General features: G+C 45.4%; 3 long non-coding RNA genes across 3 annotated transcripts; 1 reads left to right on the top strand and 2 right to left on the bottom strand.

Moving 5' to 3' along the window:
• Nucleotides 1–31,646: 31,646 nt before the first annotated feature.
• Nucleotides 31,647–32,262, bottom strand: LOC144827460 (uncharacterized). Its single transcript, XR_013610196.1, has 2 exons — nt 32,209–32,262; nt 31,647–31,721 (listed from the first exon to the last, which is right to left on the bottom strand). It is a non-coding gene; the product is annotated as an uncharacterized LOC144827460 (long non-coding RNA).
• A 725-nt stretch (nt 32,263–32,987) lies between these two features.
• LOC144827459 (uncharacterized) lies at nt 32,988–34,108 on the bottom strand. The gene is made up of 2 exons (XR_013610195.1): nt 33,550–34,108; nt 32,988–33,062 (listed from the first exon to the last, which is right to left on the bottom strand). It is a non-coding gene; the product is annotated as an uncharacterized LOC144827459 (long non-coding RNA).
• A 313-nt stretch (nt 34,109–34,421) lies between these two features.
• On the top strand, nt 34,422–35,037 carry LOC144827458 (uncharacterized). The gene is made up of 2 exons (XR_013610194.1): nt 34,422–34,475; nt 34,963–35,037. It is a non-coding gene; the product is annotated as an uncharacterized LOC144827458 (long non-coding RNA).
• The last annotated feature ends 37,052 nt before the right edge of the window (nt 35,038–72,089 follow it).

Below are 72,089 nucleotides of genomic sequence, written 5' to 3'. Positions count from 1 at the left end.
TGCTAAGATGTTAATGCTACTCAGACTTACTTACTTGTTCTCTAAATTACCTGTTTATCTCCTGCAGTGTCTTTTCTGCACATAAGGTAGCATAATTGGGAACATTATATGGACTAATGGTAGACATCGGATCTCCTTAGCAAAATTAGAACTCCCTACTGAACATGTTGTCTACTGTCCCTGGATTTCGACCATTATCTGGCAGCACAACATCAATGGCCTGCCTGTTGGTTAGTTGGTCTGTACCAGACACACATGAGATTAAAAATAAAATACGTGAACTAATCATCCCAGGCATTAGTTTACCTAACCCAGCTAATAGACTTGTAGGCATAGCTCACACCAGCTGCCGCAGTGCGCTGAATTCCCATCCTCAAAGAGTCCCATATGCTCATATGATACTGTTGTTGAGTATCCGATCCTTCTGTAAGGACATGTCTGTTGCAGCAGCTGAGGCATAGGACCAGTCAGGGGTCACCTGCTTGGTTTTTCAAGATGGGACTCCCAGCCCATTTGTGACCTTTTCAGAGAAATGTGACCCTCCACCAGGACAAGTCCTACTTCACAAGTGCCTTAATTTGACACTCGCCTCCACCTGGGCCATTACACCCACAGAGCCTTCCTGTCACTCATTGATTCAAACATTATTTACCATAAGCTCAGGACGCAAACCAATATCCTCATTAGGTCCATTCCAGTTTGGACTGAAGAAGACCCATTGGCATCCATGCAGCTCAAATGGTATGCAGATATATGCTGTGCATTTACAAAACAAAGGTGGGACAAAATACTGGGTCACCCCCCACAAAATTTTGAGAAATGCCAAATTTCCAACAATACAACATAACATTTTACATCGCGCCTGACTCGAGACCAATTGAACAATATATATATATAAATACTAGTTCGAATTGCCTCGCTGAGCTTCCACTAGACTAGAGCAGACCTGAAACACATGCTCTGGGGATGCTCGCATGTTACCCCCTAGTGGAATGACATCTGCAATGTATTAACCTTTACTGGTCGTCAAGGCCGCTACAACCTGGAAAGTTGCATAGATGGACTTTAAATGCTCCAAATTGCCAAAGCAGCAAACACATTTCTCGACCTTGCCTTCCTGTTAGCTCGGCGTTCTATCACTATGAACTGGAAATCCCCGTCCATATCACCTGTACCCCATTGGCAATGCAAATGTATATGCTGGACTACAGCAGAATCTACTCCTCTGAGGCATGAGGCTTCTAGAGGTTTATGGAAACGCCCTCTTCCATATTCAATGGGAAGACTTACTTTACTCCTTCACAGACAGTTTCAAGGATGACACCAGACCTCCTTGAAAGTACAATTAGTTCTCTCACTCCTCATGTTTATACCACTCCCATCCATTATAATCCACACATTATATATAAATGCACCGCTAGCTGACCGCTGTCACTTGCTACCCCTTCTGTGCACTTTGGTCTCCTCCCCCACACTAGGACATTCTCTCTCTCATTATTATTTCAGGCTTTTTGTTTCACTGTTACAATGTTCAGTTCTCTTTTACTGCATAATTTATGGAAAGTAAACCCTGCTACGTTTAACCCATGCGACCACTAAAGTGATTTAATTTTGTAGTTGTATGACTACTACCAGTAGCGAGCGGGCTACCTGACCCTTTCCATCCCAGAAGCAAGTGATTGTAAAAGTACTCACGATGAGATGGGCACCGCCGAGGCCAGACCAGCGACCGCCACGAGGCACAGGAGGGCGAGCATCTTCATGGCGAGGGTGAGAGAGTGGAGTCCACGGAGGCCGCGGAGCCGGGCAATATCTGCTGAGACCGGGGGCGGGGCTAAAGGGCACAAAAGCAGAGGGTGGGTCACAAGCCACTTACCCTCCCATGCCAGCTCCAGCCAGCCTGACAGAACCTGTTTGGACAGGGGGGGGGGGTAGACAGGGGGAGAAGGACGAGGAGAGAAAATAGGATGTGAAGGAGATGAAAGGATGTGAAGGCGGAAGGAAAGAAATGGCAAGAATAACGGAAGCAAAGAGGGGAGAGGAAAAGAATAAAGAGGAGAAACGAGAGGGGGGAGTGTAGAGGAGGGGGATGTGAAAAAGAGGACTGTGACGACCCCATACAAAGGGCGGACATAGGCGGTGGGCTGCGAGCACTTCTCCGGTCTCCCTCTTCAGCATGGGAGACCGGCAACGTCCTCCGCTTCTCCCGGGGCTCCCTCCAGGCAGGCCACGGGAGCCCCGCGTGGGCCGCCATACTTCTTCTGCTGCCGTCTTCCTTCTTCCGGCACTTCCGGCCGGCCGCGCTAGGATTGGCCGGCCGGCTAGTCACTTCCGGGTCGCCGCGGGCAGCGCGGCGGCCCGTCTCTAGCTCAGGCAGGGGGGGCGGCGAAGTTTCCCGCAGCTCACGGGAGCCTGGCAGAGCGCCCGCCATGGTAGTGCTGGTGGCCGAGGCTGCTGCAGGGCCCCGCTGCGGCGGGACGGTCGGAGGCGGGCGGAGGCGGAGTTCTATTTATGAAGGGAAAACATCCGTTGTGTGTAGGCTGACGAAACGAAGCTGCGGCCAATCGCAGCACGGCTCCAGCGATGACGCGGCGGCTCGAGAACCACTCCTAGCGCGGCGGCACTGAGGGGGCTCGACCGCCTCAGCCAATGGGAGGGCAGCTCCTTCGTTCTTGCTCTCCGCGGCCCCGGCGAGGTCCTCCTGTTATTCTCGGCCCCGGGCAGCGGCGGCAATCAGGGAGGCAGCGTTTGCACCGTAGTAGGAGGCGGCAGAGCGCTCGGGGTGCCACTAGTGCCTTACCAGATTCGGGGGCGTTCCCGAGAATCGGCTTTCGGCTGACGTAGCATGACGTCGGCAAAAGCCAAAGAATCTCGGGAACGCCCCCGAATCTGGTCCGGCATTGACGGACAGGCCCCTCGTCCAATGGCTAGGCTCCATTTATGGAGCCAGCCAATGAATGACGAGGGCCGACCCAAAGCCACACTACAGATCTCATCAGGATTTCGCCTGCGCGAAAAAGATGCGCAGAGCGCATCTTTTCGCCAGGCAAAACCTAATAAAAAATGACAGTGATGTTTGAAGGGGTTTTGTGCCTTGCAGGAGGTGGGTGAATGACATGCTTTTCTAATCTTAACCAAGAAGATTTCCAATTTCTAAGGGAGCAGCCTTACAATAATTGGTTGAGAGTCACCCCCTTCTTTATTTTGGGTGAAATTGGATCCATGACATAGGGGATGATTACGATGGCGGACGGACTTAAGTCTGTCCGCTATCGTCCCGGGGTTTGGGACTGCCCACCTATATGGCGGCAGTCCCACAGAACATATTACAATGCAGCCGCCAAAACGGTGTCCGCAAAAGGCATTATTAACATTGCGGCGGGTGGTGCTGGCTGCAGCACCCACCGCAATGTTAATAATGCATGTTGTGCATTTCCCTGCACTACGTGGCAGGCACAACATGGTGCCTGCCACCTTGTGCAGGGAACTGTAGGGGGGCACCATTGGTGTCCCCAAGTGAAAAATGCGCATGCCCCTGCACAAGGGGGGGCCCGCAACTCGCCTCCAAAGTACATCCCCACCAGCCTTTCAATGGTGGTTGAACCATCCTTGACAAGCTGGTGGGGATGCAGCTTCCAAATCTGGCGGACGGTGCCTGCTAGGCACCACCACCATTTTGTGGATGCACGGTGGTTCCAACAGGCAATCGTAACGTTTGTCTCGGTTGGACCCGTAGTGGGCAGGCTTTCCGTCGCCAGGCACACCGCCAACCCTCCTGATATGGCTGGGAGAAAAAGGCCTTACGATGGCGGTGAACCCGTCACCGGCAGCCTGCAGGTGGCCGGTTCACCGCCATCGTAATCACCCCCATAGTGTGGAAATATGAGTAACAATAAGATGTATGTTCAAAGTTGGGTGCCTTGTTGGAAAGCATCCTATCCTGATAGTAGCCATTGTTTCAGAGGGTAGCAGAGAAAGTTACACAGGTTTTAGGAGGTTTTGGTCAAACTGCTGACCATAAACATCCTGTTTAGTGGAGGATACCTTTTATCGGGGTTGTGTATCATTATTTCGGATCCGTTAATTATTTTGACATCAATCAGAAGAGCTATTGTGGAAGTGATTTATTACAGGATTCTATTTTCTCTTATTTTTTACGATAATTTATTATTAAAAATTTCGTGTTAATCTGAAATTAATACTTGTAGGTAGTGGTGACCCCATCCCCAGGGCCATATATATTTTAAAGAGGAGATGGGCTGCATTGCTCCCCTCCCCAAGCCGCCTCATTTGGCCCTGGGATCCCCATAGCCTGGGGCCTAATTTATTTTAAAGGAGAGGGAGAGCCGTGTGGGCCCCCTCCCCTAGCCTTGTTAGACGATTGGGGACTCCATTCCCCAGGGCCATCACTAAAAATATAGGGGAGGGGGACCATATTGCCCTTCTCCATGAGCCTTTTTAGGCCTTGGAGACCTCATCCCCCAGGGCCACTCATTTCAATAAATGGGTGGGGGGACAAGTGGCCTTCCTCCATGAGCCTTGATAGGCCCCGAGGAACCCATCTCCCAGGGCCACCCATTTCTGGAGACAGTAGGGGAACTTCACAGCCCCCCTCCACGTACCTTATTAGGCCCTGGGGACCCTAGCCCCTGGGCCCCTCATTTCAAAAACTATGAAGTGGGGCTGAGCAGCCCCACCTCTCCGTGCCTTGTTAGTTCTTGGGACCACATCCCAGGACAGCTGATTTCAATAAAGGGTTGTGCAGCTACCCTTCCCTTGCTATTATCAGCCCCAGGGACCCCATCCCTCAGGACCCTCACCACTTAAAGGTGGGTGCCCTAGTGCTCAGTCAGATTAAGTAGGTGTGCAGTTCCTATGGGAAGGAGAGGGGAGTGCACAGGTTTCCCAAAGGATGTCATGCTTAATCATTGGGTTGTGCTCCTCGTCGGGCAAGCGCTGCAATGCCCGACGGGCACCCGCAAAGGGGCTCTTTGACGGATATCTTTTAAAGAGACAGCCGTTGGGTGCGTGGAAGTGAGAAGTTAGACTGCGGTGGGCAGCGGCCATCTTAGGTGTATCAACTAAACTTTATTGAGAGTGAACACTCGGTGGAGCAGGATGTTGTTAAGCTAATGGTGTTGTGAGGAAAATAACTGTCTATGAATAAAGGGCATGAATTTAGCCCACATGTCTGGTAGTCCTATGCATAAGAATTAAACACTAGCTACAAAACCGCAGACTAGCTTCCCACGCAAACACGCGTCGAGCACTTGTGATATCATCGAGGGCCGGCCAGTCACTTGTATGGGAGTCAAAGCAGGGGTAGGATGCAGGCAAGTTGCACGCCACCCGATTTTAAGTATTCTCTTTACCGCCAAAAAAATAACTCCACACTACTATCTGAGGCTTTTAAGAATGGATTAATGGTGATACCACATATGTCACCCGCTTTTGCTTATTTTATCCCAATAGAATCGAGCAACACTGTGCTCGTTTGGCACAAACCGTAAGCTACGATCCTCAATTTCAGGGGTAAGTCGGTCATAAAAAAGTGAAAAGTATAACCTGTTGTGCATTATGTCACTATGTTGGGTTATGAGCACAGCATTTATCTACCCTTTAAGTTTGGTTATGAGCACAGCATTTATCTACCACAATGTACCTTTTACAGAGTCAAATATACTTAACATATTTTGGGGGGCGAGAACTTTTTGGGGGCAATATTGACACCAGTGCTCACCGGAGGTGTCTTGGTCACCGCGGCTCCCTGCTTCACTCTCCCCCGCCGCCGCTTTTCAATCCCGCGGCTGCTGAGAGGGGAGAGTGCTCTGTTCAACACCAAGCCTGCCGCCTACAATCCCCAGCGTGCCCTGCTGCATCACGTGGACGCCGGTTGCAGCGTCCGCGTCAGCTTCCCGCGCCCGGAGGCTCAGAACAGCAAGCCGCTCCTGCTGGGGAGCGGGGGCGAGAACTTTTTGGGGGCAATATTGACACCAGTGCTCACCGGAGGTGTTTTGGTCACCGCGGCTCCCTGCTTCACTCTCCCCGCCGCCGCTTTTCAATCCCGCGGCCGCTGAGAGGGGAGAGTGCTCTGTTCAACACCAAGCCTGCCGCCTACAATCCCCAGAGTGCCCTGCTGCATCACGTGGATGCCGGTTGCAGCGTCCGCGTCAGCTTCCCGCGCCCGGAGGCGAATAACAGCAAGCCGCTCCTCCCGCGTCGCGGGACGCGCGCGGGCAATGCCGGGCTGAGCCCGGGCAGAGGGCGGGCCGTCTGTGGCCGTCCGGGGTCGGCCAGGGATGGGACGGGCCACATCCCTAACATCTACCCCCTAAAAGGATCATCGATACCAGCAAAAGCCGTAAGAGGAACTCATTATTTAACTGTGCCTGTTCTGCCTTAGGGGTAATTCATTGTACTGTCTGAAACGACGTAATCCCCGTATACTCTAGCTACATGGGAAAACGAAAAGCAATGGAGGGGGGAACGGAGCAGGCAATGCGTCAAAGCATCGCAAGGCGAAGAGAGTATCTAAAAAGGCATGCCAAGTAGTAGATAGTGGTGTTATGGATCGTATTGACTCCCTTGTGAACGAGTGCAGAGATATTCTTGCTGTTGACCAAACAGAGTCCGTTGTGACTGATAATGGTGGGCTCATCTTGAACTTATCTAATGCTTCAAATGATCATCCTAAAATACCAACTATGTTTAAGGCAAAACGGATATGTAAATCCAAGGGAATTATGGCTAATCCTACTGATGATTGCTTAATTGCACCGAGTGAGTCTGTAAGCCCAGTAGGCAAGACTACTCTCCCTGACTCGGAGAGTGAGATTGAGCCATTGGCCTCAGCCCCGCAGGTACTTTTGGGAAACAGGTTTGCAGTCTTGGCTGAGGTCAATGAAGAGCTTCCTTCTGACTCTAGCACTAAAAGTAGCAGGGATAAGATACTGCCTATGGATGTTGGTACTTTGTCTAATCTAGTTATTTTACTGAGGGATGAAATAGGGGCCTTGAGGTCATTGATCGTAAATTTAACCTCTATGATCACCGAAAAAGGTGAAGGTGTAGTAAAACTTACAAGTAAAGTGGCCCCGCCAGTACGTAACTTATCTCAAACACGTACTGTCTTCGCTAGCAATGTACCCCTAGCTAAAACCTCGAACCAATCCAGTACCCAGAGACAGGGGAATATAGCAGGACCGAACACCGGGTGCCTATCCCCGAAACTAAGGAATACAGGCCAGCCTCCCCACGGCTCTAGAGGAGAGGGGTGTGGCCAAACAATTAGACAGATTATTAATGGGCCAGCCGGTTCCCATTTATACTCGGCTAAAGTCTCTGAGGGTCCACCAACCCTAGAGCCAAATAACCTGGGTCCCAAACGAAGTAGCCTCCATAATAAAGTGCACTCCTCCAAGAATAAAATATATATGACCAATGTGCCGAAACTAATGAAGGAAAAGAATGGCAATTTCGAGCCCCCGGATTCTCTAACTAACAAAGCCATTCATTGGCTGCGCTATGTTAGGGGATGCCGTTCAGTGATCAGAGAGGATATTATAGAGGCAAAGAGATTGAGTTCCCCAAATCTTGCAGGTGACTCTATAGAGCTAACTCTGAAATCCCCATCCCTTGCAGAAAACCTTTTCGCACTGGAGTTTAGATGTAGTGCTCCACCTCCTTCTCAGATCCAGCTAAGGAAAACATGCCCCCACACCCTGGTGTCTACCCCTGCACTTTATACAAGACCAGGTAGTAGGTTTAACTCTGGGCTAGATAATATTGACTGACAATCACTGGTCTTCCAGACAGAAAGTAGCGAGAATTGGATGGCAACTAATGATAGGGAGGGTATGCACAGACTAGTAAGAAATGGATCATCTAGTCCTGAAGTGCGTGATGTTATCTCTTTAGTAAGCCCTAACTCTGAATCAGATCCTGGGAGAGGGGTCGACACCGCTTCTAATCAACATCACGGTCTGCTAAAGGAAACGGAACAAGATTAGTTTCTGGTGAACTATGTAAACCCTCTACTGAAGTCTTCGGTTGGCATTGTGGACAATAAGGGAAAACTGCTCTCATGGAACATTGCTGGGTTGGGTTCGAAACTGGACTCCGGCGACTGGCTTTTCTTTGTTAATTCTTATGATTTATGTATATTCCAGGAGACATGGTTATGCGAACCATCCTTTGCGCAGGGATACCTGAATTACTCTGTGCCAGCATTAAAGGGTCCAAAGGGGAGACCTACGGGTGGTCTAACCATTTGGGTCCGTCAGACTTTAAATCTAGCTGTCAAGGTAATAGACATCTCCCACAGAGACATACAACTAATCAGAATGAGCTCTGACACTTTGGGGTCGCTTGACATCTACAATGTTTATGTGAGGAGCAAAAAGGATGGGAGGTCAGAGGTTTTAGTGGCCTTGGGTTCCCTCCTTGATACCCACTCACAAGATAATAACATTGTAATTGCAGGTGATTTTAACCTAAGATTTGAACCCTTAGCTATAGATGACGATTTTCTTGGGGACGAAGAGGATATGCAATGGGGAGTCCCCAAATTAGAGCTGAAATCTGTTGTACGCTGGACTGAAGATATCATTAGTATGAATGCCTTATGTTATGAAAAAGGATTAAGAGCGTTAAATGGGAGGACTTTAAGAGACAAAAATGGGTCTAGTACATTTGACAACGGGCGCCACAAAAGCAGAATTGACTATGTCATATGTAGCCTGAAATTATGGCCGCTGGTCTGTGACATGGAGGTTGTGTGGAGGAGTGAGAGCGACCACAACCCTCTGTGTACAGAGCATAAATGGTGGACTCCCACCAATGGGCCCATAGGCGCTAATGTCCTCATCCCTCCCTTAATTGTCCCTACAAATGACATGCGCAGGCTTAGGTGGGCAAATGTAGCGACCAACCAGCAGGCTATTGCCAGCATTAACTGTGAGACAGATAATGCAATACAAGCTCTAGAACTTATTAACTCCCCTAGGTCTGGGTCGAGTACTGCGGTTGAAATCCACGCTACTCTCTTTTGTGTAATCAAAAATCACTTTTTGAAGCCTGCAAAAGCTACTAGAGCGAGAGCCCCCAAACATGCAAAATGGTTCAATGCCCATTGCAGGGATGCACGACTGGCCCTAGGTGCTGCCATAAAAGGGAGACAGCCTATTGTTATTCGATTAGCTAGACAGGAGTATAAGGCTAGTATAGTGAAGGCAAAGAAAGCCTGGGACGAGCATCACTGGTCTGAGTTGAAAGTAGCCTGCGATAGGAGCGATTCTAGGCTATTCTGGAGCATTGTTAAGTGGGGTAGTGAAGGGCAACCCGAGCCCCTAGGTAACAATGTTCCAGAAGAGGAGTGGGTAAAATACTTTAAGACACAGTACGCTGATTCTAAGCAGGTCCCCACAATGGCGGGTATAAGTTTATCCCACTTCAAAGATAATTCCTTTAGCCTAAAAGAGATCATGGCGGCCTTGAGCATTGTGTCCAGTGGGCGTGCTCCTGGACTAGATGGAGTACCAGCGGACGTTTTTATTAACGATAAGGAACGTTGGTGTAAATACATCTACCTTCTTATTAACATTATTGCTCAGGGTGCAGAGATACCGACATCTTGGCAGGGTGCGGTAATAATACCAGTGTTTAAGAAGGGTGACCGTTCACAGCCTGGCAATTACAGGCCAATAAGCCTTATTGATACCATCCAAAAGGTAGTGGGGCGTGTGATTGTGAACAGGCTGCTTGACTGGGCAGAGGAGAACAACGCTCTGTCACCTTTTCAAGCTGGATTCCGTAGGTCCACAAGCACGGTGGACCAGGTTTTCCGCTTTACCCTGTTGCAATGGAGGACCGTGGTACTGGGCGGGGGCAGTCTATACGCAGCCTTCGTTGACTTGCGGGCTGCCTTCGACCTAGTGCCACGGCCCAAGCTGTGGTCAGTCCTCAAGACTATGGGTGTTCCTATAGAATTATTGTCATTGATAATAAGACTCCATGGAAAAAATGTTGCCAGGATACAGTGGGGGGGACATGGCAAGGTGACTGCGGACTTCCCGGTCGAGCGGGGCGTCCGGCAACGTTGCTCAATGGCACCCACCCTCTTCACACTATTCATTAATGGTGTAGTAGCCCGTATGTTGTCTGCGAAGGTGGATGCTCCCTCACTATCTGGCATAAAAATGCCTATTTTAATGTTCGCAGACGACACGCTCATTTTATCGAAGACCCCGAGCGGTCTCCAGAGAGCTTTGTCCATCTTTGATCTATTTTGTGGGGAACATGGCCTAGAGGTCAATGTGGCCAAAACAAAACTTATGGTCTTCTACCCCCATCGTAGTTTTAAATCCAAAATCATTATGAACGGCCGCCCTCTGGAGATGGTGAATGCTTTCACATATTTGGGGATTCATATATCGAGTAGGAACAGGTGGAGCCAGCATATAGATCTTGCGACACTGAGACATAGACAACTGTCAGGTGCTATTAGTTCAGAACATAGAAAATCCTTGACTAAACCTGTAAAGCCAGCTCTGCAGGTATATGAAGCAAAAGCTCTTGGCTCCGCACTTTATGGTGCAGAGCTATGGGGGTTTGAGAAGGTGGCTGCACTTCAATCCTGGAAAAACAAGTTTTTCCGGGCAATAACTGGTGTACCAAAAAGCACTCCCTTGCTGCCCCTGAGGTATGATCTGGGCAGAAAAGCGGTTACAGACTTGGTCAGGCTCCGACCGATCCTGTATTGGCGAAGGCTCTGGACGACTCCTGAGCTTTCCCATTACGCTGAGGGGTTCCTAGACATCATTAAGGCAGATGTGTTTCACAAAATCAAGTGGCTCAAATCACTCAGTGCAATTTTGAATGAGCTTGGTATGAGTTCACTTTGGGTAGATCCAGCGGGATCGCCTTTTCTGACTAAAAGAGTCCTAAAAGAAATATACTGGGAGAAGGTAGGCTCCCGGGGCTGGGGTAGCTCATGTACAGGATCTATGGCTGGACCATTTCTAGAAGCTAAACTCTATCCCTGCCTGGAACCCTATTGGGACACCATAACAAGGCCTGGCGATAGAAAACTCCTTTTTCAATTAAGAGCAGGTGCACTTCCCCTCAGAGCTTTGACAGTAAAATGGGATGGTGGAGCATGCGACAGTTGCCCTGCTTGTGGTACTGCTAAAGAAACGATTGGAAATTTTTTATTTTCTTGCCCAGCCTACTCTGATCCACGGCTCACTTGGTTAACACCGATGTGCAAGAATTTGGGAACCACCAGCAGCACTGTTGCTTTGCGTATTATACGGACTAACAATCTGACATGTTTATTAATAGCTACTGCCAAGTACCTTGGATGGGCATGGTCGATCAGACAGAGACTGCTAGCCATTTGACTATTCTCTGTCTAATTAATTTGTCTGCGTTCTATGCTAATGTTTTTATCCATAAAATCGTTTTAACCATGCAAGTTTTAATTTTTGTATATTTTTAACAAATCGCCTAGTTTGTACTGTTTCCAATTCCTAAATTGGAAATGTAATTCAAGTCTATAACTGTTTTAGTTCTTAATATAACTAACTGTAAATTTAATTGTATTTTATAAATTGTTGAATGTACTTGCTTTTATGAGTGAAACCTCGAATAAAGCACAATTTGACTTGACTTTATTTATGAAAGTAACCCATTACCTCTCCGCTTTAAATCAATTATTTAACCGACGCTATTTACCAAGTACCTCCACTCCATAATCAAGTACAGGCATCACACACTGCTTTTAAGCCTTTCTCAAACCGCGATGACCACACAACTATACGGGGCTCCACTAAGCTTTGACTTTTTACGCTGTGATGTTCTTAATATTAAACAACTGTGTTTTTAAACATTCTTATTAGCCCTGACGGTCGCACTACCACACGGGTCACCTCACCGACCTTGATATATCGCTGCAAGACGTTCCTTTTTAAATTCACTCCATTTTTATTGTTCCCCCACTGTTCACCATTGCTAGGATCCAGTTCAGCATGGGCACACATTACCTCATGAGTTTACTGCAATCTAGAACTAAAACTACAAGATTTGTTTTAATTATTGCATTTACTACCTTTTCAGTTCTCACCATTCCAGGTCCTAACCCTGGAAACTCAAGAGCAACTCTGGTGACAAAAAGACATTCAGCACTGGCCTTGCAGTAGTAATTAGAGTTATGAACACCTCCCTCCTTCCCCTTCTTTAAACAAAATATATACACCGGTCCTGAAGAATCACCGATTGACCCGTTAGGGGCTGCAGGCGGGAAACATGTCGACCACTTGCACTATCGTGACCCTGTAGGACCATAGCCTCCAGTCAGGGTCCACTGATTTTAGTTAGGTTAGTACATGCCCAGAATAAAAATGAATTCTACACAGGGCAGTACTAGACCTATTTTAACTCATCTCTCTCCCTCAATTCACTACCTTGACCACATACCCTCATGCACCCAACGGCTGCGTTTTAAAAGAGCTCCATCAATGAGCCCCTTCACGGGTTCCCGTCGGGCATTGCAGCGCCGGCCCGACGAGGAGCACAGCCCAATGATGTAGCATGACCACCTTCGGGGTGTGTGAGGGCATTCAGCACACCCCTCTCCTTCCGTTAGGAACTGCACCCCTACTTAATCTGACTGACTTTTAGGAGCATGGTGCAGGATCTATTTAAAAAGCTCCCAGTTCCTCCTTTCCATTCAGCCCCCTCCCCATTATACATTGTGCCCCAGGGTTGGGGTCCCCGGGGCATACCGTTAGTGAACGAGGCCAGGCTACAATTTATTTTTTGATACCTCAGGAGTCTTCCAGGATTGTGGCATTTTTTTGTCATTTTCTTTCTGTTTTTGGCACAGCTGGGGGGGGGGTTCTCTGTTTCCCCACCATGGGGCCTAGAGGGTCAGGGTATCTCTGTTATACACATTTTCATTTTTTATTTCATGACTAGGGACTAAGTCCCCGAGACCTGTAATGGCTGGCAGCAACATTTTTGTTATGTTGCTGGCAGCCAAACAGATCGCTCAGGAAAAGCAGATCTATGCTCTTGGCTAAGAAGCCATCTCAAGTACAACAAACAGAGCGGTGTCTAAATCATTTTCTAATTTAATAATTAATTTGCTGTTCTGTACTAGCGTTATTTACCAATGATAAAAAAGAGTTGATAATAAACTCCACAGCTGCTAAAATTTGCTTTCAAGAAAGTAGGTCCACAAGCAACTCTGGGCAAAAGAATTCCTTTGCGGGCTATTCACAAAGATAACTTTAGACATGAGTAAATCAACATGCCTAAAATTACTCTTACACCTTTGAGTAACTTTACCACTATTAGCCATTCACCATGAAACATTATTTTAAATTGTTGATTTAGATGATTCTGACCCCTGAAAACGGTTAAAAATATCGTATACGAACCTCCACTTACTACCAGTAGTGACTTAGACAACCGTATTTTACGTTACACAGACCTAGATAATATCTCTGGAATTTTTACAGAGATCTCCCTTGGTAAACTTTAGGGTAAGTAATACAATTTTATTAACATTTTAAAGAAATTATTAAAAATGTTTCTTTGTTAAATGTTAATTGTGAATAATTGTATATATACTTTTGAAATGTAGAATTTATTTAGAATGTAATTGACCTACTAACTAAATTATAAATGAAATGTTTATTACATTTAAATACATTAAATTAAATCAGAATAATTTTTTAAAAGATATTTTAGAATAAAAATGAGTTACTTTATTTTAACAAGGATGTACAAAACTTGCGTAATGTGCTTTTAAACAGTGATGTGAAATTTCGGCAAAGTGGCACTTATTTGTGTGAAATGCAAATCTGATACTTTGCGCTATATTTTAGTATGAAATGAGTCCTTGAGTCATAGTCATAGTCACACAGCTTTATTCGATCTTTTTAAAACGGATCATAAAAGCATGTTATCTAAAAATTCCAACACAATATATACACATATATACACATTTAAAATAAGAATTAAACACTTGCTGTGATCCAGGTAAATTCATATAAATACATTTAGGAAAAAAGCAGTTCAGAATTTAAAATTAATTAATTAGTTGTTGCTACTAAGTCCTTGAGTACATTTTTAAAGAGAGGACACTTTTAACCCCTTCCAGGCTGATGACGAGCTCAGCTCGTCATGAGCGTAACCTGCCGTGCGCTCATGACGAGCTGAGCTCGTCATGTAACGCGGTATTTTTTAAATTACTGCGCACAGCGGGGAAAGCCACCGCAGCGATGCGGTTAAACAAAGGATCGCAGACAACAGCTGCTTGCATTCTATTGTTATCCTGCATTTATTGTACATTTTTACTGAGAAAGCCACCATTCACAGTAAATAATGGTGCATAAATGCACAAAGTGATGTAATGGCATCATTTCAGTAAATTCACATAAAATGTGTAACACAAAGTTCAAGAAGTTAGACAGATTACTCGGGAGTAGTTTACATTTCACCCAGGTCTAATTTTAATATTGTGTCTCCTGGGTTTTCATTTTAAGCCCCTACCTCAATTATTTCCCTCAAGAGGATGTAGCAGTAGTTGTGAGAGGCCATGGGTGGTGCTAGATTACTTCAGGTCTGAGCTGGATTACATTTACAACTGTTTTGGATCCTTTTTTTGTAATTTACTTCAGAAGTGCAGGTTTGAAAATAGAAATGGGCTTACTCTTTTGTGGGTGGATGCATATGCCTCCCATAACCCATTCTTACTCTTCCCAATACCCCTCGCTTTTTAGTCATAAGTATTCCCCATGTTCTAGTCATTCCCTCCATCCCTTCCACATTTACTACTAAAGCATATACCTACATTGCAGAGATCTCCACAGTTGAGGCAGAGATCTCTGAGTAGAAAACATAGGCGAGGCAGAGGCAGGGACCTCAGCAAGTAGGTTTGTGAATAGTATTTTGTATTATAGAAGTAGTACTACTGTAATACTACTAAATGTACTACAAAGTGCAGTTAGTGAATAGGTCCACATGTTTTAGTAGCCCTGCTTCAGTCTTCAAAAAAGATCATGCTAGAGGAGGAATTGGTATTCTTCTATCTGTTGATTACCCCAGGAACTATATAGCCTTCTATCATTTTAGCAATCTGACACAAGGCGTAATTAATGCATCTACATAAGATCAATTATATATATGCTTGCTATATAATGTGTATCTTCCCCTAGCTCACCGGAATAATGCAAAACTTTCATTATTCTTGGACTATATCACCTCACCTCCTTACAGGAAAGAGGCAGATTGACTCCTAATTATGGGAGATTTTAATGCAAAAATGTCCAGCTACTTACTGGATGTGTAAAGGGACAGTGACAGGGAGGAAGCAAGGTCCATTTGCGGGGATTTCTACCATATTATTGCAAGGCCGATAGGAATGGTGTCATTTTGCTTTCAGTTTGGGAAAATGGAAAGCATTATAATTAATGGCTGTTATGAAGATGACACACTAGCTATTTCAACTAGGTGTAGACCTTCGGTCCCTTCATTAATCGATTATATGGCATCAAAATAGGCACTGTTTGGTATGTTGTGTGAGGTTCAAGTAATGAAAAAACACATAAAGGGACCATTATATTCTATATATAGAGATGTTTTCACTCAACAAGGAATTTGTAACTGGAACCTGAAGGAGGATCCACTATAGTCTTAGAGCCCACCGTAGGGGGATCTATTGGCCGGTTGAGGCTTGCTCCAGAGTTAAAGACCAGAGCCAAAGGCAAGGGCTTTTAACAAGGGAGCAGGCCTTTAATGGCTGGTAGAACCCACTACAGAGGTCTATAAGGCTATTAGAATATTATGCTCCTAGAGGGCAGAATGTTCTAATTTGTAAAACATAGGCCTCACAGAGCACATGGGGTTTGAAATCCCCTCGGGGTCCGTGAGGCCTTTTTTGGATGCTCTGGACTTCTACCAGCTATTAGAAGCCCAGAAAACTCCTTTGTTTTCAATGGAGCTCCCAACATTCCAATGTTCCAGTGAGCACAAGAAGTCCATGGGTTGTGTCCTGTGGAGCTCAAACACCTTAATTACTGCAAACGATATGCATGTACAGAGCAGCTGCACCAAGCAGACTTAAATGCTATTCAGAAATATGAACAGGGTATATTAAATTCTAATCAAATCAATTAACCTTCATTTAGATGCGATTTAGCGATAAAAGCGAGGGTATCACCAATACAGTATGACATTTTCATAAGAGCAACTATTATATTATACATTTAACGATCTCGAGGATTCTATAACTGAATAGTCATAGTTTGTTTCTAAAACGTTTCCTGGTCTTTAAGGATGATCGAATATTGTTTAAAACCACTGAACATATATACTCAGAATGGAAGTTGTTGAAGGAAAAGAAATGCCTCCTTGCGAGAACGAATATTAAAACTGGTAAAAACTGGCAATAAAAAGCGTTTTTGCAGAAATATTTATAAAGTACAAAACAACAGAACATGTAAAGTACTTTGTGCTGATACATTATCACAAGGAGAAGAGACAAAGTTTTCATCCATAGACCGGTAACTGGGTACACAACAAGGAAATGCTAAATGTTCAGCCTATTTCTGGTCAACAGAATCTAAAATGGGAGTTTCTAAAAATGAAAAGATAGGGTTTCTAGAACTAGGGGCGAGTAATCTGGGGTGCCTAACACCTTGACCATTTGCTCTCTCTCATGGAACTGCTAAAGCTTATCCAATGTTTTGCACTTCAGAGCCAGCATAATCTCATCTGGATATTCAAATAAATCAGGTGCGCTCCATAAAAGTTTGTTTTACGTATTTAAGACAAAGGATACCTAAAGAGTTATGTAAACCTAGGCTATCTTTTAACACAGCTTTTAACACAGCTTTTGAGAAGAGAGTTTCCTTTTTAGCCCAGACTGAAAGCCATAATATGATGGGGCGACTTCTAATACTATCCAAAACATAAGACATCCGTCTCCTCATGATGAATAAAATTAGAGATCGATTTTGGGACTGCCAAAAACAACTGTGAAAACTGATTTCTACATTTTATATGGGTTTGGTATTGGTATAGCCCCAAACCCCCGCCCCCATAAGTGCCCACTGTCAAATATTTTGTCCTAGATCTAACCAATATGGGTCTAGATGGCTTATCTCCAATCCTTGCTGCAAATCTCTTAACAGCTTCAGTAGATCTCAGCATCTGCTGGGTTCTGATGGTGGTATTTCCATTTTAAAGTAGCTGCAAATGGCACGCCCAAGTAGGTGAAATTGGGAACACTGTCAAAGTTTAAGATATAGATCAAATGCATTTTGATTTTAGCACTCCTAGGCCCATGATTAATGACATAAGATTTTGTTTTTTTAATATTTAGATCCGAATTCTTCAGAAATAAGTTAAAAGAATCAATGAGAAGTGTAAGGTCGTTTGCAGTTCTTGATAACAATGCGGCATCATCCACATATAAAAATACCAGAACCATGGAAAGTATTTCCACATCTACCAAAAATGGATCAAAACCATTAATATAAAATGAAAATAAAAAGCCCCAAGATACACCCCTGCCTTACCCCTTTCCCCAAAGCTATTTTTTCCTTGCAAGCACTGATCTGCATGTCTAGATGTACTCCGTAAGATGTTACTCAACAGTTTTTCCGTTCTGGTGGCATCCAGCAACAGCCATATTTTGGCCCGATTCACAGAGTCGAAAGCTGCAGCTAAATCCATTAAACCCATATGGATGGAGCCCTTCTTGGCCTTGGTATATTTACCTATGATCAGGAGGAGTTTGAGACTCTGGTCTACTGTTCCCAAACCAGGGCGAAAGCCGTATTCGACTTCCAAGAGAATTCCTTTTACCTCTGCCCAACTTCCTAGCCTGTTAAGAAGGATTCTCCCATAGACCTGTAGATTCGAGCAGAGAAATTAGGTGATAACAAAAGCTATCCCCTTTTCACAAAATCAGAACTATAATTGCTTCTCACCAGGATGAGGGGAAAGAACCAACAATAGCTGCCCGTATCATTTTGTTTAGCAGTGGGGCCCGAAGTAAAGTATTACTTTTAAAAACATCAACTGGGACTTCATGCAGTCCTGGGCTTTTCCTGATAAAGCCATCAGTAAAGTCACCTCACCCTCTTGTACTTGTAGTAATCAATCAGACTTTATAAAGGGCGGGCAATTACCCTATGAGGTATCCAGGCACTTGCATGTCCTGGAGGATCTATCGAATAGCCTGGTCTTGAGGGCACTTCAGAATTCCAGAAGTGAGGTGATGGTCCAGAGTTGCATGGGAAGGCTGTTCCAGGTCTTAGCTTTGATGTGGTAGAAGGAGTGTCCTCGGCTTTTGCTTCTGTAGATGTGGGGAGTATGGGTAAGTGATAAGGAGGTGTAGTTTAGTCTACTTGCCAATTGGAAGTTCAGGCAGTGGTTAATGTAGGCCGGTCCTTGGTTCTGTAGAGCTGTGTGTGCGTGGGTCCGCAGCTTTAATTGGCATGTCTTCTATACGGGGAGCCAGTAGAGTTGCCTGAGGTGGGGTGTGATGTGGATTCATTGGGGAAGGTCAAAGATGAGTCTGGCTGCGGCGTTCTGTATGGTCTGAAGTCTTTGTAGGAGGTGTGTGGTGATTCCTATGTAGAGAGCATTGCAGTAGTCCAGTCGGCTGGTGATGAGAACCTGTGTAACATTGTGTCTCGTGTGCTGCAGTAGCCACGTGAAGATTTTATACAGCATGATAGTGAGGAAGCAGGAGGAGACAGCGTTCATCTGAGATTTCATGGTGAGCTTATTGTCAATGGCGATTCTGGGGTTTCTGGCATGAACTGAGGGAGTGTGCGTAGGTCCTAGGTCTGAGGGTCACCAGGAGTTTTTCCATGTGTTGCTGCAGTTGCTGAAGATCAGTTCCTCCATCTTTTCTGTGCTCAGCTGCAGGCAGATGCTCTTCATCCAGTCATTTACGCTTGTCATGCAGGATGAGATCGGTTTCGTCTGCTTAGGAAACTAGGTTGAGACTATGGGATCTAACAATGTTGTCTAGCTGGGTCATATATGCACTGAAGTGCATGGGTCTGAGGTATGAGCCCTGGGGGACACTGCAGGCAATATCTTTGGGTTCAGAGGTGAAAGGTGCGAGGTGGATCCTCTGGGTTCATTCCAGTGAGGAAAGAGGTGATCTATCTAAGTGCTTCTCCTTTGATGCCAATGTGGTGCTGCCTTTTGATCAGCCTGTGATGGGATGCGGTGTTGAATGCTGCCAAGAGGTCAGGGAGGATCAGAGCTGCTATTTCTCCTCAGTTGAGGAGGGTTCTGATGTCGTTGGTGGCTGCGATCCGGGCGGTCTTGGTGTAGTGGTTGCTGCTGAAGCCGGATTGGAAGGCATCAGTAGCTGGTTCTGCTCCAGGTGTGTCAAGAGATGATTGTTGATGATCTTTTCCAGTACCTTTGTTGGAAATGGGAGCAGGGAGATTGCCCAGTAGTTTTTGAATTTGCTGGGGTCGGCGGAGAGAGTAGTAGTCTGACTTCACGTGTTTCCTGGCATTGGGAAATGTTGCGGTGGTGATGAAAGTATTGAGCATGGTGGTGACTTCCTAGACGATCTTTTGGTTCCTGAGATTGAATATATGGTGCAGGCATGGGTCTGTGGGAGCTCCAGAGCGGATGGATTTCATGCTGGGGGTGGTTTCTTGGGTGGAGAGGAGGTTCAAGGTGATCAGTCTGTGGTTCATTTCGATTGCGGTGGTGGTGCATCTGTCGAGGAAGTCCATGGGTGTGGGTTGGGGCTTGAAGGTTCTGTATATGGGTGCGATCTTGTCATGGAAGATGTTGGTGACGTTGTCACACATCTCCTGTGAGGGTGTGGTGCTGTTTTCGCTGGCAGATGGGTTGGAGAAATCCTTAACAATGTTGAAAAGTTACTTGGTAAAGTTGGTACTGGTCTTCTTTGTTGCCCTCAGCAGGCGTTATTAGAGGTTAAGAGAGGTTTGAAGGCTCCCTCATCAGAGGAGACCTTTCTGGCACGTCATCTCCTCTCAAGCTTTTTGCTGTCTCATTATCCTGTTCTAAGTTCTTTGGTGTACCAGCTGGTCTTTTTGGATGATTTTCTCTGGATATTGCTCTTGATGGGGACAATGCTGTTGCCGCAATTTGTGATCCAGGCATTGAATTTCTTAACTCCCTGTTTGAGGATGGTGGCAGTAGTGGGTTGGAGGTGTTGATGGTGGCCATCTAAGAAATTTTGTTCCTTCTCCAATGGGGGGCGCTGGTCGTCTTGGATGTGGCGGTGTGGGGGCTGGAGATGCTGAAGTGGATGATAGAGTGATCAATCCATGTGAGCTCTGTGAGATGGTTGTATTTTTATTTATCATATGCATTACATACAGATACACAAAAAGAACCAAAGGAAAACACAAAGGACAACCCACGACGTTGAGAGCAAAGGAAATTATTTAACAGTTATACCATTTGATAAGAGAAGGACTGTACAGACCTTAATGCCATCATTGTCTAAAAGAGTTACTTGTTACAAGACAATCTTATCCATGTAGAAACAACAAATGGACAATAAAAAAGGCAGAATTACAACTTTTGGAGTGTTCACACGCATTATATGATGAGAAGCTGCTAGAGGGTTCAGTGGTACAGGTGGCTTATGGATTTATTGCCGATCAGTTGGACTCTGGTTTGTCTCGATGGTTGAAAATATATATGGATTGGTTGCCAAATATCTTTTGGGAAGGCTGAGTCCAGTTGCAGTGAAGCGTAGAGTTCACTAGCGGATAAGGCACCAGGGTAATCCACACCCTCAAGGAGAGCCAGGAAAAAAACAGCTACCCAAAAATCCCCAATGTGGGCGCACGTCCTTTGGACAGGCAGAGGATCTAGTTGGGTCTATCCGGGTCAGGGAATGTGGAGTGGTATATGTGAGCCTAAGGAATTTAAAGTGTATCAGCTTATGTCTGTGGTTTGGGGAAACAAGTCTGGTTTGTTGACAGCAATAGTACCACATGTTATCCAGCAATGGGAACTGCAATTCACTCTCTCATAAGTCCCTAATACGAATCTCTCTGGCTGGCAATAATGCAGTGAGGTGGCTGCATTTAACGAGTCTCCTGAATGTGAAGATGGGGTCCAGCATGTGCCCACTATGTGTGTGGGGTCATGGATGATCAGGGTCAATCCGAGACTGCTCATACTGTTAGAGGAGGTGTGTGGTGTTGTTGTCATTGGGGTTGTCAATGTTGAAATGTACATCTCTTAGGAAGATGTGGTCCATGGAGTCTAAGGCTAGGGGCGCAATTAAATCTGCAATGGTATTACAGTAACTAGAGCATGGGCCTTTCGGCATGCGAGAGTGCCTCTAATGGTAAGAGCTTGAAGTTGATATGTTCTATGGGCCTTGTGGTGTTGTCGGCAGTGGTGGTGCACTGCATGGTCTCTTTGTGGATGATGGCTGTTCCTGCTTCTGGCTTGTTGGTGCGGTCCTGGTGAGTGATTTTATATCCGTTGTGGAACCATGTGGCAATGTCTGGGCCAAATATGGGGTTGAGCCAGATCTTGGTGAGGGGGACTATGCCATTTGCAAGGGTGGAGATTAGGTCTTAATTTGTTAGAATGATCAATCAGTAACACTTTTGTATATTCAGTAAATAATTTCTTGAGCATGCTGGAGAACACTGTGTCTGCTCATAATACTTATAAATTATTCAAACAAAGATATGCAACAAACCAAATTCTACTGCACCATGCATTTTATTTTCATGTCAAATGGTGAGGCAATTAAATTGATATACACTGTACGTTAATATTCACGTGTATGGGTTGCTCCAAATGGAACGTGCATAAAAGAAGGGTGCTCAAGTGTGAAGTGGTGAGGAGAAATAATCAAGGTAGGTGACAAAAGGAAAACCAATAGTATGATTGAGAAAGGGCAGGCTGATTGTAAATCACCGTCCTTTTTGGCCTGGCCACATTACTAGTAAGCAATTTTCCAATTACAATTTACACAGAAATATATTCACATGTGGCACGTTAGATGTGGAGTTGGGGTCCAGGCCTTTTATAAAAGGGGCGTCGACGTTTCAACCCGTCTTATGGCCATATGGATTGCTTAGACCTTGGCCATGCGGGTCTTCTTCAGGACAGGGTGGGGAAACCCAAGATAGGGTGACGGGCCTAAGCAGTACCCTAAGGAGTAAATGAGTAAAATAAGGATGTTGCACTGCGATTACCTGCAACAGGATTCCCTTGTTTGTGCTGACCTGTGAGGCTATGAAAAGGACTGCCACTTTGCCTCCAAGGGCCCTGCTGTACTGGCATCTATCCTTGCTGGATACCCCCAGTGATCTCCCAGGGCTTGGGGGCCTGCCATTGGTTGTGAGACATTAGCGCAGGATGAGTGCTTTATGGTTTTATTTACTCAGCGCATGGGGGCGATGTAAGGTCCACTGGCTCATTGCCCTGCTACTAAGGCGCGCGTCTGTAGCACCTCCTAGTTGGGGAAAAATGGAAGAGGCTCCACTGCAGTAGCGCATGTGAGTGCTTCATTTGTGGGCAGACCTAAGCCGAGGGAAAACCCGGAGTAGAAAGTAGCAGCCTCTAGGGAAATTACTGGGAGTACCGTAATCCCAGTTATAGACGCATGATGCTGCTGGTTCTGGTCTCTCAGTGAGGAGTACTGTTTAACATTTAAGACAAGCGCTGGAGCGCCGTCATAGGTTTCTGCTGCATTTCATATCCTAACGTCGGTATATGTATTGTTTCATTCACTAACCTGCATCTTATGCCCTGATGTGGAGATACTAACAGGAAAGCAAATACAGGTACAGGACATGCATGTTATGTACAGTGATGGTGGTTGGGTAACATGTGCAACTTATAAGTGTTTACTGGATTGCATTACCTTGTAATGTCAAGACAATTGCCCTATGGCAAAGTGGTTTTATGGTTTATGTGACATTATGAAAAGGGCCTAGTGGCACAGTAATTTATATGATTATGGTAAAAAGTATTTTATGTGCAATACAAAGGATATTTTTGTATAACCTTGCGTGGAGTCTCTTTTCGTGGTATGCCTAGTGTGTCGCTGTTGTGTGTATGTATTGCGCAAATGCTTTACACAATGCCGTTGGGATAAGCCTGACTTCTCTGCCAAGCTACCAAGGGGGTAAGCAGGGATTAACTTGTGTGTGTAACTCTCTTCCCCTGACTAGAGTGGTGGGTTCTTCCTGGCTTAAGTTTATACCCTAGCCAACCAGAAACACTATTTCTAACAGGGAGAAACAAGGGGAGATGCTCTAAGGGAAACCAGGGTAAAATGAGCATCACCAAAGACAAAATAGGGCAACAAAGAGAGGAACCAATAAAAAAATTGGAGAAACAAGGAGAATATCACTCAGAAAAAAACAGGAAACCAAGTGGAAAAATTGAGTGATCCTTCCTAACCATAACAGCAAGTGGGAGTATTCCAGCCAATCCACCCCACCGAGACAGGCCAAGACCACCTCAGAAGGATTTAAAACTGAGGCAGTCTCTAACTAAGGTTGGACTTTTAAAAAGACTCAAGATCTTCTGAATCAGAGGGATGGGAGAGCAGGTCCCCACATGTCCCTGTATGGTTGGAATTAAAAAGCTTTGCAAAATGTTCAAACGACTTATCTGCAGGATTTACCACATCAATGGGGTTCAAATAGGAGGTACTAAAGTATGGTGCATTCACCACACATTTAATAGCTCCAGTATCATCCATTTCTAAATCAGCTCAAGCTTTTTCTTTTCGTTTTTTCCCCCTTATTTTCAAGATCGGATTATAAGTGTATCTGGCTTGTGTAATTTTGATACACGATCTAGGCGTCCTTTTAAGAGCCTTTCAACTCTGTTCATGAGCTTTAAAACAATTTTGATTAAACCATAGTTATCCCTAACTAGGGTCTTACTGATTAACATGAAATTTATAGAGTAAGTAACTGAAAAGCACGTATAATCATTCGGATCTCCTAAAGGGTGTAGAAATACCTTCAGCAATCCTTGATTGACTTTACATAGAATTTGTTTAAAAATTACAATATAACATTTATCCCATTTTATTTTAGTGTCAAGGCATTCTTCTGACTAAAATCCCCTCTAGCAAAGATCTCAATGGTGAGTGGAATATGATCACTATGGCATTTCTGTATTACCTTGAAATTAGATATCACTGGTGCTAAGGTGACCAAAATGTATTATATTCAATAGCACTCCCTAAGCCTCTCCCAATAAATATCGGCGGGAATGAGACTCAGAGTCCCTCTATTGAAGAGCTGGAATGGAAAAGTTGTATTTTATAATTAGTCCATTCAGGTACTCTCCATATGTATTGTCTTTTAAGTGTGAATGTGCCTCCCCTGATGTATCTAAATAACCACAAACTTTATCACTAGTGTATGGACAGAGTGTGATATTCAACTCAACTATCAAAATTATTGGAACTGTGGTGTGGAATTTCTTCAGGAGGGTATCTAAATCATGTTCGAAACTTTTTACCACTGAGAAATCCACATGGTTGAAAACATTCTAATAATAATTTACCAGTAGAACATTAAGGCCTTTCTCTACTTTATGTTTAACAGAACCACTTGATAATGGGGTGTAATCATGGTTCTTCAGCTGTGTTAGCTTACAGGCTCCATTCCATGATACTACCATGGTCATACTATTGGCCTCAGGAAAACTTGCTGAGTGATCGACCATAGTTCAACAGTTGTCATTATCATATAGTTGATTAGATGCATTGGTACCAATGAGCCACAAAGCTGGATTCTCCCCATGTGCATTAGGTGATAACTGGAGTCAATCAATAGCATTCAGATCCTGAAGTGGAACATACACATTTCTAGCTAGAAAACTAAATTGATCTATTGGGGGTCTCGATTCTAGTGCCAACCATCCTCTATTGTGAGCAAAAGTTGACAGTCTTCATGATGGCTTGTAAAACTAACCCAGTGGCATAGCTCTGATCTTCCCTTGCATTATAACACTTTAGTCTGCACAATAGCGTTCTCCCCACCATTGGGTTCCAGTGTCCTGGAGTACATTTCAGACTATAACTCACTGATGATGTCCTTCTTACCATGATCATTTCTTTGCAAAGATTTTTAAGCCACCCAATGTTCTGTTTGAGCCACTGCGCTGCCCTATCCTCTCACCCGTTGTGACTATCTCCTGATATAACCAGAACAATCTCCAAAAGTATCATATAAGGTGTGCATTCGGGGTAAAGTTGTAATGAGACGGTGTTAGCCTCTTTTCGCAGTTGAGAACTTAAGATAAGACATGTTTGTCTTGTTGAGTAATATGCCATAGTGCCTGGCTAGAGGCATGGACAGGTAAAGTCTGGCAAACGCCTGCTTGCTCTACCGTAGTTGGAGCTTGAGTACCACTATCAGCTAGGAGTGGCATCACACTTTGAAATGCTCATACTGCTAGAAATAATGACCGGGATGGTTGGATCATTAGTGAATGCAACTACTATTGTTCCACGGTTTGACGCTCTCATTGGGTTTGTATGATCCGAGTACTGGGATTATTGTTTGTCTCCTCAATGAGACAGAACATTCTTTAATATGGATTCAACTTTCTGTAGTGATTGCGTGAGGAAACGTATTATGTTTTGTTCCAGTCGGATGTATGACATCACAATGCATGCTTTTACTCCGCATGCCATTACAACGCAGTTTTTGCAACGCAAGTCGTTACAACGACTTGCGTTGGGGAGCGCTGGATAGTGGAATAGTTTAATTTTCTATTCCAACTCCAGTCCCCGTGGATAGTAGGGAAGGTGTTGGATATAAAATTAAACTATTCCCTATCCTACAGCGCCCTCCAGTGCAAGTCGTTGTAACGACTTGCATTGTAATAGCTGCGCCATAATGGTAGTGCGGAGTAAAAGTTGCGTTGTAAAGGATGTTCCCCGTTCCAGCCTATTCAAATCCACGGTGTTAATTGTGGAAATGGTAAAAGCATGCAAATCCCCGATGACTCATAGGTTCTACATTTGCTAGCCATCCTTATCCAGCCCCTCTCCCCTGTCAAGCCCTCAATCCTTTTAGATGGAGAGGATTTTAAAGTCTTGGCCAATGGTGGGTCAGCACAATACACAATACATACATGTGAGTCTCTCAGAATGCATGGGTTCCAGCCTTGCATGTGCTGGTATTCTCTCCCATTGATATCAGTATCAATCAAAGTTGACGGCAGATAGACCCCCATTTAACTCTCCGTACACTGATGATAGCCACACTTCAACACTTCCAATTTCTGAGGTTAACACACCCATTGCAGTGGGAAGATATAACGCTATGGAGGCTGCTGGCTTTTGTCATTTGGCCACTATTGTTTTTTTTACATGGGACCTCTTGCCAATGACAATAAAACAAAACAGTACCTGTCAATCCTAAACTACAACCAAGGACAGTGGCCCGGCCCGGCCTCCTCTGGGCTCAGACGGGTGCATGTGCCTGGGTGCTTCCTGTGCCGTGGTCTGCTTTGCGCCTAAACGTTTGTTGAAACATTGGATCACCTCCTCTTCTTCTCAGCAATGGCAGCTGGGAAATAGACTCCCTCTTTCAGCAACAGTGATGAGGGTTGAAAGGGCGTTTATTAAATTTTGTTTCAAAAGGAACTCAACGAATTACTGTAAGATGAAAACATATCTACTATCTGTAGAACTAAATATTTTGATACCGTTTCTGCATCCTTTGCATTGCTGGGGGAGTAGCAAAAAAAATGCTAAAAACGAACAAAACATACACTGGGCTGCAGTGAAAAAATATGTTCTTTATAACAAATTCTGGGTTTCTGTGCATCAAGGTGTGGTTCAGATTTTCTTTGCAATGATCTCCAGAATGCTATTGGGAAAAATAATCACGAGAGTACTGACAAATCATAGCCAGATGTTGTTTAACTTGAAGCAACAGTGTTTATAGATTTAATCCCACTGTAAGAACATTTGGAATATCTGCAAACTAAACTGAGGATTTAGCTGATGTCAGTTGGATCAGGATTTATTTTAAATAGCATTTCGGTATTACCACACCCTGCAAAAGAAGAGGCGAAAAACATCCAGAATGCTAGGAATTGTTGTGTTATGTGGCCAGATCAGATCTCGACTGTCTTGCATGGTTTTGTAAATATTACTGAAGCTTTTATGTTGCTTTGTGTCACCTTGTGTGACAAAAGGACAATACAAAGGCTTCTTAAATATGGACCATAACATGTAATGGTAGAAGAAAATGTTATCTTTAACTGGGTAATAGATAAGGACAAAATGGAGGGTGTCAAAACCTAAGGCTATTTAATTTAGTAGAGTTTCAAGGCTGTGGAGCATGGCAGGGCATTACATGCCTTTTTTATACAGCTTGGGAAAAGACACTTTGAGTACATGGTTGCTATCTATAAACCCCAAACTCCCACTGGCTCTCATATATAGTAATTATATCTCTTTGACATCCGGTCTCTTAGCTAAAAAACAGAAGGAAACATTCTGCAATCACTCTGTAGTAGGTCTTTCAGTTCCAGTCCAAGCCTTGCAACTGGAATTTAGACTATGGAGCACCTAAACACCCTAGCCCTGGAGGCAGTGACTCACTGAGGTTCTCAACAGATACATTCTAAGGAAGAGTAATTGCAATGACATATAAATCAAGCATTGGCATAGCCAATAAGTCTCGCCTTTGAGACCTTATAAGTGTTTAGCCATGCAGCACATTATCCTGGGCGCTGTGCCACCACGGACTGAATAGCTATACAATTACTACACACTGGGTCATGCAGTCTGATTCAGGAATACATGCTTGAGTCTGCAGCATGCTTCTTCTACCTATGAGGCATTTGGGAATTAAAAGCAACAACGGGAGGGTGGGGGTTAATTGAAAGTAACTACAGGAGGGATAGAGAGAACTGAAAGTAACATTGAGGGGATGATGGGAACTGAAAGCAGGGATGGGAGGGTGGGGGGCTTAAAAAACAATGATTGGAGGGTGGGAAGATTTGAAAACATGGTCCCCAAAACTAATGGTTCCAGCCTTCAGCAGATCACACGTGTATCAGGGCAATTTTGTGATTCGCAGATACTGCATTAGCAATTAGGGCGGGGTATATATTTTCAAAGAAGGCACTGTATTCCGTTGTACTGCTGCAGGCCGCTAGGCTTGTGGTGTAGCAGAAAGTGTGTCTCTGCAACTGTAACCTCACACAACTGCAGCATTGTCCAGCCCTCAACACCCTTCTCCAACTCCAGGCAATAATTCTCACAAGTCCGCTAGTACTTGGCTACTAATAATGCCTGGTCTCCCACTTTCTTTCTTACATAGTAATTAGCCGAATTGCATTTTTACATATTTTTGGATAAAAGATAAAACTTTCAGCTGCGCGCAGATACCACTCACAAGCCTGTGCTGAAATCATGCTTTGTGGGGTAAACATCACTTACAACGAACCTTTTACAACGCACTACCATTACAATGCGGTCATTAGAACGTAAACTATTACAACGCATTGCGCTGGGAGGCGCTCTAGGATAGGGAATAAGTTTAATTTACTATCCAACACCTTCCCTAGTGTCCACGGGGACTGGAGTTGGAATAGTAAATTAAACTATTCACTATCCAGCACCCAAAAGCGCTACTATGCGTTGTAATGGTATGCGATGTAAAAACCGCGTTGTATAGGCAGGCGTTGTAATAGCCTGCGTTGTAACGTCATACATCCGCTTTGTGGGTATATCCTGTCTAGTAATTTAGCTTCAGAGATTGAAGCCAGTAGTTTTGGGTTCAAATCGCCATATTCTCACTTGAGCAACCTGTAAGGCATTGGGCACAATGAGTACTTTTCACACGGCTATCAATTATTAGAGCCTATCGTCAGGGCCAGTGGAATTATGCTGTGGCAGCATGGGACCAAATTATGCTGCACATTGACTATATTATGTGGCGTGAGAAGGCAAATTATGTAGCGTAGTGTGACATATTTTCTGATAGTATTACTGCATCATTTTGTTATTTTACTCTTCTAAACACTGTCTGGGCAAAGGTGTCACCTTATTATAACCACTGTTATACCCAAACATATCAATAAGCAACTGACAAATGATCAGCCAACCTTTGTGAAGTACCTTCCACTACGCAGCAACACACGTCACCGTATTTTTAGAAGTAAAAGTTTTTCGTAAAATCTGCAGATTATGCAATGTATGATGGATTATGTGGCAAATCCATAATTATCCAGAAAAACTATGGCGCAAAACTGCATAATTCCAAAAGCTCTGCCTACAGCTGATTTAGTTGGATATATGAAAGAATGTACTGCTGATAAAACGTTCCATAATGAAGAACAGCGCATTTACCAATCAATCAATCAATCAATCAATCAATTTTCTTTATTCGGATATAAAGAAATATCCATAAAAGTACAAGATAAAACCAAAACAATACATACATAAATAAGAAATTAAAAATCAGTAAATGCAATGAACATATTATGAATAGACAGAATTATACATAGTGCAATAGTCAATCCGACAAATCAATCATCAGCGCATTTGCACCTTCATTTATTTGGGTCATGGGAAGGAGACCGAATGTTGCAAGAAGTATTCAAACCCTTGAATGGTCGCTTCTTTTTAAAAATCATAAGATATAGGAAAGTAATAGGGCAGTGTGTATTGTGACGCAGACTTGGGCGAGGCTTCTTCAGTCACTGAAAGAAATAGCAGTTAAAACTTGCAGGGTGGATAGGCTAAACACGAGACAGAGGCTCACTCTTTTTCGGAGTGTCGTCTCCCGCGCTGCAACCCAATACCGAGCAGAAAAACAACAAACAGTCCAGTTACACTAGCCTTTGGCTCCCAAGTAGTGGGAAGCAGTCCTCCAGACACTTCAAAGTTAGAAGTTTGTGTGTACTGAATGAGGCAGAAAAACAACTCCACAAAAGCCGGACATGGCATTCAGTGTAAGTGTAGTCTGTCTGCCTCAATCGGGACCATCCATCTTGCTAGTGCATTCCCCTGTAAAGTTCTCTGCATTAGTGTTCTAGGTGAAAGCTGAATTTTTTGCTGTGAAGTTTTAAAACGTTGTTTCGATTACCAACTTAAAAGATAGAAATAGATAAGTATCACAAATTGAGTAACTACTGAGTCAACCACCCTAAAAGTGCAGTGTGCCTTGCAATGGCTTGGCAAGCGCTCACCAAATGCCAATACCACACGTCATCAACAACAGGGCCGGCTTTAGCCCTGGAGGCACCGAGGGGGCATATTATCAAGTAAGGGTGTTACATTATCGCCGCTTTTATCGGCAGGAAACTGCCGATAAAGCGGCGATAATGGGCTTGATAATATGCTCTATGAATTCCAATCGTAGCCCATGTTAGATGTCTTCAGATCTAACATGGGCTACGATTGGAATTCATAGAGCATATTATCAAGCCCACTATCACCGCTTTTATCGGCAGTTTCCTGCCGATAAAAGCGGCGATAATGTAATGCCCTTTCTTGATAATATGCCCCCTGGTGCGGCAATCATTTTTGGCGCCTCAGCACCCCATGACGGCCTCTTCGAATTCTCTCACTACCACCGGGTAAAAGTGACCCATATCTCTCCAATCATAAGCTATTGCTAAACACAGCACCCCCCCTGAGGTCGGAGCCCCCTCCACAGGTCAGCGTTCAATGCGGCCGCACCAGTCGCACTGCCTAAAGCCGGCCCTGATCAGCAACATAGAGTTCCAGTGCAGGTTTTCCATTCATCAGAGTGATGCAGCCTCATAGCGGTAGTCCAACATCAAAACAATTTGAACACGTTATGTTACGTGTCGGGTGAGAGATAGGGACCCTGCCTACAGTCGATTTAGCTGGATATGTAAAAAAAGTATTGCTGATACAATGTTCTGGAATGATGAACAGCACAGTTACCAAGTCATTTAGTTGGATCATGCGAAGGAGACCGGATGTTGCAAGGAGAACGAAGCCCTGCATGGTCCTTCTCTTTAAAAACATAACATAGGAAAGTGCAAGAGTGATGCTTATTGTGACTCACTTAACATGGGACAGAAAGTCATTCTTTTCGACATTTTGCCTCCTATGGTGCAACCCAATCCCCAAGCAGAAAAACAACTACGGTCTGGTTACACTAGTCTTGGGATCCCAAGTAGTGGAAAGCAGGCCTCCAAGCGCTTCAAAGTTAGAAGTATGTGTGAACTAAATGAGGCAGAACAACAAATCCACAAAAGCCAAACATGGCATTCAGTGTAAGATCATGAGAGGGGTGGTGTGCACACCTTTTTTTTGAAGGATGAATCTTATAGTCAACATTATTTAGCATATCGCGTGCGACCCAGGGATTTGCAAGCCCTAGCATTGTAATTAATACAAATGTGGGGAGCGCAGAAACTACGCTCCACTCCCTGGTGCACTGCAAGAACTGGATAAATTATCCAACATATTTAACAACGTTCCACATTTCTCCAGGTTAATCAAATGATAGACAGTCTTTTCAAAATTTTCATTTTCTCCACATCCATAACAAAATGCATTTCGGAGGCTTTTCATATTTGCGTGTGCCCATCCGGACTTCTTCATAAATATGATCCAAAACGACAACTGGTAGTTCTAAGCAGCATCTCTTTATTTCAAACCCAATGCATTTCGGGCTGTAGCATCAGCCCTTCGTCGGGGGTCACTATAAAATTAATTACAGAAACAATCATCATTGCCTAGTAAATAGCGTTTTCCACAACATATGCAAGAATCTGCATTTACAATAAAAAGATTTCCCCTTCGTGTTCAAAATCCACTGTACTACAATCATGACTCATCATTGTGAATTCACCCAGCAGGCTCCACAACATCACATTATCCAATATGCACAGATATTTATACCATGTCCCCAGTAGTTTTGTGCTAAAACCCTTTATCCAAATGAAGCATAGTTTAATTTATTTTTACATTTTTTGCTGAATCACATTTTTCACCATATTCTAGCATTTAATTCGTGTTAAACTCCAAACCCAAAGCAGTTTAAATCCTCTTTACACTTTTCCATTTCCCAAACGGTCCCTCCCTTTCAGTACAAGCAAACGCTATGCTTTTTAATGTCGTCTATCTGAGCAATATTTCACATTGCGCACGTATAACTGCATTCAGGAAGATTAAACTTGACACTTTACCTGCTAGCTCTTTTTCATATGGTCGCTCAGCAAATGCTTCCTGCAACCAAAGAATACACGTGTGTTTGGCCACGTTTCCAAACTCCATTATGAATCTACATGCTCCACCCCTCGTTAACAAACCACCTGGTCAACTAAAACTACTTGTGCTTCCTTATGGACTACATGCCCCAGCCTGCCTTTACTTCAGAAGGGAAACAACCTTCGTCTATATAAAAACATCGTTAGTGTGAAAAACATCATTGTGATTCTTCATGTAATGTCTGAAATATGTTGTTCTTATTTGTTTTTACTCTAAAAAACATAATTGTTGAACGTAATTGCTGCCCTGAACTTTGCGTGTTCCCAGATGCAGAATATTCAGTTTTTTCACTCTTTATTCAGTTAATCACGGGTGCAGAACCAACAATTTGGGCTATTATATTTAAATCATGAGAGGGGTGGTGTGCACACCTTTTTTTTGAAGGATGAATCTTATAGTCAACATTATTTAGCATATCGCGTGCGACCCAGGGATTTGCAAGCCCTAGCATTGTAATTAATACAAATGTGGGGAGCGCAGAAACTACGCTCCACTCCCTGGTGCACTGCAAGAACTGGATAAATTATCCAACATATTTAACAACGTTCCACATTTCTCCAGGTTAATCAAATGATAGACAGTCTTTTCAAAATTTTCATTTTCTCCACATCCATAACAAAATGCATTTCGGAGGCTTTTCATATTTGCGTGTGCCCATCCGGACTTCTTCATAAATATGATCCAAAACGACAACTGGTAGTTCTAAGCAGCATCTCTTTATTTCAAACCCAATGCATTTCGGGCTGTAGCATCAGCCCTTCGTCGGGGGTCACTATAAAATTAATTACAGAAACAATCATCATTGCCTAGTAAATAGCGTTTTCCACAACATATGCAAGAATCTGCATTTACAATAAAAAGATTTCCCCTTCGTGTTCAAAATCCACTGTACTACAATCATGACTCATCATTGTGAATTCACCCAGCAGGCTCCACAACATCACATTATCCAATATGCACAGATATTTATACCATGTCCCCAGTAGTTTTGTGCTAAAACCCTTTATCCAAATGAAGCATAGTTTAATTTATTTTTACATTTTTTGCTGAATCACATTTTTCACCATATTCTAGCATTTAATTCGTGTTAAACTCCAAACCCAAAGCAGTTTAAATCCTCTTTACACTTTTCCATTTCCCAAACGGTCCCTCCCTTTCAGTACAAGCAAACGCTATGCTTTTTAATGTCGTCTATCTGAGCAATATTTCACATTGCGCACGTATAACTGCATTCAGGAAGATTAAACTTGACACTTTACCTGCTAGCTCTTTTTCATATGGTCGCTCAGCAAATGCTTCCTGCAACCAAAGAATTCACGTGTGTTTGGCCACGTTTCCAAACTCCATTATGAATCTACATGCTCCACCCCTCGTTAACAAACCACCTGGTCAACTAAAACTACTTGTGCTTCCTTATGGACTACATGCCCCAGCCTGCCTTTACTTCAGAAGGGAAACAACCTTCGTCTATATAAAAACATCGTTAGTGTGAAAAACATCATTGTGATTCTTCATGTAATGTCTGAAATATGTTGTTCTTATTTGTTTTTACTCTAAAAAACATAATTGTTGAACGTAATTGCTGCCCTGAACTTTGCGTGTTCCCAGATGCAGAATATTCAGTTTTTTCACTCTTTATTCAGTTAATCACGGGTGCAGAACCAACAATTTGGGCTATTATATTTAAATCATGAGAGGGGTGGTGTGCACACCTTTTTTTTGAAGGATGAATCTTATAGTCAACATTATTTAGCATATCGCGTGCGACCCAGGGATTTGCAAGCCCTAGCATTGTAATTAATACAAATGTGGGGAGCGCAGAAACTACGCTCCACTCCCTGGTGCACTGCAAGAACTGGATAAATTATCCAACATATTTAACAACGTTCCACATTTCTCCAGGAAAGAACAACATATTTCAGACATTACATGAAGAATCACAATGATGTTTTTCACACTAACGATGTTTTTATATAGACGAAGGTTGTTTCCCTTCTGAAGTAAAGGCAGGCTGGGGCATGTAGTCCATAAGGAAGCACAAGTAGTTTTAGTTGACCAGGTGGTTTGTTAACGAGGGGTGGAGCATGTAGATTCATAATGGAGTTTGGAAACGTGGCCAAACACACGTGTATTCTTTGGTTGCAGGAAGCATTTGCTGAGCGACCATATGAAAAAGAGCTAGCAGGTAAAGTGTCAAGTTTAATCTTCCTGAATGCAGTTATACGTGCGCAATGTGAAATATTGCTCAGATAGACGACATTAAAAAGCATAGCGTTTGCTTGTACTGAAAGGGAGGGACCGTTTGGGAAATGGAAAAGTGTAAAGAGGATTTAAACTGCTTTGGGTTTGGAGTTTAACACGAATTAAATGCTAGAATATGGTGAAAAATGTGATTCAGCAAAAAATGTAAAAATAAATTAAACTATGCTTCATTTGGATAAAGGGTTTTAGCACAAAACTACTGGGGACATGGTATAAATATCTGTGCATATTGGATAATGTGATGTTGTGGAGCCTGCTGGGTGAATTCACAATGATGAGTCATGATTGTAGTACAGTGGATTTTGAACACGAAGGGGAAATCTTTTTATTGTAAATGCAGATTCTTGCATATGTTGTGGAAAACGCTATTTACTAGGCAATGATGATTGTTTCTGTAATTAATTTTATAGTGACCCCCGACGAAGGGCTGATGCTACAGCCCGAAATGCATTGGGTTTGAAATAAAGAGATGCTGCTTAGAACTACCAGTTGTCGTTTTGGATCATATTTATGAAGAAGTCCGGATGGGCACACGCAAATATGAAAAGCCTCCGAAATGCATTTTGTTATGGATGTGGAGAAAATGAAAATTTTGAAAAGACTGTCTATCATTTGATTAACCTGGAGAAATGTGGAACGTTGTTAAATATGTTGGATAATTTATCCAGTTCTTGCAGTGCACCAGGGAGTGGAGCGTAGTTTCTGCGCTCCCCACATTTGTATTAATTCAGTGTAAGATCGCCACTTTTAGAACAAGTGACTTGGAGGGAGGGTGATGGACGGGAGCACCACGCACAAGGTGGAGGGGGAGGGCAATGCAGCGACATGGGAGGAGGTGGGAGGGATGAATGCTGCATTGAACAAACAGTAACATGAGCAGGAAAGCAACAACAAATGGCCCCTGTAGGAAGCTGGCGCTACATATAATGCAATCAATCAATCAATCAATGGCACTTATAGAGCGCGCTACATACCCGTAGGGTCTCAAGGCGCTGGGGGGGGGGGGGGGGGGAGGTGCCGCTACTGCTCGAACAGCCAGGTCTTCAGCTTTTTCCTGAAGGAGAGGTGGTCTTGGGTCAGGCGCAGGTCGGGAGGGAGGGAGTTCCAGGTCTTGGCGGCCAGGTAGGAGAAGGACCTTCCTCCTGTCGTCGCTCTTCGGATGCGGGGGACGGCGGCGAGGGCGTGGTTGGCTGATCGGAGGTGGCGTTTCGGAGCGTAGAAGTTGACTCGGCTGTTGAGGTAGCTCGGGCCTTGGTCGTGTAGGGCTTTGTGTGCGTGGGTGAGGAGGCGGAAGGTGATTCTTTTGTTGACGGGGAGCCAGTGAAGGTCTCTCAGATGTCCGGAGATGTGGCTGGTTCATGGGATGTCGAGGATGAGTCTGGCTGAGGCGTTCTGGATCCGCTGGAGTCTCTTCTGGAGCTTGGCGGTGGTACCGGCGTAGAGGGCGTTGCCGTAGTCCAGTCGGCTGGTGACGAGGGCCTGGGTGACAGTCTTCCTGGTCTCGGTGGGGATCCACCAGAAGATCTTCCGTAGCATGCGTAGGATGTTGAAGCACGCCGAGGAGACGTTGTTGACTTGCCTGGTCATGGAGAGGGAGGAGTCCAGGATGAAGCCCAGGTTTCGTGCATGGTCTGTCGGTTTGGGTGCGGTGCCCAGGGCGGGAGGCCACCAGGAGTCGTCCCAGGCGGAGGGTGAGGAGCCCAGGATGAGGACCTCCGTCTTTGTCCGAGTTCAGTTTCAGGCGGCTGGTCGTCATCCACTCGGCTACCTCTTTCATCCCTTCGTGCAGGTTGGCTCTGGCGGCGGCGGGGTCGTGGGTCAGGGAGAGGATCAGCTGGGTGTCGTCGGCGTAGGAGATTATGCTGAGGTTGTGTTTGCGTACGATGGCCGCGAGGGGGCTCATGTAGACGTTGAAGAGGGTGGGGCTCAGAGATGATCCTTGGGGGACGCCGCAGATGACGTCGGAGGCCTCTGACTTGTACGGTGGTAGGCGGACTCTCTGTGTTCTTCCGTCGAGGAAGGAGATGATCCATTCCAGCGCCTTGTCCTGGATTCCGATGTTGCTGAGGCGCCGTACTAGGGTGCGGTGGCAGACCGTGTCGAATGCCGCGGAGAGGTCTAGGAGGATGAGGGCCGCTGTTTCTCCATTGTCCATCAGGGCTCGGATGTCATCGGTGGCGGCGATGAGGGCGGTCTCGGTTCTGTGGTTGGCTCGGAAGCCAGACTGTGAGGGGTCGAGGGATCCGTTCGTCTCGAGGAAGGCGGCCATCTGTTTGTTGACGGTCTTCTCAATGACTTTGGCTGGAAACGGGAGGAGCGAGATGGGGCGGTAATTCTTGAGGTCGGTGGGGTCCGCTGTTGGTTTCTTGAGTAGAGCGCTGAGTTCGGCGTGTTTCCAGCTCTCCGGGAAGATGGTGGTGTCGAAGGATGTGTTGATGATGTCTCGCAGGTGGGGTGCGATGACGGCGTCGGCCTTGTTGAAGACGTGGTGAGGGCAGGGGTCGGTCGGTGAACCGGAGTGGATGGAGTTCATCGTGCGGATGGTGTCTTCGGTGCTGATCGGGGTCCAGGCGTGGAGGGTGGTGGTGGGGGGTGGTTGTTCGGTCATGGTGTGCGTTGGTTGGTTGTTGAAGCTGTTGTGTATGTCCGTGATCTTGTTGTGGAAGTATGAAGCGAGGGAGTTGCAGAGGTCTTGCGATGGGGTGATGTCGTTGTTTCCTGCGCTGGGGTTGGAAAGCTCTTTCACGATGTTGAAGAGTTCCTTGCAGTTGTGTGCGTTGTTGTCCAACCGGTCCTTGAATGCTGTTTTCTTGGCGGCGCGGATCAGCTGGTGGTGTTTCCGGGTGGCAATTTTGAAGGAGGTCCTGTTGTCCGGTGTCGGTTCCCTTCTCCAGACTTTCTCGAGGGCTCGGCAGTTCTTCTTGGAGCTCTTGAGTTCATCGGTGAACCATGGGGCCTTCTTGCTGCCGGGTCTGCTAGGCGGGGTCCTCAGTGGGGCGAGTTTGTCCGCGCAGTTGCTGATCCACGTCGTGAGGTTGTCGGCGGCCTGGCTGGGGTTCGCTGAGCTGGCAGGAGGGTGCTGGCCCAGGGAGGTGGCGAGCTGGTGTGCTGTGATCTTGTTCCAGCTTCTGCGGGCCGCCTGTTGCTGGTGGTGGTGAGTCGTCGTTCTCTTGAAGGTGAAGTGGACGCAGCTGTGGTCCGTCCATTGAAGCTCAGTGGCGTGGCTGAAGTCGATGTCTGTGCTGGACGAGAAGACTGCGTCGAGTGTGTGTCCGGCGAGATGGGTGGGGGTGGACACCAGTTGCTTGAGTCCCAGGTTGGCGAGGTTGTCGAGCAGGGTGCTGGTGTTGCGGTCGTTGTTGTTCTCCAGGTGGAAGTTGAGGTCCCCCAGGAGGATGTAGTCAGCGGAGGGGAGGGCATGCGAGCTGACGAAGTCGGCGATGTCCTCGCTGAATTGTGTGCGTGGTCCAGGGGGTCGGTAGATCAGGGTGCCTCTGAGGGTGGTGTTCGGGTTGGTGTGGATCTGGAAATGCAGGTGTTCGGCGCTGGTCAGGGTGTTGTCGGTGCTGGTCGTGAGGCGGATGGTGCTCCTGTGGACGATGGCGATGCCTCCTCCCATCTGGTTGGCGTTTCGGTCCCTCCGGACGATCTTGTAGCCCTCTGGGATAGCGATGGCGATGTCTGGAGCTGAGGAGGTGTTCATCCAGGTCTCCGTGAGGAAGGCAACGTCAGGGGCTGTGGCGTCTAGGAGGTTCCAGAGTTCGATGGCGTGTCTGTGGACGGAGCGGGTGTTGAGCAGGATGCACTTGAGGTGGGTGCTGCTGGAGTTCGACTTGGCGGGTGTTGGTGCGAGGCAGGTCCGGATGCAGGAGAACTTGCAGGCGTGGCAGCTGAAGGGTCCCTGGGTGCGTCGTGGTGTGGCTTGGTGGCACTCTGGGCGTCGGCCGGTGTTGAGTGCGCTGAGGGTGGCGGCTGAGTACGTCCTGCGGGTCGGTCTGGATCTTCGAGGTCCAGGGGTCCTGGCGCTGGTCGCGATCCGGTCGCGGACGGGCGCAGACGGGCTTACCTTTGGCGCGCCTTCGGCGCATAATCGGCGCGCCCGCTGCGCGTGACCGCTGCGCGTGACCGCTGCGCGTTCGCACGGTCGCCATTTAAGGCGAAGTGCGCGGGTGGGCGGAGCAGCTGGGAGGCGGGAGCAGGGAGGGTTACAGAAGAGAAAAAAATGGGCGGGGACAAGCGGCGGTGGCGGAAAGGGAGGGCGGAGGGCGGCGGACAACAAGGAAGGAGAGCCAAAAACACGGGCAAAATGTAATTAAACAAAACAGGCACAAATCTACGACAAAACAAGGGAAAAAAGGGGAAAAAAATGAAGTTACACGGAGTTAAACAAGACAGGCACAAATCTACGACAAAACAAGGGAAAAAAAGAAGATACACGATGTTAAACAAAACAGGCACAAATACTCGACAAACCCAGGCAAAACAATCCCCGCAGCGGAGGCAGCCGGCAACCGGCAAACGAGGCAGCAGCGAGGCAGAGGGCAGGCAGGGGGCACACGCAGCAGCTGGTGGCCGTGCGGCGCGGGGGTGTCCCACAAGTGGGTCACACTCACCTGCGTCGCACGGTCGCCATTTAAGGCCAAGTGCGCGGGTGGGCGGAGCAGCTGGGAGGCGGGAGCGGGGAGGGTTACAGAAGAGAAAAAATGGGCGGGGACAAGCGGCGGTGGCGGGAAGGGAGGGCGGAGGGCGGCGGACAACAAGGAAGGAGAGCCAAAAACACGGGCAAAATGTAATTAAACAAAACAGGCACAAATCTACGACAAAACAAGGGAAAAAAGGGGAAAAAAATGAAGTTACACGGAGTTAAACAAGACAGGCACAAATCTACGACAAAACAAGGGAAAAAAAGAAGATACACGATGTTAAACAAAACAGGCACAAATACTCGACAAAACCAGGCAAAACAATCCCCGCAGCGGAGGCAGCCGGCAACCGGCAAACGAGGCAGCAGCGAGGCAGAGGGCAGGCAGGGGGCACACGCAGCAGCTGGTGGCCGTGCGGCGCGGGGGTGTCCCACAAGTGGGTCACACTCACCTGCGTCGCACGGTCGCCATTTAAGGCCAAGTGCGCGGGTGGGCGGAGCAGCTGGGAGGCGGGAGCGGGGAGGGTTACAGAAGAGAAAAAAGGGGCGGGACAAGCGGCGGTGGCGGGAAGGGAGGGCGGAGGGCGGCGGACAACAAGGAAGGAGAGCCAAAAACACGGGCAAAATGTAATTAAACAAAACAGGCACAAATCTACGACAAAACAAGGGAAAAAAGGGGAAAAAAATGAAGTTACACGGAGTTAAACAAGACAGGCACAAATCTACGACAAAACAAGGGAAATAAAGAAGATACACGATGTTAAACAAAACAGGCACAAATACTCGACAAAACCAGGCAAAACAATCCCCGCAGCGGAGGCAGCCGGCAACCGGCAAACGAGGCAGCAGCGAGGCAGAGGGCAGGCAGGGGGCACACGCAGCAGCTGGTGGCCGTGCGGCGCGGGGGTGTCCCACAAGTGGGTCACACTCACCTGCGTCGCACGGTCGCCATTTAAGGCCAAGTGCGCGGGTGGGCGGAGCAGCTGGGAGGCGGGAGCGGGGAGGGTTACAGAAGAGAAAAAAGGGGCGGGGACAAGCGGCGGTGGCGGGAAGGGAGGGCGGAGGGCGGCGGACAACAAGGAAGGAGAGCCAAAAACACGGGCAAAATGTAATTAAACAAAACAGGCACAAATCTACGACAAAACAAGGGAAAAAAGGGGAAAAAAATGAAGTTACACGGAGTTAAACAAGACAGGCACAAATCTACGACAAAACAAGGGAAAAAAAGAAGATACACGATGTTAAACAAAACAGGCACAAATACTCGACAAAACCAGGCAAAACAATCCCCGCAGCGGAGGCAGCCGGCAACCGGCAAACGAGGCAGCAGCGAGGCAGAGGGCAGGCAGGGGGCACACGCAGCAGCTGGTGGCCGTGCGGCGCGGGGGTGTCCCACAAGTGGGTCACAAAAAATGATGAACACTGTGCAGAGTGTCCAGGGAGACTCAGATTGGTATGCAGAGGCAATAGTAGATAATACTAATGCTCTATTTATGGTAGTGTGGGTGAGCAGTTAGGATTATCAGAGGGTAGTTCTAAGCATTTGTTGTAATCACAGTGGCAATAATTGCGACACAGACTCAAGAATAAATCGGAGACCAATTAAAAAACTTAACACCATTTGTTATATCATTTTTAAGACCAAGAACGTTGTTCCCAGTTAAGTACTTTTTAGTTATGATTTTTCAACGTTCTAAAAATAACTCACTGTTGTGCACAATTAAGCACAATGAAAGTCTATGGAGAAAAACACAAAAATATATATAAATTCGTACAGATGGTTTTAGGGGTTCACTTTCGAGGATTAGGGCAGAAGCAGGCCAAGGTCCAAAGTTCTACCAGCGGATTGTCGGGAGCAGGATGCTGAGGTCGTTGGCAGCTGGTGCACTACAAAGAAGGGTGCACTTCAAAACAGGCTGCACAAAAGGACTTACAGGCATGTCCTGTCACCCCAAATGAGGGAATAGGTCACAAAGGCCTTAGGAAAATGGGAGCGCAGCTGGTTCATCAGTACTGACTCCAGGCGGGCTGGGTACAGAGGAAGTAGGATGTCCGGCCTTTGCGGATCAAGGCGATTCTCGCGGCCAGGGGCAACCAGGTTGCAGGGATGATTTCTGGTCATCTGGGCCCCTCACAAAGTGGATCTCAAGAGTTCTGATGTCCCTCGACTGGTGCTTGCTTCCTGAATAGTTGGAGTCCGGATTGGACTTTTCATCTCAGTGCAGGTTGCGGGGGGTCTGGTGCCCCAGGAATTGCTATGGCATGACTTCGGTAGGTCCTGGTGTCTTTTTGCAAGGAGGGGGTGACAGAACTGACCCTCTAGAGCTGGTGTACCACTTCTGGTTTGGCTGCTGCATTGGCATTGCCACGGTGCTGCAAGTCCGTTAACTGGACTCTGTGGGTTCAGTGCCTGCAAACTGCAGGGGAGTAGTTCCTCTGCTCCAAAGGAGTTCCCTGGTGATTGGCAAATGATTGGAGGTGTTCTGGGGTTCTTCAAGGCCTCATAGCAGCAAGACAAGACAGTACACCATGATGGTCGAGTCCATCTGCAGCAGGTACTCTGTTCTCGGGTCAGCAGCTCTTTTTTGTCTGTTTTCTTCTTTAGTCCATTGAATCTAAAGTTTAGAGTCCAGGGGTGCCACCTACATACTAAATTTAGGGATGTTGTGGGGACTGCCAGGTAGCAGCCAATGGGCCACCTACCTTCAGAGTGCCTACACCCTCTATTTGACCACTTCCTTTGGGAGTGGGCACAACTCTGATAATAATTGGATAATTCTCCCTCAAACCAAGATGGAAGGAAATGAAAAGTGGGGTCCACATCGTCTTTCCCACCTTAGGGGTGGTGTTGCCTGAATGGAGAAACACTGCCAAATTTACCTGCCCGTCCTCCTACCAAATGTGGAGCAGGAAATGGGGGTTTGCATCCTTCACTAGCTGGAGATGCCTGGGTTGCATCTCAAAGGCAGCATCACCTTTGAAGCTTCCCACCTTGGAAGGCAATCCTGTCCTGAGGGAGATGTGTAGCACTTCCACCCAGAGCAGGCTTTGTTTCGGGCCTTTGAGAGCACTGTCCCTCACCCCTTGAGGGGTCACAAACATGTCTGGTGGTAGCAGACTTGCTAAGACTAGTGAGAGACTACACCAGTGCTTGGAAGTTCTTCACGGAAACCTCTATAGGGTTTCATGTGGGCATGTATTAATAGATTCAACACTGACATTAGTGAGGATTTATTACAACAAGATGTTTGGCACCAAACATCTTAGGGTACTATGAAGCCATCATGCAGCTATGAAACTCGTGATGACAAGCACCCAGACCATGTACTCTCTATGCCTTCCCTGTGCACTTACAGTATCCAAGAATGGCTCAGATATTGTAGAGTCAGATCTGCTCAGGCAGATATGACCACACTTGTGGTATAGTGCACCCTGTCTTGGGGTAAAAATCCTGCAGTAGGGGTGATTTACCTATACCTAATGCAGATTCTAGAGGCATGGCACACAGGGAGGTGAGCCATATCGACTCTTCAGTTTTCTTGGCACATAAACACGCAGCCTGCAATGGCAGTTTGCATGGTTTGGTGAGAGGTCCCTAGGGTGGCACAATTTGTTCTGCAGCCCTAGTGGACCCTCTTCAGTCCCAATGCCGTAGGTACCAGGGGTACCATTTACTAGGGACTTACAGGGTTTGGTGGCATTGTGCCAATTGTGGTGCAGTTTTAGGAAGGAGATCTGGCACTAGGCCCTGGTTATCAGGGACCTAGTGCATGTTCATTTGAAATCACATCATGTTCCAGGCAAAAGTGGTGGCTAACCATGTCAAAAGAGGCACTTTCTCACAGTACCCAACGCAAACACGTAAACAACCAAAGAGTACAGACATAGTACTTGGTCTCTGCTCCATGGGCGGAAATGAGAGACAAAAAGGAGTACAAAAATGAAGGATTCACCACTAGCAATTAAGCATTTTGGAATGGCAATCCAAGCAACAAATTAAAAAGCAATGGATGGAATGTAAGCCCACAAGGTGTATACAGCAGGTCTCAGAGGCTCACCTAAAAATTTATTGATATCAAATAATTGCACCAACAGAGTTTTTCTCCAGAATTGTAATAATTCAATATCCATTTTGAATTTTCTGAGGAATATTTAAAAACCTGGTCACCTAGTCAACTACACCTGGTTCCGATAAAATTATAAGCCTGTTATAAATGGGGCATAATGCATTGCCTACAATAAATCAATATAATTCTATATCTTACTCTGCTACAACTTACCCCAACACAAAACCAATTAAAAATATGCAACAATGTTTTAAAATTTAAAAAATGATTAGCTTGTGAAGTATATTTTCAATTTTTTATGAGTTGTGTGTAGTGGTGCTCTAAGACTACACCCTACTTCATGCTGTGTGTTCACGCTTGTATCCTCATTAGATAGGACACAGGCGCCATAGGCTAATCATCGAAAGGGCAGGGCATCCTTCCCTTCTGTGTCTCTTTTAAAAGTTTCTCTTGGACCACCTGTTTTGCAGCCCTTACCAATTTAAGATTGCTTGCCCACCTGTGCACCCTTGGACTTGGTACCCCAAAACAAAGAAAACCATGGGTGATCCCTTCCCCCGGCAGATTGGCATTAACTGTTTCATCATATAGTGACAACCAAAAATTCAAACGGTCCAGCTTAATGGGCGTACAAGATTTTTTCTCTAAATCCTGACTCCCACTGCCCCTAAACCAGGAACCCTAATTCGGCTGCTGGGCCTAGCCGAAGCCCTTCTGCTGCTAGTTCCAATGCCTGGTAGAACTATTAAAATGGTTTCTTGTGCCATAGTAATTGATATGGGGGTGTTTGCGGGCACATTTGGAGCATGTGTGCCAAAATGTACAAAATTCCCTAGCGCATAGCCCTTTACTGAATTCCCTATTATTAGTTGGAGCTACCTGTCCTGTCTTGGTTGTACCGACCTGAAAGGGACGATACATGAAAGGCAGACCACTGACAGTAACTATAGTCTTGCCAAATTTCAAGGGGACCATGGCATGAGGCTAAAGGTCCTCTTCCACCTCCCCCCACTGTGCCACTGCCATACGTGCTCTAATCTCATTGTCGTATTGAGCCCATGCATAACCCCCATAATTTATTTGTGCTTTTATTTATAGTGTATGTGTACTTAAATATTACCACACACCTTTCTGGGTGTTTTCCACAGTAAACACTGGCATGGATTAAGACGGCTGCGTCCAGTTGTCAATTGTCAGAGGAACCCTTGGACGCTTTGCCAGTTCATGCTCCTCTTACTTGGATCCCTCTTTAGCCCTCATCTCCCTGTGTAATAGTTTCAGCATCTCAGCATATTCCCCGTTGCATATTTTCTTCTTTAGTAGCCAACATAAAATGCGCTCCCAACACCTTTAAAACCCCCATGTATGAAATCTTCTTGATTTTCAGATCAATGCTTTCTTTCCTTTCTACCTTTTCCACTGCTTTCTCATTGTTCTCACTCCCTTCCGCCCCCACCCTTCCCTGTCCCTGTCACTGGAATCCCTGTGCCTCCATCTCCTTTCCCCCTTCGACCCCCGTCTTTGTATCCCCAACCCCCAGGCCTTGTGGCCACAAACGTAAGTCTCCTCCGACAAGTAAATTGCGAACAAAAAACCCTAATGCCACCTCAAAGGAAGACCAGGTAAAAAGCTCAAAGACCAACGGCCACATGCATCAAGTGAATTTGGAGTCGCAAACGGTGCGAATCGGAAAAATCGGCCGTTTGCGATTCCAAATTCACTTTTTGGTATGCATGTAACAATTTTTAAAAAACCGCAATTTTTTGCATTTCCTAAAAATGCAATTGCATTTAAGGAATCGCATTTGTGCGATTCCTTAAATGCAATGCATGAATTTTTTTAAAAATGCGAATTCGGAAATAGGAGGTTCAAATTAACACGAGGTTGACCCACGTGTTAATTTGCGAAATCTTTCAAAAATGCTCAAAAAAGCATTTTTGAAAGTGTCATGTTACACACACACATGTCCTTTGGACATGTGTGTGTGAAACTTGCACTTAAAAAAACATTACAAGGGTGCAGGGGGGGGGGGTCCTTTGGACCCCCCTCAGCACCCTTGAAATGCATCAACAAATTGCGGTTCGCAAAATAAAAAATTGCAAAAAGGCATTGATTGGCCCATAGGAATCAATGTAATACCATTCCTTAATTGCGATTCGCAATTAAGGAATCGCAAATACCGAAAATTAAGAAATCCTAAAAACTTTCGAGATTTCTTGATGCATAGGATTCTGCAATTCCTAAATTGCGATTCCTTAATTTTCGCAATTTAGGAATTGCAAAATCCTACAATGATGCATGTGGCCGCTAATGACCAGCCACCGTGTTACCCAACCAAATGGTGGCTGGTCTAGAAAATGGTGCACTATATATCCTCTGGGTTACAAAATGTGCACTATATATCCTCTGGGTTACAAAATAGCCTAAAGAATGGAGTAGTTGCTTGGACTGCTCCAGTCCCCAAAATTACCTGGGGGCAGGCCTGCCCACAGTCGGCTGCCTTCAAGATCCCAATGTACTGATCAATAGTGAAACCATGCTTTTCACCACTGTGCCGGTTCAAATATTGTTTTTCCATTTAACAGGTCGTACAATCTAGAAACATTGATGCAAAATTGCCTAAAAATTGGCGCAATTTGTTTCATTTGGGTCTCGAAGTATAAAGGAGTCTCTGAAGCATGAACAGGTTTGGGCTTCCATAGATGCAAGATAACTGTCAGCGTGCGCCACCTAGTGGATGGTGCCATGGAATGGCAAAAGATCCGATGCTTTGCTTTTTGCATTTCCTTGCACAGTGGCTACCGAAAATCCTTGAACCATTTCTAAGCATGAGAAGAGCTGGTGAATGGCCATGCCAGAGACCACTCACGGAGGAAATGGGGATTAAACTAGGGGTAAAATGACTGTTCATTCTACTAGTACTTGAACTCAACCCCACAGAGTTGATTTGCTATCGCCGGACCACGTATTTCAGGAAAAATCCAGCTGTCTTGCACCCGGGGGCCCATCCACTTAGCCAGATGTCAAACAGTATTCTGTGATGACAACCAGATGCAGACGCTGCCACGCAATGAAATTATCATTTTATTAATTACCCTTTAATTAGTTGAATACGGCGAGGAACATGCAGTAATTTAGTCATAATTGGTCTGACAAGAACTCAATACTTACAGGGAAGAAAAGTGTTTGTGGGACTGCCTGTCATGAATAACAATTATGCCTCTGACAATGCCATTTTACTATGAAGAGGCGCGTGTTACATCATGTACTTCTCCCTCAGAAGAGGGCCCGCTCGCGGTAGAATCACGAAAAAAAAATATTTAGCTAAAGTGATGACTGCAATGCATTATGTCTACACACAATTAGAGTATAATTAAGTATGAAAACATAATTATAGCTGTTTTATTGCTGTTTTTCACAACTGGACAGCACTTTTACAGATAACGCATTCTTTAAGAGAAAAAAATCCTTTTGTGTTCTTAGACAAACATGAAACAAAAACAATACCTGCATGTTTAAGGACGAACACACCAGCCTTTTTGAAAAGTGGCAATTATTATGTTTGTGTTTTTAGACCAAATTATTGGGAAAAACCTCTACTGTCATTCTTGAAAAAGTGAACTGTAGTCATGAGTAAAGGCATCATGCTTGAAAGCAAAAGATTATCTAATGTATGGTGTAGCAAGAGGGGGGGCGGTCGCCCCGGGAGGCACGAGTATTTGAGGGTGGCGGCCTCCCCCCCTCTTACCTGCGGCCCTCGTGGGCCGATAAGCACAAGAATCGCTCAAGCACCCACCCCTCACCCCCCCCCCTCTCTTAGATGCACCCGCCGCGGGACTGCAGGTGCAAGGACCGCCATTGGGCGGCACAAGGCCTAGCTGCGCCACTGATGGATCCCACAAAATGAAGGGCATTGGATCATGTCGCCCCTACGTCCATGTGATTTGTACTAGTGAAGACCAGGACTATAAACTGTGGCCCTGGGTGGCATAGAGCAGTGGTGCTGGAACAATTTTCAGAGTGGGGGTGCTGTCATCAATGTTACATCACTATACTCTTAGGGACTGTGAAACATGCGTCATACAAAGAATGAGCGCAGCAAATGAGCCACGCCCATTCAGCAAGAGAAGGGTAAGGATGTATGTAGCATGTAGTTGGTAGTGAATTTTGTAGCACCACCTTCACAAATATATTACATAAGCAGGCTGTGGTAGCACATTGTCATTAACCGACAGCACAGTTTTCATTGAAAAGTTCATTAATTTGGCACAGCCATAGTTTTACGTATGGTTTTATTGTTATCATTATCTCACTACATTACATGTCACATTGCATTTATTCAGTCTTGAAAATGATCTGAAAGCATCAGGGTAAGCGTGACATACTTCAATGACAAAGTAAACAAGTAACCACCCCCATGCAACTACCCTCAATAACTACCCTCCCCAGTACCAATAGTTATTCAACTAGAAATACCTCTGTGTCTGCGTGTGGGTCATTCATTGTGTGTGTTCTTCTCTTTCAGAGTCTGTGAGTCTCAATATCCGTGAATAACGGAGACATGTAAGTTCTTGAAATTCTTGGGAAAGTAACGCTAGGAATGTGCGCCAAGTTGTCCTAAATGTGTCTATCCGGCCGGTGAGTGTAAGGGTAAGTCTCTCCATCCCCAAGACACCCCACAGATGGTGTAACCAACCCAGGTGTGTCTGTATGGTGGTTGAACCCCAGTGGTAGAGGGTGGTTTGGTGTGCTGCACCTAGCGTAACTCCTATCAGGCGTCCTCTACAGGATGCTAGAGGATAGGTCAAGGGCTTAGGGAGGCCAAGCAATGTGTATGATGGGAACCTAGGGAGCTGTGTTGAAAGGTGGGTGTCTCGGTCATTTAGGTCCGAGTCCCAGAAAGCTGTTATTTTGGTGCACTCCCAGAAGGTATGGGTAAGCGTACCGTTCTCCCCACACTGCCACCAGCATTCGTCACTATGGGCTGGGCTGTCCCGATGAAGCCTTACTGGTGTAAGGTACCTGTATGAGGTGATTTTCAATGCTGTCTCAGTGCCTGCTATGTTATAGGCTGTGTGTGTCGTGCTCTGTTATATATGTCTTTCCACTCCTGGAAGTATCCTTGCTCATCCTAGGTCTTTTAGCTGCCCAAACAAAGAGGTGCAGAGCGGCTTGCATAGTCGAGGGAGGGGGGGTTAATAGCAGGGCTTGGAAGAGAAAAAGTATTCTAGGTAGGGTAGTAATTTTTAAGGCCACAATGCGGCCCATCAGAGAAAGCGGATAGTGCCTCCATTGCTCGAGTTCAGTGCACACCCTCTTCGTCAATTCTTGCTAATTGAGAGAATGTGTGTGCTCCACAGAGTAGCAAAGTTGAACCCCCAGGTATGGAATGGACTCTGTTGCCCAGCTGACCATGTCTGTTTATTGCACAGTTTCAACTGCAACTTGGGGAACTGAGATACTGAGGACCAGAGACGTATGACTGTTCATGCGGAACCCTGAGGCTGCACCTAAATCCTACATCTCTCTTAAAAAGTGGGGCAGGCTCTCCTGCGGTCAGCAAACATGACCATTATATTGTCTGCGTACAGACTGATCCAGGGCTCTTCCCCTCCAAGAGGAATTCCTTAGATGCCAGGATGATCTCTCATCCGCTGTGCAAAAGGTTCTATATATAGGGCGAAAAGGAGGGGAGATAGAGGGCAGCCCTGCCTTGTACCCTGTTGTATGAGGAAGAAATCTGAGCTGTACCCGTTCACCCTCACTACATCCACTGGAGAACTATTGCTGCTCAGAACCCAAGCTCGGAAGCATTCCACCCAGCCGAAAGTGTGCTAACGTTGCGGACAGAAATGGCCAGTGAACCTGGTGAAACGCTTTCACAGTGTCACCCGGAAAGTAGCATGTTGGCCCTCTAACTCAATATGGATGGCGTTGTCTAGGGAGGCAGCTTGATATTCAGTCATGCGGGTAGTCTCCGCTGAACGCAGATAATGAGAAAGAGCTTCAGGAGGGGAGCCTGCTCCGAATAGAGAGACGGCTCGAATTCTCTAAAGTGCACCACTAACTGGGCATCTCCCTTAATCTCTTCTCCTTCTCTTGATAGGAGAGAGTACTGTCTAGGGGTTTGAAGTTTGGTCACAAGGAGCCTTCTGCATTTATTCCCGTTTATGTAAAAGGAGTGTTTTAGCTGGAGAAGTGAGTAGTCAGCCTTATCCAGATCTAAGCTCACCAATTGTTTCCCTGTACTCCCTAACTGGTGCCAAATCCTGGGGGCCCTTGTGCGATGGTGTATGTGTTCTAATTCTTGGACCTGCTCTTGAAGTTCCGCCCTTTTTGCCTTATGGTGGCGATTTTCAGCTGCAGCGATTGCTACAATTACCCCTCCAATGATCGCCTTTAAAATGTCCCATAGGTTAGATGGGGAGATGTCTGGGGTGTCATTACATTGAATATAATCTCGTGTTGCCTTTTGATTCTGCGTGACCACCTCCGGTTTTTGCAACAGAGTCCCAGAGTCTCCATCGTTGCCTTGTTTCCCTTTGCATAGGATTATGTAGCTCCAGAATTAGACCTGAGTGATCTGAAAGAGATCTCACCATGATCTCCACTCACCGTGTACATTGCTGTATGTCCTAAGTTCCCAGAGTGTAATCCAAGATGGCATATGACTTATGAGCATATGAAAAAAAGGTATAGTCCTGGGTTTGGGGATGTGAAGCCCTCCAGAGATCAATCAACCCCATCTCCCTTAGCCAATCCAGTCCCTCCCCTGTCAAAGCCCCGGACAATCCCTCTGCGGAACCAGAACGGTCTAGGTTATTATTGAGGACTTTGTTAAAGTCACCCCCTATAAAGACTAGGTGATCTTGGGACGTGAGGATCTCCTCTAGGGCAGTTTGGATGAATTGCTCCTGCCCCTTATTAGGTGCACACAGTGATCCCAGGGTAAGGGTCCGGGCTCCCAAATGTATTTGGTATACAAAGAGGTATCCTTTAATATCAATACGTTTGGGACCAATTATTTCCTGGAACCTACGGGCGAAGAGTATTGCCACCCCTGCTGCCTTGCATCCTGTAGAGGAGAAGTAATGGTGCGGGAATGCCTCAGATTTAAGCCTGTGGACATCTCTTGCTAAGAGATGGGTCTCCTGAAGGAGACAAATATCACCCTCAGTATGTTCTAAAAATGATAGGACGGCCCTCCTTTAGACAGGGTTGTTCAGTCCCTTCACATTGAGGGAGAGTACCCTCAGGTGTTCATCGGGCATCATAGTATAATGGTGCTATCATGCTGGGTGTCTCTCTATTATTCTTCTGTTCTTGACAGTGTACTTCTGTACATGTTAAACCCTTACGACCCGTGAGCATATGTGAAGTAGCTACAACTTCAGCTACTTCTGGAACGCTTTGTACTGCTGTAAATTGGTACTTATCAACTGCTAACAATTGAACAAAAACACCAATAAAGCCTCTGGAAGGGGTGTCCCCGCCACTCCCAGAGTGAGACAAAAGATGGGGTCCATGGTGCCCAGTAGCGCTCAAGAGGAGACCTTCCCCTTCCCTGCTACGGATGGCTTCTGTCATGTATCATCCCAGGTTAAGATTTAGCCTCAGCCTCTTCATCTGCACGGTCGTGTGTCGGATCTGCAGCCAGCCTCTCCAACACTGCCTTTCTCTCTTGAGCTAATATAGCTGAATCTGGCTTAGTGGTCTTCTTCTCCATCTCAAATGTCTACTAGGCCTGGACCCTATTCTTGTGTTGTTCCCAGGCGGTCCCACGGGAGGGTCTATCCTGAGCAGGTCGCAGGCTGCTTTACAGGAGGGCAGTTGATGGGCCTTCCCTTCCCAACTGAAGATCAGCTGGAAAGGATGGCCCAATGAATATGAGGTGTTGTGTTCTCTAAGATAGGCTGTCACTGGGTGGAACTCTCTCTTCTTCTGTAGGGTGATCACCGAGAGGTCCTGAAAAAGTTGGAGTGAGTGTCCACGAAAGTGAACCGGGTTGGTGACTCTCACCTTTCGAAGAGTGTACTCTTTCGGGGGAAAGCTGTGCACGCATGCTTGAATCTCCGGAGGAGGCAAATTCATAGCCCTAGGTAGGCCCACTCAATGGACCCTATCCAATCTGATGTCAGAGGACTGCATGTCTCCCAGGATCTGTGCAAAAAGCTCTGTCACGTATCCCTCCACACTTACTGCCTCTGCGGCCATTGGAGCATTCCGGATTTGGATGTTGTTACATCTTGATCTGTTTTTGAGTTCCGAAGGTCTATCTGTTGGTCCACGTGTCGAATGAGTTCCTGTCTAAGCTGCTCAATTTCTTTTTCTCTTGTGATCTCGTGGTTCCCTAGGGCATCCACTCTGTCCCCTATTTCTGACATCTCTTTCTGTACCCCTTATAGATCCTGCTCCAAGTTTCTCTTAATCACCTGTAATTCCTCCCTCAGGGTTGTATACAGGGTCTCCATCTATGTCCTGGTGATGGGTGCATCCCCTCCATCATCCTCATTTTGGGGTGGGGGTCCACCGGAGGATCCAGCAGGCTCCGTAGAGGGGGACAGGCTGTTTGGTGAGCATATGTTTCACTGAGTGATCTTTCTTGGTTCGGGCCACTGACATGTCTGTTCCTGCAAACTGGGGGGCCGAGGGCGTCAACTGTGCTGTGTGTGTGTAGGCCCCTTTGACCACCACTGAAGTTCAGCAGAGTATCAGGTCACATCTACCGCGCGGGCAAAGCGTGGCCGCTGCCCGGGGGACTCTATGGTCGCATATATGCTGGCTCTGACCTCCTCCTTATGTAGTTGTGACACCCGCTGTGTTCTCAGGACAGAAATCCAACTGGTGACTCCTGGTTTAGGTGCTGATTGCTTGGTAGGGCCGGAGATGCACAGCGTGGTGTTCCTCCTCATTCAGCACCATACGTGGGTCCTCGTAGCTCAGGGAGGTAATCTCTCTCGCCAGCATCGGTGGTTATCGCTTTGCTGCCTGGAATCACCTGCTACATGGACCACCTTTGAATCCTAGTGATCTGAAGAGGTTACTGGGTATGTCCCAGTGCGGTTGCTGGTGCATTCATGCGAACATCACCTGCCGCCAGCCCTCTCCTGGATGCATGTGATCTTCATTCATAATATGTATCTTCCTGTAAGGTAAGCCCACGCCTAGCTCTGGGTGGGAGAGACCCTGCCATCTGGTATGCCTGATAGCCTCTGTTTCTGCAGGCCCCTGCTGTGGCGAGTAATAGATCAATCTCCGAAGTGCAGGTCACACCTCCCACTCCTCTACTGTTTTCTGGTTGTCGGTGGGGGCCGATATGTCTCCCGGGGCTTCTCTGCGTGGGGGAGCGGGAGATTCCTGCATGTGTCGCCGCCTGGGCACACTGCTCTGCAGTCTACTCGGCACCGTTGTCGATGCCCATTGCCCAGACGTTTCAGATGTACCTAGGGTGACCAACCGTCCGTAAATTTCATGGACAGTCCGTAATTTCGGCCGTCTCTCCGTTGTCCGTGAAGGATTCTTTAACGGATGCCATTTGTCCGTCATTTTAACAGGGCACCGGTTGCCCCACCCTAAAGCCGGCACAGCTTGCACCCACCTCCCTTCTTCACTCCGATGCTGCACCAAAGCTCCTCAGATACTCAGCAGCATTGGAGAGGCACAGCGGGATGGCACCCCTCACACCTCCAGCACTTGATGAGCTGTTAAGAGGTGCTTCGAAGGTGACTGAGAGGGAGGGGCTGAAGGTTCAGGAGCAGCGACATCTATTCACATGCAAACAGCCCTGAATGCATCATGTCTCTGCTATTTGAGGGGGGCTCACACATTCCATTTCTACCCAGGGCCCCAAACATCCTAGACTCGGCCAGATTACACCCCTGATTACACCGAGGCAGCATGTGCTTCTCTTCACCGAGCTTAATTACTGTCACTAAATTGTAAGCAAACCTCGGTTCTTCAAATATGCAGTCTATAATGTAATACAATAAAGAAATGGCACAATCGCACCCACACTGATTTACAAAGTATGGAGGAAAATCAGTTCAATCAGTTCTCTTAGAGTATCTCCTGTAAGTACTGTACATCACAGTGGGGGATGGCATTTTGGACAGAGAGCCTGTCTTCTCGTTGTCTTGTGCAGGAGTGGGCAAGAGCCCAAGATGATACTAGAATACTGCATGCCCACCCCTGTGCCCACCCTGGTGGATCCTGTTCACTCTCCTGTGATGGCTCCTGCCCTCCCCTCAGTGATGGCTCCTGTCCCCCCATGTGGTGGCTCCAGTCCTACCCCCCGCCTGTGATGGCTCTTGTCCCCCCATGTTGTGGCTCCAGTCCACCCCCGCCTGTGATGGCTCTTGTCCCCCCCTGTGGTGGATCCTGTCTCCGCCCTGGGTGGCTTCTGTCCCTGTCCTGGAACAGCCCCTGCAGCGAGGGTGAAGTTCTTGATGGGCCTCTTCTCAAACGGGCTCAGCTCAAAATTAATATGGAAATATGGGCGAGTAAGTAAGTGAAGAGATGGGTGAATGGCTGGATGAATTAGTGAAAGGGTGAATGGATGAATGAAAGATTGAATAAATGGATAATGAGAGGATGGATGGATTGATGAGTGAGGGGATTGATGGAGAGAAAATGTAAATAGCTGGATGTATGGGTGGAAGGGTAGCAGGATGATGGATGAGGGGAAAGATGGATGAGGGGAAGGATGATGGATGAGGAGATGGATGGATGGATGGATGGATGGATGGAGGGGAAGGATGGATGAGAGGGAGGATAAATGGATGGGATGGATGGATGGGTGAGGGGAAGGATGGATGAAGGATGAAAGGAAGGATGGATGAGGGGAAGGATGGATGGATGAGGGGAAGGATGGATGGATGAGGGGATGGATGGATGGATGAGGGGATGGATAGATGGATGAGGGGATGGATGGATGAGGGGAAGGAAGGATGGATGGATGAGGGGAAGAATGGATGGATGAGGGGATGATGGATGAGGGGATGGATGGAGGGGATGGATGGGTGGGTGAAAGGATGGATGGATGGATGATGAGGGGAAGGATGGATGATGAGGGGAAGGATGGATGGATGGATGATGAGGGGAAGGATGGATGGATGGATGATGAGGGGGTGGGTGAAAGGATGGATGATGAGGGGAAGGGTGGATGGATGGATGATGAGGGGGTGGGTGAAAGGATGGATGGATGATGAGGGGAAGGATGTATGGATGATGAGGGGAAGGATGGATGGATGATGAGTGGGAGGGTAGAAGGATGGATGGATGGATGATGAGGGAAAAGGATGGATGGATGATAAGGGAAAAGGATGGATGGATGATGAGGGGAAGGATGGATGGATGATGAGGGGAAGGATGGATGGATGGATGGATGATGGGTGGGTGAAAGGACGGATGGATGGGGAGTGGGTGGGTGAAAGGATGGATGGATGATGAGTGGGTGGGTGAAAGGATGGATGGATGATGAGTGGGTGGGTGAAAGGATGGATGGATGGATGAGTGGGTGGGTGGATGGTGGGTGGGTGAAAGGATAGATCAGTGGATTGGATGGTGGGTGGGTGAAAGGATGGATGAGTGGGTGGGTGGATGGTGGGTGGATTGTTGGGTGGATGATGGGTGGGTAGGTGGATGAGTGAAATTATGGATGGATTGATGGATTGATAAGTGCAAGGGTGAATGAATGGACATATGAGTGAAAGGGTGGATGTAAGGATGGATGAGTGGGTGAAAGGGAGGGTAGATGGACAAAAGGATGAATAGATGTGTGAAGGAGTGAAATGATAGATGGATTAATGATAGGGTCAATGGATGGATTCATGAGTGGATGAGTAGATGGATGGATGGGTGGGTGGATCTATGGATGGAAGGAAGGATGGCTAAGTGAAAGGGTCAATGGAGAGAGAAAGGGAGGGTGGATGGATGACTAAAAGAGTGGATGGGTGGAAGGATTAGTAAGTGAAAGGATGGCTGGATTGGTGAAAGGGTAAATGGCTGAATGGATGAGTGAATGGATGGATGGGGTGAAGAGTGGATGGATAAGTGTACAGATGGATAGGGTGAAAGGGTGGATGGGTAGATAAGTGTACAGATGGATAGGGTGAAAGGGTGGATGGTTGGATGGATAATGGAGGATGAGTGAAAGGATGGATGAGGGGATGGATGAAGGGATGGATGAGTGAAATGATAGATGGAGGGATACATGATGGATAGGTTTGCAAATGGTTGAATATGTTTGGAAATGGCTGGGCTTACTTATATACTATTGCGCGGCCTCTGATGTGTCTGTAAAACGTACTTGAAGTTTTGTCCTGAATTTTGACCTCCTGTCCTGAATTTGTGTCCTGAATTTTGACCCTTTGTCCTGAATTTTTACACTCACCGTACTGAATTTGGTCACCAATTTGTGCATTTCACGGAGGCTTAGCACTTCCAGCAATTGTATCCAGCTCTCTTACCGGATCCCTTTGATTCCTCGGACATTGCTCGCGGTACCCGCTTCGCGGGTCCCGCTTCGCTTCTGGGGGCTCATCTCGTCATCTGCAGTACCTGTGGGACAGCGGCTCCTCTTGGAGGTAGGGACAGCGCGGTAGCGTGCAGGGCTGCGAGCGAGTGCGGGCGCAGGACTCCAAGTCCCAGGAGCGCCCGCCAGACCCAATTGCAACCACCTGGGCCGCTCTCCCTGCACGCTCCGCCCCACCTTCCCTCGTCAGCAGCATTAAAGCCTCCACATCGCTGCTACTGCCGTGTCACCAATTTGTGCATTTCACGGAGGCTTAGCACTTCCAGCAATTGTATCCAGCTCTCTTACCGGATCCCTTTGATTCCTCGGACATTGCTCGTGGTACCCGCTTCGCGGGTCCCGCTTCGCTTCTGGGGGCTCATCTCGTCATCTGCAGTACCTGTGGGACAGCGGCTCCTCTTGGAGGTAGGGACAGCGCGGTAGCGTGCAGGGCTGCGAGCGAGTGCGGGCGCAGGACTCCAAGTCCCCGGAGCGCCCGCCAGACCCAATTGCAACCACCTGGGCCGCTCTCCCTGCACGCTCCGCCCCTCTCACTTGTACCCAATATAAACAAGTCACTTAACCCGCTGCGCGGGAGCGACCGGGAGAAGCCCGGGACAAGGGCGGGCCCGTTTTAGCCCGTTCTAGACCGAGAAAGACCGGACCGGGCCTCCCCTCTTGGTCGCGTGGTTCCTTAATCCGTTGTCAAGTATTAATATTTAAAATTTTGTTCATTTATTTATTTATTTATTTTTTTTTTTTGCCCCCATCCTCCTGACCAGGGTACCTTTTTGAACAATGTCTACACGTGTAACTCGTTACACGGCCAAAAATGCTAAAAAAGTCACAGGAACATTGGACGATTTTATAACAAGGACTAACACAAGTATTGATAATGAGATTTCTAAACTCCAACACAGAGTTTCCTTGGAACTGGAGGAAGCAAGGAGACTATCTATTGACTTAGGCTTGGGCAAAAAATCTTCTTTGGGCAGCATTGCCTTAGCTAGGAATCCGGAACGCTCCGTTGCTACTAAATCCGTTGTCATACCGGCCGAAGTCCATCCAGTTCCCGAAGAAATTTTGCCACCTGTTAATGTTTCACCTGATCACTCTGAAGAAACACTCGAAAGGAAGCTACCTGTATCATCTCCTAAAGTGGATATGACATTGAAGGATAATGAAATCAAAGACAATGAGGACATCAATAAAGTTATGTGCTCCACTAAGGTAATGCCACCACAAAAGAGAAAATGGAGGTTTGGGTCAGCGTACCTTAGGAAAAAAGCTAAAGTGGCAAAAAGCCAGTGTTTAACAGCTTGGTCTAATCCACAGGGAGGTACGAAAGGTCTATTTTTTCAGTCATTACCCACCATAGAGCTGTCTAAAAAAGTCAATGTGATCGAAATTAAGAATACATCCGATGTTGTTAATATTGATGTGCATGATGCTCCAATGCTAGAGAAAATAGGCACACCTCTGCTAGAATTGGAGGGGGGAAGGAGGATTTCGTTAAAACTGTATGGGAGACCTTAAAAAAGCTATTAAAGCCCCTCGAAGTTAGGTTATCTAGTATTGAAAACCAACTTTTGGAATTGGAGAAAAGTATTATTACTCTGTCTAGTATTAGCTTAGACACTTGTGGCACAAAGCCACAGCCTTCAGATGCTGCTTCTAGCAGCCCACATGTCTCCATTTGTCCCGTGCCTTCTAAAACAAATATGGGTGTTAAACAAACTACTATAAAGAGTGTTCCTAAAGTAGTTGCTCGTGAAGTGACCCAAGTCTACACTTTTTCTGCTACCCCCTTGGTTCAACCTAAAGGTAATAATGCAAATAACCTGAATGGTAAAGGTCCTGCCCCTGTAGCGAATATAGGAACTGTGGGTACTAAAAATGTGAGCCCTCCCAAACTGATTGTTCCCAACCCCCCTGTATGTGTTGCATCTACCCCTAGGGTGACTTCATCAAACAAAAACATGAAAAAGACTATACAAAACCATCACACCTTCCAATCTAGCAAAATTCCAAGGGGAGGATTCATAGATCTTCCACCTGATGCAAGCCCTTTTGTAATTGTACTAACTGGGGTTCCTGAGCTATTTATTTATTTATTTATTTATTTATTTATTTATGATATTTGTAGAGCGCATACAATGGCCCAAGGGCGTCTCGGCGCTAAGTGTCTGAGTGTTTACCCTGGAAAATGAATGATTTATTGACTAAAGAGCCAGGTCTTAAGTTGTTTCCGAAAGAACCATAGAGATGAACTGGCTTTAATCGTTGGTGGCAGAGTGTTCCATAGCTTAGGGGCTGAAACCAAGAATCTTCTATCGCCCCATGAGACCGTTTTTGTCCGGGGTATAACAAGATCTCCTGAACAAGATGACCGTAATGTTCTGAGCGGGCGATAGAGGGTCAGATTACGGACAAGATGTGCTGGTCCTTGGTTGTGCAACGCCTTATACACAATACACAGGGTCTTGAACTTTATCCTATTTCTGATGGATAACCAATGCGAGGAAAATTTCTTGTCCTTGAAAAACAAGGTAATATATTGGCTAAAGGAGAACAAGCCAATCTCAAATCACACAAAAAGCAAAATCCTCATGGTAAGAAGGGTACCGTGGATCGGTTCTACACATAAAACCACCACGGGCGACTGTATTGTCGTTTCATTTGAGGGTTCTCTTACCGCCCAATATATCTGTTCACAAACTGCTTATGCAGGCACATCCCCCATTGAAGTAAGGCCCCTAACATTCTTTTATCCTCCTCTGAGGCACACGAATAATGGAGGAAACTGGACTATGGTTAATTACCATTCCATGCCTGGTACGAAACATGGCAGACATGGCATTGGGTGGAATGGTGTTTCTACCTATAATAGGTTCAGTCCTCTGGATGGAGTTGATTGACTCCTAATCCAGAAAATTTGGCCTACCAGTAGACACGCCACTGATCATCTAGTTGATACTGAGGGTACCGCTATTAAATCTGCTAACTTAAAAATAATGATTCCAGTTGGAGAGGGCGAAAAGGATTGTCATCTTAAAAAAGGTGCCTTAGACAAGCAACATGGCACTGTGTCAAGTATGAGTAATTGTGGGGAAAATCCGATTAGCTCAGTTAATGTAGTACCCAACTGTGTAGTGGACCGGCCATCTGATTTAGTTCCGTACCATGTAGATGCAACAGTAAAAGACCTAATGATGGGACCAGAATTGATCGTAAAGCCTATCTGTACTGTCAATGGGGTAAAACCATCCTTGCTTATTATCTCTTGGAATATAGCGGGGGTAAGCAAAAATCTGAGGGACCCAGAATGGGCAGAATATATAGATTCCTGTGATTTTTGCTTCTTACAAGAAACTTGGGCAATAGATATACCCCATAGGATAGGTTACAAAACCTATGGTATTGAGGCGGTCCGAGCGAGTAGGGGAAGACCCTCGGGGGGTCTCATTATATGGGCCAAAGTCACGTTGAAGATTAAGATCAAAATAATTGACACAGGCTCATTGGACATCCTGGCTTTGAAAATTACATCTGTAAAAAATGAAGAATGTTACTTGATTAATATCTATAATAGACCTTCCATGCACTCTAAAAAATCTCCCACTATTGAAGTTTTGGATGACTTTCTAAAAAGGGTGGTTAGCGAGGTCCCAGTAATTATGGGCAGAGATATTAATTGTAATTTCGAACCCGTCCTGGGACTTGTGGACATCCTTGAGGAGGAAGACCATGCAAATAACATCCCTCAACTTGAGAGTACAAAATTTGTCAACTGCTCTGCATTGGTCGTACAATTGGTGGGACTAATAATCGACCATAATCTTAGGGCATGTAATGGCCGTTTCCCCTCTGATCTTTCAAAATGTCCCACCTTTGTAAGGTCTGATACGACAAGTAATCTGGACTTCATATTTGTTTCACTGTGTATTTGGCAATATATGTTGGATTTTGTGGTGTCTATTAGGGATGAGAGTGATCATTATCCATTAGAATTGTCGGTTGATGGTACTTTGTTCAGTGAACCCCCTTCCCAAGCAACAATTGAGGTTCCAAACCTAAATTCATGTGATGTGCATCATGTCAGTAACAATAGGCGTGTGCTGAAATGGTGCCAAGTACTTGAACATGGAAATGCACTGGCAAATGTATACTCAATCTTTGACTCAATTTTTGGGTCCTTAGATGATTATTCCCTTTCACCCGATTGTTATGATGGATTTATTGAACTCCACCATGTATTCTTTGAAAAATTAAAAATATGTTTGACAAAAATGCCGAAGAAAAAACAACAAAATGTGAGGATGGGGTGTCATGGAAAACTATGGTATGACAAGTCTTGTAGAGCAGCTAAGAGGGAACTATTGGTGGCAATAAAAAACAAATCAAAGGAGGATGTCAGAGCGGCTAGGGAACTCTATAAGTCTACCCAAAATAGTTCAAAAAGAAGATGGGAGGAGTCGATCTGGGCAGAGATGTTGACTGCAGCAAAAGTGAAAGATAATGTTGGGTTCTGGAGGTTGGTGGCCAATGGGTCCCATGCAGGTAGAGTTGTGAAGGATGTTTTTTTAGATGAGTTGACATGGGTAAATCACTTTACATCCCTCTACAAACAATATGACAATGGGTCTGATGTTACCCCCTGGTCCTCTCCACCAATCGAGTGCATGAATTTTACAATTGACGAGACAGAAAGAGCAATTGCTGATTTAAAAAGTAGCAAAGCCCCAGGCCCCGACAAAATACCAGGTGATCTGTATAAACATGAGGTCGAAGTTTGGACCCCTTATATAAATCACCTGTTTAATGCCCTGTCTAGTAAATGCCAATTCCCAGACAGTTGGCGTGCTGCGGAAGTTGTTCTTATATTTAAAAAGGGCAGTAGGTTGGTTCCGTCGAACTATAGACCAATTAGCCTGATGGACATTTTGCAAAAACTTTATTCCAAACACCTACTGTTTCGGATGAACGATTGGATTGAGGAAAATGCCATACTTACCAAACTACAAGCCGGTTTTAGGGGTAAGATCAGTACCATAGACCAGGTGTTTAGATTCTGTTGTATATATTGGAAGTATGTGCTTATCAGGAAGGGTCATCTGTATGTCGCCTTCGTGGATTTGAGGGCGGCTTTCGACCTTGTTCCTCGTAACCTGCTCTGGAGGTCACTCAGTGAAGCTGGTCTTCCTGGATGTCTCCTGGCCCAAATAATCCATTTACATGATGGGAATCATGCCAATATTAGGTGGGGACCATGTGGAGAACTGACACGCGATATCCCCATAGAGCGTGGAGTACGCCAAGGATGCGTTCTGGCACCCACTTTATTTTCGCTTTTCGTTAATGATATCCCTGATTATTTGAGCAGTTGTGCCAGCGATTCACCAAAACTTAATGGGGAGTTGGTGCCTGCGTTACTTTTCGCGGACGACACCATCTTGGTATCGCAAACAAAGAAGGGTCTTCAAGCCCTCTTGAATTCCTTCAGCACATACTGTACGAAGAAGGGCCTAGAGATAAACGTTAATAAAACCAAATGTATGGCTCTAAATCCACCTAAGCCTGATAGGGGGACCTTATGTTTGGATGGCCAAACCCTGGAAACAGTGGATAATTTTTCCTATCTGGGGGTAGTGTTAGATTCGAATCTAACTTGGAAAGACCAAATTGAGAAAAGTAAGATGTCATATGCCCATAATGTTAGACCTATTATCAGTAAACTAAAAAGCTGCTCAAGCAAAAGCATTACACCTGCACTTGAGCTATTCAAATTTAAAACCCAGTCTGCTGCCCTTTATGGGGCCGAGATATGGGGGGCTTGGTCGAAGAATAGTTTTTATGGACCGGATAATAGATTCATGAGATCAATCGTAAGGGTCCCTAAAAGCACCCCCTTGATTCCACCCCAAATGGATTTGAATTTCAAAAGAACTGACAATTATGCAACTTTAAGACCACTAATGTTTTGGGTACGCTTATGGTCCACCCCCGAACTAATTGATTATAGGAAAGGACTCCAGGAGATACTGGGCCTTGATTCTCTGCATTCCATTGTATGGCTTAAGCATATAAAAAAATGGTTTCTTATCCTGGGCTTATCACAGTTTTGGGAATGCCCGGAAGGGTTACCACGTAATGCAAAACTTATGGTGAAACAGATATTTTGGTCCTTCATCTCCACTCGCCTAGTAAATGGTAACAGTATTGGATCCCTTACCCAAAACTTCTTAAACTTCAAGGAAGAGCCTTTTTTCGAGATTTTTTTGGATGAGATTGAGCCCCCGCTCGCTAAGTCTCTATTCTTGAAGTTTAGGTATGGGAACCTCATGACAAGCAGTAATGTCGAACGCTGGTCTAAGAAAAATGGGGATGGGGTTGACCCTATACAGGGGAAGTGTGCAATGTGCCCAGGCTCATATATGGAAGACGAGAGACATATCCTCTTCTTCTGCTCAGCGTACGACAAAGCAAGAAAAAAATGGGTTAAAGCCTTGTGCAATATCCTAGGAATAAGAACATGCTCACAGGCCTATAGGATTGCAAAGACAAATACCCTACAAATTGTTGTATTTAGTATTAGCAGATTTCTCCTGTCAGTTTATTATTCAAGAAGGAAGGTTGGTCAACCGCTATGAGTAGCCAAATTATGTACATACTCCTCCAACTAATATGGTGTATGATCTTGCCCTCTGATAAAAAATGCAAATGGTGACAAAATTCTTTTATTATATATTCATGTACTTTTATATTTTTGTTGGAAATGGTTTTAGTATTTTTTAACAAAGATGCATTCTAAATTGTAATATGTAAAATATATGCTGTGTGATAGGTTGTATGCTTTACATGTATCTTTTATGGCTGAACTAGTCGAAATAAAGATCAAAATTGAATTGAATTGAATTTGCACCAATGCCAGTTGGTCACCCTAGATGTGCCCCGCAGTTTTGGCACTCAGCAGGCTCTATGGCTTCGCACTGAAGGCTGCACCAGAGCCGATGCGAGGCCCCGCTTATCAAAGGGGCCTGCCCGTCAGCACCGTGCATCTCAGGAGCCCCCTTACCCGAGCTGGGACTTTGCCGTTCAGCTGGGTCCCTCTCCAGTTTGCTTCTCTGTCTTTTAGGTGAGTCGGGAGGGGTCCCAAGCCGCCACTGCCTCTTCTCCAATTCCAGACGTCCTCGGAGCTAGCGGGCCGCCCGCGCCCAGGCCTCTCACCTTCTGGGCCTCTAATGCTGAACTCCGTCTGGCGAGATGTGCTCATTTCTCCTTTCAGTCACCTTCCGCTACCTCTCTGAGCCTGCCCCTGGTGCCGGGGAGGGTCATGAACTACCTCGCCATTCGTCCCTGCACTGGGCTCTCTCGCAGTAAGCGGGCGTCTCTCACTATCGGGGCCTCCGGGGTCGCGTGCCCTCATCCGCTTTACACTCTTCGGTCTGAGGCTGCTAATGCAATTCGGGTCCCTGGATATCGCCTCCAACACCTCTATACCTCTGCCACTCCGGGCAACTCCTCCCGATGTGCTGGATACACCGGCGGAAATATGCTGCTGTGCCGAGGCCAGAGCGGAGGGACAAAATCTTGCGTCCGGTCACTCTGCCATCCTGGCCACGCCCCCATAGTTTTACTTTTAAAACTAAAAAGCGCACAAATGAGAATGTGTGAAAATAAATTTGTGTTGTGTATTAGAAAAAAATGACATCCTGCTTCCGGTCTCACCAGCAAGATTGCCACATAATTTAGTTTACAAAAGCCTCTCACTCTACAATCAAAGAACGAAAACTAAATACCAATCTCCATGTTAAAAGAATAAGAAGCAATTAGTTAGAAGACATAGCCTTACATTGACCGCAAAGCTAATGTGACAAGATAAAAACAAAATTTCTAAATGCCTAATAACCTTTTGAACTCCAGCAGGGTAATTCTGGGGGTGATGGACGACCCCGGCACCCTTACTTCCAGTGCCTATGGCATAGATCATGTGGCTAACCCTGACTCTATTTCTTGTCTCTCACTAGGAGAAGATGTTGGTAAATATCATGAAGTTGATAACAGTGTCACTGGTCCTAACAATGACATAGTCATATCACTCATGGCTGATGTTAAATAGTTTCCAGCAATATTGACCAGTCCGTCTTCCCCACATTTGAGGCAAGAAATCCCCTGTTAAGCATTACATCGCCACTTGGAAAGGAAGTATTTTTAAACCTTTGAATATATTTCTAGAAAGGAATTCAGAAGTCTCAGATGACTAGAAAACTAAGAATGGCCATTGGTGAGATGTATGACATAGGTCCCACTTGGGAGCTGCGCATCTGGTGTACTTCTCAATGCTGCCTCATAATTTCACAAACACAGCTTATTTTTTGAGAAAAGGAGGAGCAGGTGGGGAGGATTCAATGCAAGGGTAGCAATAGAGGAGCTAAGATGGGAGTGCTAGAAGGAAAATAAAAAAGTAGTTCCCAGAATGTGAGCAGCGGAAGGATACAACCCAACCAACCAAAAGGATGGTAAAGAGAATGTGTCCAAGGGGAGAAACAAACACAGGAAGAGTGAGGAAAGACAATGGATAAGAAACAAGTAATTAGACTGACAATGGTAAACAGTGGACTGTCCCAAAGCTCCTTGAAAGTTTTGATATTCGTCACATTAAGTCTTTGACAAAAGGCAGTTACAGTACCTAAAAGAAGCAAATACTTAAAAACATGGTACACACGTTCATTCTTTCCTCCTACGTAGGTGATTAACAAGTTGAAATCTGGCCTCAACTAAGAGAAATAGATTTAATTTAGCTCAAATTATGGCTCCTAATTTGCTTACTTTCTTTTCTTGTTTTTGCGATTATATTTGGAAAACAGTTGTCACTGGGAAAGACTTCTTTACACGTAGCCATTCCAATTAGGCCTGTTACTGATACCTTTAACTTTATGCGTGTCTCATTTATCAACACAGGAATAAAATACACAGTGAGTGACTTTAGATCAGCCTCCCTTCAGTCATTACCTTATTTGTTTCAGGTCCCTTTAGAGATTGCTTGAAAAAAAAGCGTCTTTCTTATTTTGGATCAGCCAGCAGGAGTATTGGGCATGTTTCAATTTTGCAGTGGTGATTGGCAAAAGAAATCTGTTTCAAGGATATTTGTCGATGAGTTGCCAGAGTCCAACTTCATTGCCAGAGTTGCAACACAGCATGAAAAGAGACTATGGGACTATGACGATACCAACGTTTACTCCTTACTCTTTTTACATTGTGCTTTTTCTTCTGTTTGAAACTGATGTTTATTGAAACTGAATTGAATTGGAAATGACATTGTTAGGAGGGGCATATTACCAACGTTAAGCGATATTTATCGCTACCGATGCTTAGCAACGAATTTTTTAACGCTAAGCATCGTCAGAAATTATCGCAGATAAACCTTGCTATTATCAAGGTTTATCGCAAATGCGATAAAAAACGGTCGCAATGCATGAATATCGCTGAAAAGTCCGCGATATTCATGCATTACCGAGCTAATGCTCTTAGCCATGTTATCCACCTCCCATTGGATAACATGGCTAAGAACTGCTCAGGGCAGGTGTTAGTTTTGGGAGATAATCGCGCTTAGCGCGAATATCTCCAAAAGTTGGTAATAGGAGATAGCCACGTTAGCGACTGTTTCCAGTCGCTACCATCTTGGCACGCCCACTTTGCATGTCATTAGTGATAAATATCACTGACATGCAAAGTGGGGCCCAAGATGGTCGCTATCTCCTAGTAGCTGTCACTAACTGGTGTTAGCGACAGCTAGGTAATAGGGAGATAATTTTATCTCCGCTTTCTTGGCTTTTAAAGACAAAAAAGCGGAGATAAACCCCCTTGATAATATGCCCCTTGGGTTTTAAAATGCATTTTAGAGAATAGGTATTTGATTAACTTTTTGGATATGGGGTTAACTAAACTGAGTTATTGGCGATGGCGTTGGCTTGGCTTTTCATTTCGTTTTGCCATCTCCGTTCGGCTTGGCTGGGGAGGCAGTGTAATTCTAATCTAGGCAGCCATTTCTACTGTTGAAGAGCCTTGGAGAGGTTCGATTTTTTATTGCAGCGTGCTAGTCATCTAAGGAGAGACATGAATACTTCCCTTATGTGCAGGACTACAGTTCATACACATGCAGCAAGCACATCGCTGGTATGTTGATGGCCCGCCAAAGACAAACCTGTCTGCGCCTGTACGTTTTGCATCCAGCACAGGGCCGGACTGGGAACCAAAACCGACCCTGGCAAAGTGCTCGGCCGATTCCCCCCCGGGGGGGTTGTTGGTGCTGCCGAACTCTTTGCCACGGTCGGTTTTCGGCCAATTTTGTTACAGAGCCGATTTAGCAGCTACAGGGTTTGCATGTACCAAATCCAGTAAGATTCTCGTTGAGAGAGTTTTCACCATATCTCTGCCAGCTATTTCGTCTATTTTTTCCTAGATTTTCAAATTAAACAGCATTAAGCCTCATATTCAATTCACATCACAGATAGAAATCCACATGCAAACCCTGTCCCCAATGGGGCTCAATGATAACATTGAATTGTCATGTTTTCTGTAATTCCAGTTTGATTATTGTACCCAGCACTGTATTTTAATTAGATAGATGTTGTTTTTATATTAGATTAGATCCTTGAAAAGTCCTTTCTTACTTGTGGGTGACTCAATTTCAATTCATATCGACAACCAGCATCTTCTTTTCCTCTCCTCTATTTGTATTCTTATTATTCTTTTTTTTTTGTGTTTGAAAGCTTTATTGAAAATAACAGGATATAAAAACAGTAAGGTGACATCAGTAGGTACATTGTGAATGAGAAAAATATGAAGTAAAGATAAATACTAAACTACTGGTGTCACAAAAAGAAAATCCAAGCATTTTCTAGATTTTGAGGGGGGGAAGGGAAGAAGGGGGGGAAGAGGGGAAATAAAAACCCTGATAATAGCAATCATATATAAGTATATGCATAAAACAGTATCGGCAAGCAAAACAAGAAAACTAATGCACAATAATAATTTAAAAAAATAATAATAATAAAAACATTTTTATAAAAAAAACAGAAGTATCAATTACAACTTGGGTAAAAAGACCTAAACTGTGAAATTTAAAGAACGGAACAACAAGCAGAAGTGTATATGTTCAAGGAGGCTTAAAATTGTCAGAGGAGAGTGGAGTATAAGCTTTGGTGACAGACTGATCTAAATACAAAGTAAAGGGTAACCAATAAAGCTCAACATTGCGAGGAGGTTTACAAGAGGAGGCAAAGGCAACGTCAAGTCTGTGGGAATGACACAGGAGATTCCACCCACAACGAATGGATAGTTTTGTAAGTGATTTCCAATTGGAGGAAATGTGTTGAAGTGCATGGGCTATCATGAGATCTAGGAGACCCGGTGAATGTGAAGAAAGGACCAAGGATTCTGAAAGACTACCTAGAAAAATAAGGGAGTTGGAGTAGGGAACAGAAAATGCGAAAATGTGTGAAATGCGAGACCAAACTTGTTTCCCAAAAACCTGAACAGAAGGACAAAGAAAGAAAAGGTGAAAAAGATCAGCCTCAGGTGTATTGCAGGTCCAGCAGTTGGAGGAGGAAGAAGAAAAGAAGCGAGATAGGGAAAGGGGAGAAAGGTAAAGTCTATGATAAAAGAAAAAGATGGATTGAGTGAGGGAAGCAGAGCGAGAGGTCTTCAAAGTTTTAATCCATAATTTATCCCAGAGAGAGATAGACCAAGAACAAGCAAAGTCCTTTTCCCCGGATAACTCTATCTTAGATTTGGGACGGTCAGGCGTGGGGGCGGAAAAGAAGCGGTAAATAAGAGAGGCTCATTTTAATTTTTAATTTTCGTCTTTATTCACTAACTGTGCTTTTAATTGGCATAATATATGGCACTTTGTTCAGTTGTGATTGCGAGGTTTCGACTTGTATCTTTATTAGTCCTACTCCTTGTCGACACTCTCCATCGACAGCCGGTAGTCCTCTTTCTATGTACATGCTTTTTACACACGCTTTGGTTTATACTGGGAGAAGCCTTGTGTTTCATTTGCTGTGACCGGCTTTGCCCAAAGCAGAATGCATTTCTTTAAGAGTCGAGCATTGTTTGGAGGTAAGACGGTGGTTTTGTATGTTGGTCACCTTATTACCGCCTCTTGCGGATCATGAAACAGAACTCAGCTTTCATTCTTACACTTTTAGAAGTCGGAGATATTGTGATTATTGCCTTTGTGCAAGAGTGGTATACACATCGTAAACACCATGCTGCGTAATAGAGGTACCATTACATGTTGTCTTTCGCCAGACTTTCACCATTACGGCTGTTTTCATAGCACTTAATTTCATTGTCTTTCATTATCCCGACAGTTGTATCACGTGAACGCTGATCTTCTTGTGAGCAGGACACGTTCTGCTTTCAGGTAGTCACTTCACTTTACTGGTAGAGGTTACGAAGTTGAGCACGACAGGCTTTATTTAATTTAATTTATTTTTTTCCATGCACTGGGTTCTTTTTGCCAGTTGGTTTCGTTATTTACACAGCTCTTGCCTCTTGCTGGATTCTGTTGATTTGGAGTCTGGAAATTGGTGTCCATTATGTACCCATGATTGAGCCTATTGCATGTCAGTTTTATTAATTGCTATTACAATAATCATGTTTACAAATATTACAAATGTAAATCTGTTTGATTGTAGATTCCCCTAATGAAGGGCTGAAATTTATAGCCGGAAATGCATTGGGAACTTTTCGCAACTTGCTTCTGTTTGCTGAAAATATACGGCAATATTTCTTTTTACTTTGGACACAATCTGCATGGACTGTGAATAAATACGCAGATTCTACATTTCTCCTGTCGTAGAAAACATCGTTTTGATTCTTTTGACTATATGAATATTGTTTGATCACCTTGAACTAATGTTTGATAATTAACTGATGACATTGATGCTTTTTTGAAAATTGTGGTAGTACACTAAGGTGACACATTCGTAGTGCACCGGGTTAACCTGGATAGACATCCAGGTATTCTCTTACTCTTAGAAAGTGGACATTTCTCTCTCTACACTTATTGCTTTGTGTGCCTGACAGCCAGTCTCCAATGCACCACTGTGGTGGGTGACAGCTAAATTTTGAGTATTCTCTCTAGACAGCTACAACACAGCAAGGATAGTTGTGTCTTAGTACCCATATACATTCATCTGCATTCTGATGGCCTTGCCTGGGCAAGATGGAAGGGAGGAGCTAACACTTCACTTGAATAGGCTCCGTCCTGTCCCCACACAAAGGACAGATTACCCTCATCATATAGCCTAGCAGACAGGATTGGAATGAAAGGGATCATTGTGCACTTCAGAGGGCTGCTTTGAAGTCACCCCCAAATCAAAGGCACATTTGGGTATACATATTGGGTCTCTGACCCCCTAAAATCATCAGACATTACTGGACTTGTACTGAAGATCTACCAGAAGAACTGCTGTGCTGCTTAAAGGATTCAAATGGAGTGCTAATCTGGAAATTGCTGTGTGTGTGTGGCACAACTACTTATCATATTGCCTCTTTAGATAAGCCTGACAGCTCTGTGCCTCCAGTAAAACTCACACAACTGGATGGCTGAGAGGTCATCAGAGGCCACGCCCCCTTTCTCCACCACTCTGCAAACATGCCTACTGGTGCACTACTGATTGGTGGAAGAAGTCCTTAAGCCATCAGGAGGCAAGGAGATGTCATCCTCCAACAGCAGTGAGCCGAGAGGTGGAGAAAGGGGCGAGGCCTCTGCCCACCTCTCAGCAATCCAGCTGTGTGGGACTAACTGGAGGTAACAGGAGATCTTGTTGGCCCCTAAGGACCCTCGGCAGTCAAGGTGACTTCATACCCCAACCAGCAGCACACCAGTAGATGCATTTGCAGAGTAGTGGAGAAAGAGGGCGTGTTTTCCAGTGACTTGTATCCAATTTAGTTTTTTATGGGAGGAGGGCCGCATTGCCCCCCTTTCCCTGGGTCGTATCTGGCCCTGGGGACCCCATCCAACCGGGCAAGCCAGGGTGTCTCTATCCTTGCCCCTTATAGATTATGGGGTAGATTTTCGAAGCTGGCTCCCAATGCAGTGCAGCCGCCAAAAATGCTGTGCTGCATTCCGTGATGGGGAGGGAGCAGGAGAGCACCATATCTACAGAGATATCTCTCTCCTCCCCTCCATAGCGCAGTTGCAGAATTTTGTTGTCTTGTGCCAGGCACACACCCTTTCAACCATAGTGCAAGGGTGTGTGTCAGAGTCTTGCATAGGTTTTGTACAGGAATGGTTCCCTTCCAGTGCAAATACTATGCCTAGACAACTTCGAAAACGTTTCCTACTTTGTAAGTGTGCTAGTGCAACTCTCATTCAAAGTTGGAAATCAAAGGAGAAATTAAAACATTTCTCCTTTTAACGCCGGGTTTCAAAAGGCATTTTTTTAATGCAAAATCATGTCTCACAATTTTGGTAGATATGGTTTTGAGTCAAAAAGGGTGAGTGATTGCATGGGAACACCTGTGTAACATCCCCTTGATGCTAAGTAACGCAAAGCAGTGCTTTGAGCTACTTTGTATTACTTTCAGTCAATTTCTAGTGCAAAACAAGTTTTGCGCTCGAAAGTAAATAATAAAAACAACATTTTCTGCTGGTTTGCATCACTTTTATGATGCAAATCCAGAGCAAAATGTTAGTAAATCACTCCTATGTTTTAAACATTTGCAAGACACTGGGACTGAGTTCCTGAGTCTTGAGTCCTGTAATGGCATTTGCAACATTTTCTTCTTTGTTCAGGCAAGCCAATCAGACCGGCACTGACATGAGAAAAAGCACCATCAGTTAATCGGAGGGCCCTATTTTTTTAATTTACTTACCACGGAACTCCCACAGGACCTCCACAGGAGTAACCGTGAAGGTATACCTAATTTTTTTTAATGCCTTTCATCCCAACCCAAGCACCTCTTTAAATGTGAATGTCTCCAAAACAGCTGAATGGGTTTTCACCCAATCACAAAAAGGTTTCATTTGGCAAAAAGTTTCAGGTTTTTGTTTTTTTCTGTTCAGTTGTTTTTTCTGTATCAGAGAGAAAAGATTCCTATGGGAATAAGCTTGAGAAATCAACGTTTTGGATCACTCCCTTTTTCTTGATTCCCACTTGATGCATCGGTGCAAAACTTTCCATGAAGGAGCTGAGGTGGATGGCGTGTTAAAAAAAGAACTTAGGGGCATATTATCAAGGGGGTTTATCTCCGCTTTTTTGTCTTTAAAAGCCAAGAAAGCGGAGATAAAATTATCTCCCTATTACCTAGCTGTCGCTAACACCAGTTAGTGACAGCTAGTAGGAGATAGCGACCATCTTGGCCCCACTTTGCATGTCAGTGATATTTATCACTAATGACATGCAAAGTGGGCGTGCCAAGATGGTAGCGACTGGAAACAGTCGCTAACGTCGCTATCTCCTATTACCAACTTTTGGAGATATTCGCGCTAAGCGCGAATATCTCCAAAAACTAACACCTGCCCTGAGCAGTTCTTAGCCATGTTATCCAATGGGAGGTGGATAACATGGCTAAGAGCATTAGCTCAGTAATGCATGAATATCGCTGACTTTTCAGCGATATTCATGCATTGCGGCCGTTTTTTATCGCATTTGCAATAAACCTTGATAATAGCAAGGTTTATCTGCGATAATTTCTGACGATGCTTAGCGTTAAAAAATTCGTTGCTAAGCATCGTTAGCGATAAATATCGCTTAACGTTGGTAATATGCCCCCTAGTGCTCATTTGTCTTACATCAAAAAAGGTATTAGCAACACAAACACACTTTTCCTATGAAAACTCCGACCTAATTATCACTACACAATGGTAACCGCCACTGTGCAACACACGTGCATGCACACAAATAAAGCTGCTGCAATCTTAAACTTCGAGTAAAAGAGAGAGGGAGACATGTATTTGTCCAGCTTTGACTATTCATTAACTCAGAACTGTTCCTGCATCAGTGAGCAGGACATTTTCAGACCGAGGATAGTTTAGCTCCTCTCAGAACCATCAGCTTGCCAATCTAATGCCTCCTGCATTAGACGGGGCGACAAGAAGCACCTAATAGACCAAGCAGCATTAAGACTCTGATGCCTTGTCAGCTTATTTGAGAACACACTTTGAATTAATTTGATAACCCTGTTAGAGGAATATGGTTGAGTTTATATGCCATTAGCAGACTTTAAAATTACAGATTTTTCCTATGTGCGTCAGAAAAAAGATTATTTGTTGTTTGTGTGCATTTAGATGGACTGCAGTGG

This window comes from Lissotriton helveticus, chromosome 4_1 (assembly GCF_964261635.1).
Source record: "Lissotriton helveticus chromosome 4_1, aLisHel1.1, whole genome shotgun sequence".
Lineage (NCBI taxonomy): Eukaryota > Metazoa > Chordata > Amphibia > Caudata > Salamandridae > Lissotriton > Lissotriton helveticus.
This window is presented reverse-complemented; position numbering and strand designations above follow the sequence as displayed.